The following is a 72,089-nucleotide window of genomic DNA, read 5'->3' as shown; positions in this document are numbered from 1 at the left end:
GTTGCTTACCTCTAATAATGACCTATGTACTAAATTCTATGCAAAAACTCCTAATAGGATTAGATCTCCTCATAGATATATGTTTGGATTATTACATCATCTTGTAGGTTTAATCCCTACTAGGGTTTCCTCGAGAAAAAAATTATGGTGTTATGAGTTATCTTTTGATGTATATTTTACTTTTATGCATTGTGGTTTGTGGATGGTTTTTGTTAGGTTGTAAATTGTTGCAACACTAATTAACCCCCTACCCACCCCCTCTAGTGTTGGTTGATCCTAACATGAACTAGATAACCTACTCCAAAAGCGCCTAGGTCTCCTCAAGATGCTCCATCCAAGTTCAACTCCAAGCCATCCTTGGGAGGGGATAATTTATGATTATATAATTAAATATAGTCTTGTAATATTGATAAAAGACTTATATTTTTAAAAATAAAATTTATTTAAAATAAAATAATGATTAAAAAATTACTCATGCAATTAATATATAAGTTGGTCAATTTTTAGGATTTTTTTTTGTGATATAGATAACAAAGCATGATGTTGTTGTAGAGTTACACATCTCAACATAATTATATTTCATCTTCGAATTATCATTCTTGTATTTATGAAGGATAAAGGGCTAGGAAAATGCTACAATTCTATTAGGGGTTGTTTGAATTCTTCATTATTTCTTTGCTTTACACCTCTCTACAAGAATTATAGCATAGTATGAGATAAAGGAAGACCATAGAACGTGTGCTACTAAAATAACGTTAAAAAAAAAAATCCTTTTTTCTTAAATCAAAATGATGGCAAGTGAAAGGAAAGGGGACATTTTTTTTTAAATTTTCTATTTCTTAATATTATTAGTTTATGCAAACAAAAGTCTTCCATTTGAACATCGTCTATAAGAGAACATTGTCAAATCAATGGGAATCCCTCAAATGAATATAAATAGTTTATTAATTAAACAATGGAGACTAAATGATGGTCTGATTAAATTATATGCATTCATTATTTTCATATGTCCACAAGATATGATATATTTATTATTAATGTAAAAAACATGTTTTGAGGGGACCCAAAACCCCATACAAAAATAAAAGATCAATGATAAAGAGTCCACCTAGTTTTACAGGGATCAGGAATCTATGGTAACAACATCAAAAAACTAGGTTTTATAAGGGCCTAAAAGCTACAAGTAGCATTCTAACAAAAAACCAACTAGAAAGTGAAATCATTGTAAAAGACAACCAACATAGAGTTATAGAACCTAACTAGAAACCCAAAACAACAATCACGACCAGCAAAAGAAAAATAGGAAAATTGTATCACTAGAGCTCCTCTACATCCTTAGTCAAATATTTGGCAATATTAGCAATCCCTTGAAGGAGATCCTCACTAATGGACATAGGGGCAGCTTCAATGGCCCTTTTAGTAATGTACCTTGTCCTTCTATTAGGACCACCAGTCATTTTGGCATGGATAGGAGAGATAATTTCCTCATTGCTTCTCCCACCCAAACTAAAAACCACCACACATAAACTAGTCATAATCATGTCCATCTATTGTCTGATATCCTTGACTAGTTGCCTTACACTAGCTTCATTGGCCATTAGTTTCTTAGGAATATTCCTGATTTTCCCTTCAAGCTCAATTGTTTTTCTTCTTTCAATATCCATATTCTTCTACAACTCTTTAACATTTTTCTGTAATAAAATGATTTCATTATAGAGCCATGTATCAACCTATGGAGTCACATCCACCTTCTTTTAACTTTATCAAGAAACAAAATCCTTCTATTGAAAATCTTCTCCCCAATCTCCTCATTTACAGTCTTTAGCTCATGGTAAACAGGATTAATGTGGGTCCATTCCAATGTAGCCTCTTCAAGCTTAGATTCTGTGTGCCCATAAAAATGCTTGTCCTCCTTATCAATCTTCTGGGTCGCATAAAAAGTATTTGGCTCACGGGTAGTAAGCATCATTTTATCATCTTTCTTGGTTTCCATCTGGAACCTCTCTTCCTTTATAGCTTCATTCGTGGGTGTACTATCTATCACCTTAATATCTTTGTCCTTTGAAATCAAAGAATTGTTTGTGCTCTTAATTTCAAGGTACAAAGAAGCCACATTACTCCTCATCCCACCTGACTTAGCCACATAATCATCCTAAGTACCTAAATATCCTTCATTATTCAAGATTAAATCTTCACTCTTCATTTCTCATTCCTCTTCATTCTCATTCTTTGCTTCCATGGTGCCATTTTCTTCTTCCAGGCTATCTTCTCTAACCTTGGGTTCGTTCTTACTTTTTCTTTCTCCTTTAACCTTCCTATTTTTCTTTTTCTTTTTGCTTTCCTTCTCATTAGCTCAATTGCTATCTGAATCAGTATCCATGTCCTTAATCTCCTTAATTTTAACATTGTGTGTTTTGACTTTTTTAACACCAGATTTATCTAGAATCTCCTTCCCATAGATCTCCTTTCTTTTACCAATTGATGGAGAAAGATTCATAGCATTCTCCTTAAAATATTTCAATAAGAAGAATCACTCCTTCATGAAGAATAGGTCTATAATTTTTTCCTATGTGCATTAAGGTTGTTTAACAAGGAATACGTTAGGTAGAATGGAAAAGAAACCTTGTCCTTGTATCTGAAGTGATTTAAAAATAAATAAAAATGATGCACTCTTTTGTATTTCCCATCAAGGATAAAATACTCATGAATGCATGATGAAACATCTTGCAATAGAACCTTAATCTAGTTAAGATCAAAGATGTGCCCTTCCTTAACCAATTTTATTTCTTCTTCAGGGTTCTTCAAAAAAAAAAATCATGGCATGGTATGTTATTATAGTACGAATTCATTATTATTTTTCTATTTCACCATGTCATGACTCACAACATGATTTCTATAGAGAATTCTAGTCTTTATATTTATATTTATATAAATAAGATCTCTCTTATGGGAAATAGATCAAAATAAAATGAATAATTAAGGAGGACGATGCATAATTAGAATTTAAAGATAGAAATTATAGTCACCAAGATACTTTGTTTCATGTAATCTAGTATAGAAAGAGAAATTGGACTTGCGGTTTACTTAAGGGTCAACTATGAAATAAAAAGGAAAATTTAATGGTATTGATTATAGATAACCTTTGATTGAATTTTTTAATCCTTCTTCTACCACTATGGGAGAGACAAAAGGATGTTATTTCAATTTGGATGGAAAGTCTTGTCCTTGTTAGGATGTTGGTATTTAATTTGGTTTATTGGTTCAGCCATGTTGGGTTGACTTCAATCCTCCTTAGCTAAATAGGGTAAAATAATGACTTAATGTATGAAGAAGGGAAATGAATTTGATTTATTAAAAAAGTGAAAGTGGGTATTAGAGGATTGATAAAATTGGATAGAAGTCTAAAAGTGAGCACTAGTAAAGTCACAAGGTAGAAATTCTTGAGAATAATTAATTAAAAATTTTAATAAATAAAATATTTTATTCAAATGCATATGAAAAATTTAAATTTTTTATTTTTTAGAAGTATATTACAATCATGGATAATTAAATAATTTATTTTATTTTATTAGTATGGAAGAAATGAATTACAATTAATTTATTGTAAATTATTTTACTATGGTGAAAATAGAGAGAAATTTTGGAATTTGAATGGCAAACGAATAAATGATGTTAACATAACAATAATAATACATAAGAATAAATTATGAAAAATGACAAGTTGTGTTAGTCATTTTAAGATATTTTCATTGATCGGTGATAATTTTTCATCAAAATGATTGAGTTGTCATTAATAAGATGGAGCATAATGTAAATAGTTGAATGTGATTCTAAATCTTCAATAATGAATTAGTATAGTATAAAGCATGTTATAATGGTATGTGTCTAACTAGACCTAGCATAATTGTAGTATAGAAGTTTGACAAAAAGAATGCATTAAGGCAATCATAACAAAACTCACATGTGACATTATAAGTTGTTTCTTTTCAAATGATATTAATACCTTTCACAAAAGGGAATACATGAAGTGATCTTCATAAAATTCATATATGTGTCTTTTTATTTTATTTTAATTACGCATTGCTTAGTGGATATTAGCACTTTAAGGAAAATTTTGAGAGTAGATCTATTTATAAACAAGTTTATGTTGGAACTGTAATCACCTAAAAATGGTCATCTAGACTATTATCCCCCTTCTCAACATCTGACTAAATTATTTATTTATTTACCTAGGCAAAATTGCTGAAGATCAATTAATTTGATGTTAACCTATAGTTTGACTATATTATCCTATATTCATATTTGATTAAAAGAACATGTCTCCTTTTAATTAAATAAAAGACCCCATTCTTCTAACCCACTCAATGTGCACACATAAAGTCCTTTTTCTATTTACGAATTAAAAGAAAATCATTTTTGTCTCACATGAAAGGTCAGCTCCTTTTCATTGACTGACTTTATCTTACACATGGATCATGCCAAAAATCAACCCCAACCCTTGATCATCCATCCCTTGATCTTGATCTTGATCATTTGTACACCTTTAAAAGAAAGAGCTCTCCCCTCCTCAAATGACACACATTCTTGAGTATTGTTATGTTGCAGGTTTATTGATTGATCTACTTAGAACTTGTGGAGAAGTTCCACTTCTTGTCTAAATTATCTCGTTGCCATTACATATTTAGCTTAGATTCATCTTGCAAGTATCTTAGTTCATCTTGTAATAGCTTAAATCACATAGTTTGACTAGTTTGGTTAGTGTAACACTCTCATCATCATCAATCTAGTTGCATTGTACATATAATTCTAGCTTAGTTTCATTCTTACATTGCATGACTGAGAGTTCTTTTGGACATTTTCATTCTTTCTCTTGTCTCAAGAACCTCCCATGGCATGGTTTAATAGCAAGGAATGTGTCTCTAAGGCCCAGCCGAGAGCTATTTATATTTCTCAAAACACTTCCCTACAGTCCATGGATAGGGAGCTCTAGGGCACCATTCAAGCATTCCAACTCATGGAATCACTTGGATAGAAGGGTTTTAGAGTGGTGCACATTTCTAGTGTACATTTTTAGCGACCACCATGGGGCTAGAACCAAGTTTTTTAGCTCCATTTTCTTGCTAGTATTTTAGTTGTATTCTCATGTCTGTCTTTTTACAACAACATATTGGATCTAATCAAGTGATTTTTCAAGTTTATCACTTTGGTTTTAAGGCTAACCCTTGTGCAAATTTGTTTGAAGGCCAAAACCCTAGGGTTCTAAAGAGTTGATCATATCTCTTAAACCATTTAGAGTTCAGACCTAAATTTTTTCTTTGCGGGTTGGGGATGCATCCTAAATGTCTCATTCCAATTTTTGGAGCATTATGAGTTGATTTATGTTTGTTATTAAAAAAATTATTTTCATAAAATATCATTTTTGGGTGAAAATCAATGAATTTTTTAAAAAATATTACATTTTTGGAAAGGTCTTTGAATTCTACAAGGGGTTTATTCTTTGTATTTTGAATTTAGAGGTCATATTAGGGCTCAATAGCTCAATTCAAAAAATATGGTTTATTTTGGGAAAATGAGTCCCTAGGCCACAAATGAAAAGATATGGCAGAATTTCTTACATTTTTGGAAATCTCTCTAGTTTTTAATAGGGTTCTTTACTTTGAATTTTTATTTTTGGAGCCAAAATAATAACAGACAATTCCAATCTTGTTCACTAGGTCAAAATAACGAGTAAAAATGAGAGCATTTGTGATTAGCTTGTACTTTCCTTGCATACACTTGGTTAAAAGATAACTTAAATTTTTGAGGCAACTAATCACTTTGTGTTTCAGGTTTTACTTGGTTATTATTCCCTAACCTTTGTTATTTTTTAGGGATTTTCTCATTGCATTGCTAAAAAGAATGCATGTCGAAGACCTTGCTTGCTAATAAGGCTACTACTAACACTTGTTTGCAAAGCTTCCCAAAGAAAATAAAAAGACAAAGAAGTGTGCTTTATTTCCCTTATTTTTGTGTGTATAAATATTACTAGTTGTTCATATTTCATAGGCAAACAAAATATACAATAGGGATCTCTTGGTGGTAGGAAAGTATTCTCTTCACCCTTCTGGTGAATCAGAAATCTTGACCCACCTTTAGATTTTGAAAGTATGTGGGTTAATTGAACTTCTTGGTATGTTTGGGGGAAATTATTTGAATGGGAGAGTATGCTCTTCACCCTTGCAATGAATTAGAAATCTTGACCTCCAAGATTTGATCCATTTTATGTAGTTTAGAATCCTTTAGAGGGCCTACTCTTGAGAGATCAAGAGGAATGACCAAAGTGGGGACAAGAAAACTAGGCTCTTCCAACCCACTATAAACTCAAGGCTATCAAGAACACAAAATCATGGTAGACATAGTACTTATCTTCATCTAGTGGAAGTACTTGTGGGATTGTGACCATGAGAAAATCACTAGGTGAGAATGCTTAAGGTACTCTTGTGGTCACAAGGTCTGTTACTTATCATATGATAAGGTGTCCCTTATTGGGAGCAAGAGAAGTGCTATGAATGGAAGCTCTTACTAAGAACCTAGGATAGAAACTACCTTATTTTTCATCTCAACATCTTGGTACAAGGATCAATCCTAGTGGATTACCCAAATCACCCCAAGATTTTACACTCACCATTTGTGTCCCCTTGGTTCTATGATTGGCATCTCCATGACAAAGCTAATATTTCTCATGGGTAACCACTTGGTGTGAGGTGAAGGGGCATCAAGGATGGGTCAAGTTGTTGAGTAATGAACCGTGACCTTAGGTATTTTTTCTCGAAATGTGTCTTCGCATGTGAAAATAGTCATGAAAATATTTTGAACATACACATGAAGATAGTTATAGGGTTATCTTTTTAGACCTCACATACTCTTGTATCATGCAAGGTCACTTTGTCCCTTGCTTGATTTTCTTAAGACTACACCATGTGTCACATCTTGCTTTTAAAAATTAAGCATGCTATGTGATCAACTTTGTCAACCAAGTCTAAACATCAAGTCTAAACATTTTTCTTGTGTTTCTTACTCGAGGAGTTTCATCATTTGACTTTGATTTGTTGTGTCTCTAGTTCTTGAACATGCTTAAAGTGTCTTTTGGTCTTTTCCACCTTCTTCATCTATGTGCTCTTTCTAGGACCCTCTTTTGCTCAAGGTTACCTTGATCTATTGACTACACTCATTGATTGGAATATTAGTTTACTTGTTTTTTCTTATCTATCTACTTGGCTATTTTTGTTTCTTTCCTAGCTCTTGACTTGAGTCACTCGTGTCATAAGTTTCTTGGACACTTTGTTTGATAAGCCACTTTTTCATTGTTACCTCTCTTTAACAATGAACACTCTACCTCTCTATTTTGGAAATCAAATTATGTTGTGTCACCTTATTAGCTCCTTCTAGTCTATTTCATACTTTAATTTCTATCCACCACTATGGGCTTCAAATATTTTTCTACCAAACCTCAATAAATCTAGATGATCATGATCTCCATCATGCCACTAAAGAGTTTCAAGACCTATACACTCAATACAAAGAACTATAAGACACAAATGATCTTTCTTACCTTCATCTCTATAAGCGCGTGATAGAAATGAAGTCTAAGCTTGAGAAAAATTTAGAGGAGAAGATTGCATTCTTAAATGAATCTCCCCTAAGACCTTTACATACACATGGGTCATCTTCTTCAAGGTCTACATATTCTACTCCAATACATCAAATGTCTCCATCTTCTAGATCTAGAGAAATCTTTAGAGAATAAGCAAGTGATACCTCCTTTGATCCTATACCAAGCTTTCACGATGGACCTATCTTGACCAAGACACTAATGAAGACATGGATGCATGCTATTCTCTTGAGAAACATAAAAATGTGGAGATACTTTTGAGATAGCTTTTACTCCATTCAAAGATTCTTAAGACAACACCTTGCAAACACTTCTTGATAATGAATCCATCACATTACTAGACAACTCTAGACCTTATGAACTTAAAATCAAACCTTCATGGTGGATAAAAGATCATTATTGTCACTTCCATAGAAACAAAGGTCATAAAATTGAAGATTTCATAGAGTTGAAACATAAAATCCAAGATCTCATTGATGATGAGATTGTTGATACCTCTAATGACTCAAGTGGTGAGGATACTTCTCTTGATAAAGATCATGTTGATGCACCTATGTCAAGTAATCATTTCCTTTACACCTTCACTTCCTTTAACAATTATGAGCCTCCTAAAGTGTTAAAGCTTTGCAAAATGCCCCCACCAAAGAGCCTAATTCTTTCCACACTAACTATGGATATCCTCAAGGGCTACCTCTAAAAGAAACTAAAGCTAATCTTCACTTGGCTGCAAATATTTTCCATGCTAATAAGACTAAAGGCCCCAATCTTGATGCACTACTATGCCTACTTTGACAATGACTCCATTCTCTCTTCATACTCCCTTGTCCTTAGAAGTGGCTCCATGTAAAGAGGACTCTAAAGAATATAAAGCTATAAATGTCAAGATCAAGAACCCTTTCACCTCCTTCAAGATGCCACTCCTCCATATACTATGTCTTACCTACCTCCTAATTATATGAAGAAATCACTTCCACTATCATCATTGAGCTTACTAAAAATCATGAGAAAATTTATATGCCTATGATATCCAAAGAAACTTGTCAAGATTAAAGTATCTCCTCTTGTTCTACTTCTCTATGCTCCTCTTCTTCTATATTCTATTCTTCATGCTTCATGCTTCTCATTCATTCTAGTTTCTCTCCATGCATATAGCTTAAATCACCTAGTCTAAATAGAGGTTGTAATACTTATTTTCTAGTTTATCTTGCATTCTACTTTCTCTCATTTAGCTTTCATTTGCAATACTTTCATTCTAGATTCTTGAATGCTAGCATTCTTTCTACCATCTTTGAATCACTCATTCTATTGTGCACCTTGCAAGGGTTGCATAGTTTGGTTCATTTGAGAGCCATCATCTCATAGCCTTTTCACATCATACATAGAGAGCTATAAGCTGCCTCTTGAGATGCCCTTTTTCATGGGTATTCTCAAGAATAATGGTTTTTAGAAGTGTGACACTTTTTACACACATAGGAACTAAAATTGGAAAAATTATTTTGTTGTCATTGATGTCAAACCTTACTAGCAAGACATTTTCTAGTAGTGTAGAGTGCCATATTATTTGATTGATGAATAGGATTTGAAAAGAGAAAGATAACAAGATGAACTAGTAAAGTTTTGAGTGAAGAGGTATAAGTATGATGGAACTACAAAGGGCACTTTATTAGTTAGTTTTGTTGGTCAAATAAATAATATTGACAAATGAGTGTCAACACACTTAACCATTTTCATCATACATGTCGAGTACACAATAGATGTCGAGCCAGAATTTCAATAGGTGCCGAGTCACAATTAGTGCCAAGCATATTACAGTATAGTATTTCCCGAGCAATACAAGAATTGTTCATGTGCTCAATAATAGAATCATTTATATGCCAAGAAAATCAGAACAACATATGTCGAGTGATACAGGATACAACAGGTGTCAAGAAAACTAGGAAACATAGTAGATGTTGAGCAATCTAGAAATAGTATGTGTCAAACATCAGTAATACTTCATGTGCCTAGCAATGCAGGATCAGCATAAGAGTTTGTACTTGCACAAACTAAGATGTAAACCATTATTGGAGCCAACTTAGAAAAATTTTGAAGGAGAAAGAGGATAAGGATGAGTCATTTTTATTCCCTATGAAACCTACATGCAACCAATCAAAAAAATGGTGAAGGCATGCAACCAATGAGAAAAATGAAAAATATGAGTGGGAATTTGACATTCAATTTGCATCATAGATCCATACCTAACCCTAAGTCTTTGCACTCTTTATAAGGAGGATGAATGCACCATTGTATGTATGGAAGAAAAGTTGCAAAAGGGGAGATTATAGTGAAATTTTAGTATAAAGAGAAAAAACTTAGTCAAAGGGATAGCATTTGTATCTAGTTGACCATAGCAAAATAGGGGACATATTCAAATAAGATCAAGCAAGGATCAAAAGAGAAAGAGCAAATCAAGTGCCTGAACCCAGCAATTCTAGATTGCATTCAATCAGGTCAAAATTTCTAATACTCTCTCACAATTGTATTAGAAATTGAAATCCTATGGTGATAGGTTAGCTTAACATCTAGATAGGAAAGTCTTTAGAGAAGGATGAGAAAATCCTATGTATTAGATAGGTTTAACAACCTCTATGTAAATCCTTTAATAGGGTGACACTTCTTGTAAAGTGTTTGTAAATCCTTTCAACAGGTCACTATTGACACAGTGTAAAGCCTTTAATAGGGTAGGCCTTTAACAGGGCAAACCATCAGAAGTGTTTGAATTCATTGTTGCAGTAATTTTGTGGGTGTCATCCCCACCCCAATTTTACCTTCTTATTCCTGGAGGATTTCTGGGTCACTATAATCTCTTGTGTTATGTGTTGATGCATGCTCTCATTTTATGTTAGTTTACATTCATGCATGTTAATTTAAGTTATATTTTATTAAGAGTTTGAAAGGATAACAATTGGTACTTCTAATTCACCCCCCCAGCCTCTCAGAAGTACTCTTCCCATTTGAATATTCGAACAAGTGGTATCAAAGCACTGGTTCTCATAAGGAGAAGCATAACAGCTTAGAGAAAAAGGTTGGAAGATGGAAGTCTTCAAACTTGGGTAGATCATTGACAATATGGTGATTGATGTGAACTAGCTCTACACAAAGTAGAGGAAGCCAGGGAGGAACTGAGAAAATCTTTGAAAAGAAAAAAGGAGATAGCCATAGCTGAAAAAGACATGCCTTACAAGGAGATTGATACCACACACGTATTTTCCAATGGATATTCCAAGGAATTTGTTGTAGCAATAGAAAAATTAATGGAGAAAAGTAGAGCACGAGCTGAAGAAATTAGATTAGTCAAGCTTGAACAAGAATCACAAGCCACAATTCTTTGTGAAGTAACTAAATAAAAGAAAAGAGCTATTGAAGACAAGGTCATGGTAGAAGATGACAAGAGAAATCTCATCAATAGACTAGAAGAGAAGACAACTGAATTTGAAAAGATTTCAAATATGCAGTTGGACACTTTGAGCCAGATGATGAATGCTCATCATGAGTTCAACATGAAGGACATTGAGATCTCCACCTTGAAGATGCAAAATGAACAATTGCAGAATGAATTGAAGAGAGAAAAGGAAATAGCAGAAAGCTACAACAAACCCAATGAGGCCATCAAGTATTTTGAGCAATTGCTGAAATCACCAAGGGCTAGTAATGATACTTCAAGACTTGGCTACATCAGCATTGAACAAGGAGAATCATCTAAGACTACAAAAGAAAGAATAAAAAAAGGTAAGAACACTAAACCCACTTGTCATTTCTATGGTAAAAAGGGACATACCTCTAATATGTGTAGAAGCAAGAATACTCATCAGCATGTTAAGCCCAAAAATGCAAGCTTTTCTCACAAGTGCAAAAATCAAGGACATCAAGCACATGAATGTAGAACCAAGATTATAAGGACACTAAGATTTGAAGGTCACTATTACAATTGCAAAAATAATGGACATAGAGCTTTTGAAAGTAGATCAAAGCCTGTGTGGACACCTAATCAGCCTACAAGAAGAACCAATATGCACATCACTACAATTGGGATTACAACACTAGGTATAGCTGTCACTATTGCCAAGAGTATGGACACATTCCTTAAAATTGCATAAGAACACATTTTAAGGGAAATTACAGAAGATGGTTAAATCAAAATACTTTTTTAGATGCTTAAAGATTGGTCACATCAGTAGGAACTGTCTAACAAAAGTCAAAGCATCCAAGACTAAGTTTAATAAGGGAAAAGAAAAATTTAATGAGGAACACATTAGGGAAGATATGAAGAAGACATGGCAAAAGAAAGTTGAATGTAGCATATCAAATGGAGAGATCACTTCACCCAAGAGGTCAAGTGATCACACCTCATCAAATTAAGCACTAGAAAGGCACATAGGGCTCATACCTATAAAGATGTATCATACATCAGCCCAAAAAGAACATAGGAACACTGCAAAGAAGAAATTTGCATAAGTTAAGATGCCAAGATAAAAGTTGGAAGATGATACCAAGCTATCTTTGGTTTTTGAGTAAAACTCCAGTATAGGCTGAGTTAAACAATCTAGTGAATGTCAAGTAAAGAGATAATAGTAGCTATTGAGTGAGTGAAATATAGTTAATGTTGAGTTGGAAAATCCTTTGGAAGTCGAGTGTACAACTGTAAAGCATGAATGCAATAAATGCTAGGTTTCAAGCCTAATAAAAGTGAAAATCGTTCATTTTCATGGCATTCAAATGGAGAGAAAAAATTAGAAGAGCTAAGAGGCAATCAATTAGCTACCTTATAGTCATTCGTATCAAATACAATAGAGATTCAACATGAACTCATTGATCTGAAGGTATTTATTAAGTACCAAGCTACACAAAGTTTCAATTTTTAATACATTTTAAAGCCCTAGTCTAGTAATATGGCTTCTAGCTCAAGAAACCCTAAAGCTAAGGGATATCATGAGATTCAACTGGTCAGCAATGAAGTTAAATAGCCTAAATTCAAACCAATCCCTGAAGTAGCCTATAAAAATGACTCGGTTGGCACACTATTTGTCACTCCACCCAAGGTCATCATGGTTCAAGACATAAGGAAATGCTACAATTGTAAAATCGGTGCCATAGGTGATCTAGAAATATTCAATGCCTATGATAAGTTATGTGAGAATAAGATATTGAAGGATGAGTTTTCAATTGTTGAGAAGAAGGGTTTAACTAAAACCCTAGTTTTTCCCATAGTGTTTAAAATAGAATGGATTCACATTGTTTTGAGCTGAATTCATGATGGATGGATGTGGCTAGAGTTAGGACTAGTCAATATTACTAAGAGGATTGTGCATAGGGTTACTAGTCTTCCAACCCTAGATCGACCAAAAACATTGAGAAGTGATAGAAAGGAGGTAATTGAGAAGAACACAGGCACAAAATGGAACAATAAGGGAATTACTATTGATATTGTGAATGACCCCCTACTTGACTTTGCTATGAGGATAATTTCACATAAATTTTATCAATCTAGTAGACTAAACAGCATTCCCTGCATAGTTGTTGATGTGGCATACAAGTTGGTAAAGAAAGATCACACCTATGATATGGCTCAACTCATGTTGCAACAAATCAATGAAAACTTAGGAGCCATAAGGAGATCAAAAGGTGCACAATGTAAATTTTGCTCAATTCTCATGTGCATATTATTTTATGTGATGGAAGAATTCCCTTCAATTGGGAAGGTAAATTGGAATTCTAACAAGACAATAGTTACACAAATTAATGAGTTCATTGATCAAATGGGAGAATTTTGAAGCCTAGATGACTAGCTATTTTGAAGACTTTAGGAAGTCTATGAAGCAAAGGATGAGGATACCATTCTCACTAGTTGAGAAACATGTCAATGACATATTCTTCTTCGTTGATATTGACTTTACATACATTCAAGTTGCAATACCAAGGGTAAGATGGCTAAGACCATTAGGATATGAACTAGATATTGATGAAGCCTCACCAACAATCATAGCATTGTTTGTAGAAGAAATTGATAAAGTAGCTCCTCACTTTGGAACTTATGATGTTGTTAAGTCCAAAATTGAGATAGAACTAAAAACTACATTAGTTATTAAGAAGAAGGATAAAATGGTGAGGAAAATAAAGAAGACATTTGGAGCAAATATTGAAGGTGAAGAGGAAGAAGTGGAAGAAGTGGAAGGAGATAGTGAAGAAGAAGAAGAAGAGCAAGGGCAAGAGACAAAAGAGCTAACACAAGGGCAAGAAGAAGACAAAGAGGAAGGTGCTGACAAAGAAGAAGCCGAGGAAACACCTACACTTGCTGAGTAGAAGAAGAGAAAGGCAAAAACATAGCCTACAACTCAATCAAAGCCCAAGAAGGTAACAAAATCAGCCCCAACCAAGCTACCTCCAACTAAGCCAATAGTAACAAGGGTCACAACAAGAGCAAATTTTGGAGGAGGAAGGAATTTTCGGAAAGGAGAAGGTTCTGTGAGGAGGGATTTCTCTTCAATCTTCTTAGGCATAGTGATTAGCATCAGTGTCCAAGTAGATGTTTGTGATTATTCGCACAATTTAATTATGCAATTTCCTTTACTATCTTCTTCATGTCTATGAAATAATTATTTGAATGATTATCTATGTCAAATGTTTCCATATAGTGAATTTCTATTATGCATGTTAAATCTTCTAAATACGTAGGGATTGAAACATCTTAGAATTGTCATCTAATAATTTTGCAAATTAAATTGTAATCCAAGAAGGGTTTTGAGTTCTAAAAAGGAAAATTTTTGCCAATATCTTATGCATACATGGAGATTAGAAAAGTAATAAAAAAAAACCCACGTTTTGTAGATTAAAGAATTTTAGTATGTTTATTCAGGAAGGGTTTGAAATAAAAAGAAATTTTTTAATTAGAAATTTGTAAGGTTAAACATATTTTTCTTATTAGACTAAAATTGTAAATATTATCAAAAAAAAAAGAATATATATATATATAATTGGAGGACGGGGGGGGGAGGTAGGGCCACCACATCCCCACCTCCCACTACCCACAACCGATGGCCAGTGGCAGTCGTACCTACTATTGTAGGTACTACAACAGCTATTGCAATCCCTACAACAGTAGGCAGTAGCCGCACGACCTGCCTTTAAAGCCGACGGGCTTTTAAAAGATACCTTGTCTTTTCTTTTTTCTTTTTAATATTATTAATTTTATTTATTAATAAATTTTAATATTATTTTAATTGTTATTGATAATATTTATTATTAAATGTTTTTAATAATATTATTATTATTTAATAATCATTATTAATAAGGTTTTATTATTAATTGTTATTAATTTTAATTATTATTTAAATAAATGTTATGAACTATTTTTAATATTTAATAATTATTAAAAATATATAATATAATAATTAGTTAATCTAATCCAATTTAATTTAATTTATTAAATAATGGAAGTCGCTTCTTAGAAAAGGGAGATTTATTTAATTATTAGTAACATTGATTTCAATAAAATAATGCAAATGATTTTATTAAAAATCAATGGGAATTAGTTTAATAATTTAAATAAATAAATTAATATCTTCTAATTATTTTTAGAAAATTATTTTAAAATAATGAAGGGGTAATTCTATGTTTTATTCAAACAAATGATTGGGTAAATATACATAGGATAAACTAAGAATTTTTATACACTTGAAACACCTATTAAACTTGAAACTAAAAACCTTACTTGTAATTCTACTATGTGTCTTCAAACTCAAACCAAACTATGAAACCTATACCTTGTTATCTATATGTTACCTATGTTTTGGGGTTTCAGGGTTTGATCTAGCTTTGACCAGTCTTAGGATGTTACCAGAGGCTTGGGGGCTATGTGTTTGTGATGTCATCCTAATGTTTGATTTCAATATTTTAAACCCAACCATGGTAGTGTGTTTGGTATGCTCTATGATGTGTGTTGATCTATTGATTGTTATTGCTTTCCAGTGTTCTTGTGTGATGCTAAGGTGAATGTATGACCCACTTGACTTAACCATTTTTGAGTCCTCAATCAATTATATTTGAATTTTTTTCTAGTCACTTTTATAGGACTGAGGTGTTTGTATGATTTGTTCTTGGTGATGTCATGCTATGACATATTTGACTTAACCATTATGAGTCTTTGATCAATATTATTTTTGGGATGCTTTCTAGTTGCTCATAGAGGACTAGTGTGATTATTATGATTATCTTTTTTGATGCTTTCCAGTCACTTGTATAGGACTGAGGTGATTTTATATGATTATTTGATTTGTGATTTTATGATCCTAGTGTAGGTAATCTACATGTTGTTTCAAGAAGTGGCTTGCAATGGGGGTTGGAGCCATAAGTGGTTCCTAGGGTAACCCATTATAAGTTGTTTAATAAGTGAAAACATTACACTGAATGGATTTAAAATGAACCTAACAAGAGTCTTTGTATGTTCTCACCCATGCTTCGAGTGCTATTACATACTAAGATGGGAGTAGAGAGAATTCTTGGTTGTGACCTTGTATTTCGTAGTATGCCTTGTTAGTACGAGAGGATACTAGTGGCCGCATAGGGATCACTAGGGGGTTGAGGTCCTAAGAGATTCCTAGGGTAACTCTAGCATGATTTGTGTGATGACACTTGCCCGCTTACATAGTAGGTTTCCTACGTGTCTTTGTGTGCCTCTAGGTATAGATGTCAACCTATCTTGGAACCCTTGAGTTAGAATACTTTTAGGATTTCTTGGTCTTAGAGTGTACTTTTGATATTTGATTTTGTTATCATGTTTGGGACTTGAGACTATCTCCTTAGCATGGTGGGAGTGGGCCATTTAGGTTCCACTCGGTCGGGTGGTAGTGCTTTTTTACTCTTACCATTGAGATCCATCTGTAGTCACTGTTGTAGGACCTAGAAAATGGGCTAATGTCTAACATACTATTAGCAAATCACAAACTCAATAATCATATATTAACACCCTCTAGTTTACCATGAAAGCCAAATGAATAAAAATAAGGAAAAAAATTTAAAACTCCCTCTTTCACTTGTAGCTCCCATGTCCTTCTTTCTTCTCCATGTGATGTAGTTCCAAATTGCCTATAATGCACACAATTATGAAGAAAAAGCCTATAGTGATGATAATGCTATGAGAATACTTTAAGTTGTGATTTAAGTGTGAGAAATGGAGTGAAAAATGTGAGAAAACTAGGGTCTTGAAAGACTTAAGAATTAGGACCGGAAATGAGAGAAAGAATGTTCATTTTATAATCAACGCGAAGGATGAGAGCATTGGAATTGTCACCTTGGATATGAGACATGGCAAGAAATTCCTTGGAGAATCCATGACACATATGACACAAGATTCCAAGTGTAGGATTCTATGATGCTTGGAAGTCAAACATGGCTAAAAAGGGAAGAGAATCTATGACGTGTCATATGACACCTCAAGCCCACATAAAGTGAAGAATCTATGAAAAAGGAAGCCAAATATAGATGTGTGTAAGAGAATAAGAATATTGGATTATGACACACCTTAGCCAAATTTCAAAGGAGAATCAATGAGGTGTCATACCCATGTGTCATGATGATGTCAATATTTTATGGAATATTTGAATTAAAAATCCTTTATTCCACAAAATAGAAATTAGTGAAAATGGAATCAAAAGTGGAAAATGTGACTTAGGAAATTGTGAATTTCCATAGTTTGTGAATGATAAATCAATTAATTAATCGAGGGTATAATTAGGAAGAATAATTAGTAAGAATGACATAGGATTAAATTATGGGTTATTTAATCCTACAGAGAAAATCAATAAATGATTGGCCAATTTGATTTAATAAGTGTGACAGTATCCTTTGATGAAGTGTGATGATAATGGAAATCAACTAGGATGATGATAGGTAGATCAGAGCCATGGTCAAATTGATTGATCAAAATTGATAACATGCCAAGGACACATGGCATGAACTAAAGATATGTAACATTTAACTGACATTGTAAATGCTACAGGATCGAGAATGATTGATACAGTTGATCATAATAACATTGACAGACACTATCAATATTATTAAATGGTTGAAAATGCTATGATCCGACATTGAGAGCCTCAACAATATCAAAGATCAGATGATGTCAATGATAGTTTGATTTAGCACTAAGAGCCATGACAATACTAAGGTCAGATTGATAAGATTTGATAGATTGATAGGTTTCCAAGGTACTGAAAGCCACAAAAATACCTAGGAATGGACAAATGCTAAATGATTAGGGATGTTTGACCTGTTCTGGGCTGATTAGGACTAATTTTAGGTGATTTTGGGTTGACTTGGGGTGATTTAGAGTTGATTTGAAATGATTTTGAGTTGATATGAAATGATTTCAAAATGATATGAAATTGATGTGAAAGAGGATATGAATGATGATAGACATTGTTGAGATATGATTCAGGTTGGCCAAAAGATCAAAGTTAGTGGAATGAAAAAATGAGATGAATTAGTATGAACAAGTGATGTCGATTCAAGGGCCTGAGAGTATTTTCAAGGGTTACCAATCAAGATAGTGACAAAATAATGAAAATGATAGCTCGATTGGTTCACAATGAAGATATGAATCCAACACAACTAACAATTCAAAAATCAGAGTTGAAATGCAAAAGTTATGGCCTCTGAAGTGCAACATAGGGTCTCCAAGAGTAGTTCTAGGCACCTTACTACCCCAAGTGCACCCAAAATGCACCCAATTGTTCCCATTGTGCACTTGGTAAGCCCAAGTGCACCATGATAGTACCAAGTGCACCCTAAAAGTGTAGACTACGCCATAGAAGGCTTCGGAGGCAAAAAATAGCCCGATTGGACTCAGAATGACCTAAAATTTTGTGTGCATGCCCCGAATGATGGAAAGAGGTCTAAACATGAGTGAAATCAATCAAGCATGATCACATTTGGTCAAAATTGGTCAAACAAGGGTTAGACTAAGGCTAGACTATGTGGAAAGCCCTAGAAGGTTGATAGACAATGTAGGATGATGCAAGAATGTAGGAATGCAAGATGAAGATGATTTCATGTATCAAAACACATGATCATGGTGGTGAATGAAGATATGAATGAAAGAAGACCTAAGAGATGAGATCAAGACCAATTATAATGAGGTGAAGGCTTTTACTTTCAAAAAGTGTGCTTCGTTTTGATGAAATCATAGATGCAAACCATTTTTGAGTGTCTACATTTTGCCCCTATTTGACACAATGTGATTTAGAGCATTGTGTCAAAGAATATTGATGAGAAGGCCATAAAAACATGCCCTAGTAGGAATGATATATATGGGTGCCCCCTCAAGTAATTGACTAAGATATGCATATGGTAGGTCAATTTGTCAATAATGAGATGCAAGGTAGTGGATGAAGAAAATGCAGAAGATGGAGATGAGATCAGGACCAATTAGAATGAGGTGAAGGCTTTTACTTTCAAAAAGTGCAGTTTGTTTTAATGAAATCATAGATGCAAACCATTTTTAAATGTCTATATTTTTCCCCTCTTTGATACAATGTGATTTGGAGCATTGTGTCAAAGAATATTGACATCATTCCTACTAGGGCATGTTGTTATGGCCTTCTCATCAATATTCTTTGACACAACGCTCTAAATCACATTGTATCAAAGAGGGGAAAAATGTAGATGCTCAAAAATGGTTTGCATCTACGATTTCATCAAAATGAAGTGCACTTTTTGAAAGTAAAAGCATTCACCTCATTCTAATTGGTCCTGATCTCATCTCCTCCATCTTCTACATTTTCTTCATCCACTACCTTGCATCTCATTATCGACAAATCGACCTACCATATGCATATCTTAGTCAATTTCTCAAGGGGGCACCCATATATATCATTCCTACTAGGGCATGTTGTTATGGCCTTCTCATCGATATTCTTTGACACAATGCTCTAAATCACATTGTATCAAAGAGGGGAAAATGTAGGCACTCAAAAATGGTTTGCATCTACGATTTCATCAAAAAAAAGTGCACTTTTTGAAAGTAAAAGCCTTCACCTCATCCTAATTGGTCTTGATCTCATCTCTTAGGTCTTCTTTCATTCATATCTTCATTCACCACCATTATCATGTGTTTTGATACACGAAATCATCTTCATCTTGCATTCCTACATTCTTGCATCATCCTACACTATCTATCAACCTTCTAGGGCTTTCCACCTAGTCCAGCCTCAATCTAACTCTTTTTTGACCAAGTTTGACCAAATGTGACCATGTTTGACTGATTTCACTCATGTTCAAACCTCTTTCCACCATTTGGGGCATGAACACAAATTTTTTAGGTTATTCTGAGTCCAATTAGGCTATTTTTGGCCCCTAGAGCCTTCTAGGGTGCAGTCTGCACTTTCAGGACACACTTGGGCTTCCCAAATGCACCATGGGTGCACTTGGTACTGTCATGGCACACTTGGGCTCCCTAAGTGCACCCAAAATGCACCCAAGTGTTCCCAATGCACACATGGTAAGCCCAAGTATGCCATGATAGTACCAAGTGCACCCATGGTGCACTTGGGAAGCCCAAGTGCACCCTGAAAGTGTAGACTGCGCCCTAGAAGGCTTCGTGGGCCAAAAAAATTCTAATTGGACTTAGAATGACTTGAAACTTTGTGTGCATGCCCCAAATGGTGGAAATGGGTCTGAACATGAGTTAAATCAGTCAAACATGGTCACATTTGGTCAAACTTGGTCAAACAAGGGTCAAACTAAGGCTAGACTAGGTGGAAATCCCTAGAAGGTTGACAGGTAGTGTAGGATGATGCAAGAATGGAGGAATGCAAGATGAAGATGATTTTGTGTATCATAACATGATCATGGTGGTGAATAAAGATATGAATGAAAGAAAACCTAAGAGATGAGATCAGGACCAATTAGAATGAGGTGAAGGCTTTTAATTTCAAAAAATGTGCTTCATTTTGATGAAATTGTAGATGCAAACAATTTTTGAGTGTCTACATTTTGCCCCTCTTTGATACAATGTGATTTAGAGTGTTGTGTCAAAAAATATTGATGAGAAGAGCATAACAACATGCCCTAGTAGGAATGATATATATGGATGTCCCCTCAAGAAATTGACTAAGATATGCATATGATAGGTCAATTTGTCAATAATGAGATGCAAGGTAGTGGATGAAGAAAATGCAAAAGATGGAGGAGATGAGATGAGGAATTGTTAGTATGATGGGAAGGCTTTTGCTTTTGTAAAGTGAACTATATGTCAAATGGAGATTTATTTTGATATGGTAAATGGAATGCAATGCATCATGGCATAAAGGGCCAGAGCGCAAAATGCAAACCTTTTGCGTAAACAAGCATGATGCAGACAAAAAGTGACCTTATCCTTCCTAAGGCATATACATGCCCCAGACTCTCAAAGGTTCATTTTAACAGACAAAGAAAAAAGATGACCATGAACTATCTCGGCCACTCTCATAAACTAGTTTATATCATCGAGTAGCATAGGAATATGATCAAAGAAAAACAAAGAAAAAATAAATCACTCACTAGATAGCATGAGTCAATAGTTATTCTTATCACTGTCTTTTTAGTGTTTTAGGTCTGCAGATAATGTTTGACAAGTTATTCAAGTGATAGTTTGGTTTGTTGAATAAGTTGATAGGGTCATAGTGACATGTTGGATTGACTGTCAGTTCACGTTACTCAAATAGTGTGATTGTCTTGAAAATGCAGTGCTTTGAGTTTTAGTCTATGAAAGTGCAAGTGTTCACACAAAAAGAGTGATTATGTACAAATTTTATTACAAGTTTTTGATGGATTTTATGATTTTTAGGGTTTTTGAGGGTATTTAATGTTTTTGTGTGACCGGTTTCTTTAGGACATTTATATTTTTAGGGTTTATTTTAGGACATTTTTTGATTTTTAGTGATTTTTTCAAGATTTTTAGTGCTTTTTTCATGATCATATTTGAATGTTTAAGATTTTTTAGGATCGTATTTGAATTTTTAGGATTTTTTTTCAGGATCGTATTTGAACTTTTAGGATTTTTTCAGGATCGTATTTGAATTTTTAGGATTTTTTTAGGATCATATTTGAATTTTTTGGATTTTTTTTAGGATCATAAAAGCATATGCAAGTGTTAGCTCCAATCTGTTATGTGATAAATCTAATGGATAAAAAGTGCTTAGGGCTATGCCCCCAGTTCAATTTCAAACTCATGCATTGGTAGGTAATATGCCCCCAGACAAGGCACAAACTATGTACAAAGGCCAATGACAGAGTATGTATAGACTGGTGATGCATTAGGTAGGTTAACAATGGATATTAACCAGTTCGTGAGCCATGGTCAAGGAGCCAAGGATGTCTTGCAAGATGAAGGGTATGATCAGGGAATGACAAAAAGAGGGGGGGGGAAAAACTAGATGGAATCTCGATAGATGAAGGAGCAACAACTAATTACACATAGTGCTTGTTTGCAAGGTTTTCACCATGGTACTTGCCCAAAGCGCCTTTTTGCCAAGTTTTCACTTTGGATGGAAATTTTCTCTTGACTCAAATTTTCATGCCAAGATGCTTTTTTGCTAGGCTTTCATTGAGGCATCCATTTTTTCATGACTTTTTTTCACTTTTTTCATGACTTTTTGATTTTTTTTTTATATTTTTTCAAGACTTGTTGCCATTTTTTTGCTATTTTTCAGGACTTTTAGATAGAATCGAGAATGTTGTCGACAAATGTTGGGAAGAAATATGTTGTTGGTGTTGCTACCTGATGATCTGAGGACCCACAACCAACCATAACTACGTAGGATTCGATCCAAGTCTATAGCTAAGATCAAACCACTAGAAAGACCTCAAGACATACCATCATGTACCATATGTAAGGCAGTGTCTGCCTCTTGCAAATCAAGCCATCTAAGGATAAATGGGTCAATGGAGATGTTGTGTGGGATGTCACTGATGATGTCATGCTCAAAGGCTTGTTGGATAGAGGTTGTATTTTGGTTATTGGACAAAGTAGGTAGTAGGATTGGGGGATAAATAGATGGATATAAGGAAGGAATGGGAGGATTGAGACCAACAATTTCCCACATGAATGCTGATCGGGAGAGCTACAAAAGACTTTGTGCCATGTTGAACACTGGAACACTAATATTCATGGCAACATCTTTTTCATTTTGTATCCTTGGGAGCTGCTTAGCTTTTGATTTTTCACAGCCTAATGGTGCCCTTCAATTTTCACCAAGAGACTTATGCTTGTTATTCTTTTCTTTTCTTTTAGTTTTCTAACTAGAAGATGGAGTTGACTCCCAAAAATATGAAAATGTGTTCACTTCAAAGGAAATTGCTTCTATATGATTTTTGTTCATAATGCCTCCATATATTTCAAAGTTTGTTATAAGAGTATCATCATTGTCGAATCGATCAAAAATGGGTGGTCCATGTTGGTCCCAATCCAATAGTTTAGGATAACTTGAGGAGATGTCATAATTAGTGTTGAATGGGCATTAGATTCTTTTGTATTATTGGGATTATTCTCAGAAGCTAGAGGATTGTTGGTTTTAGGTGGGATATCCTTAGATGTTTTTTCATCATTCAAAATATCCATAGTGTAGGTACTGTAGTACTAGGAGGACCTATTCATAATGGTTTGAATCCAAGCCCCAAACTAGGAGGTCATCCTTTTGTAGTGATAGGTTCAATTATTCCTTTTTTTTGACATCCAAGACCACTATAGCCATCATAGCCTTGTTTCTACATGATAGTAAATCCATGTCCATACTTGCTATGAGATACCAAAGTGGGTCTTTGTTCTGCTTTTACTTTCTCAATATAGATAGATGTATTCTCATAGACATGTTCTTCAGCTAGGCCACTTCCACTAATGAATTTGATAGAAGTGTAATTTTGTGTACTGATCTTAGAATGTTGGTCTTGTAATGGTTGTGATTTACCATGAGATTTGGGAGAAATTGGTGGCTCCCTAATGTGGGATACTTGAGACAAAAAGTACTATCCACACCCCTTGTCATCAATCTTTAGCTTTTCCTTGGCCTTATTGGAGGAGTATATCAGCATCCACATGTTTGGAGGAATCTATGGGTTGTGATTCATTTTTTTTTTGGGACTTGGTATGCAGTAGCATCTCTCAGATTTGAACAAAATTGGAAAGGATCTGGATCACCAAGGATGGTAACCTCCACATTATTTTAGGAAAACTTTAGACATTGATGATATGTAGAGGGAACTGCTTTCATAGCATCAAGCCAATGGCATCCTAGTATCATGTTACAATTCATTTCTATATCTAGGACATGGAATAAAGTGTTCTTAGTAGCTGGACCAACTGTGATAGGTAAGATGATGACCCCTGTAGAGAAGCATTCACCATCATCATAGGCTTTGATTGTGATCCTTTGAGAGGGATCCACATCATTTTCATAATATTCCAAACCTTTGACCACTTTAACTATACAGATATTCAATCTTGGTCCTCCATCTACCAAGACACATCTAACTTTAACATTGTAGACAAAGACTTCAAGGTGAAGAGGATCATTGTGGTTGGGTTTTCCTTTAGGAATATCTCAAGGGGAAAAGGTGATATGTTGTGATGCAAATAGGTTCCCAACCATGGCTTGGAACTGGGCAACATCAATGTTATCTAGGACTATTGACTCTTTAAGGGCTTGATCCAAGAACTTCTAATGTTGGGGAAATCCACATAGTAGGTCCAAGATGGGTATTTGTGCAGGGGTCTTTCCAAGCTGTTCAACAAGGCTATAATCAGATGAATTAGCAGTAGTAGTTCTACTAGGGGGTGCAAGTCTAGTAGAAGTAGTAGGTCTAGATAGGGCTCCAGGTAGGGTGATCCTAGTATGGTGTGTAGTGACAGCACAATGAGGGTCCTTAGCCTTTAAGGTGAATGTGGATATGTGGGAATCTGACTCGTTGAAATAGTTAATGGTGTAGTCATATCTAGTGTGTGTGTGTGTAATTCACATTACCTTGTGAGTTTGATTTTGAACTAGAGGGTTTCTCTTTGTCATGATTACCCAATGGATCTTTGAAGATAGTATTATCAGAGTTGGATTCTAGTAGTCATGGATCAACTGTGATTATACCATCATCAATGAGGTCTTGTATTGTGTGCTTTAATAAGAAAGATGATGAGGTCTTATGTCCTTTAGTGTGGTGGTAATCATAGATTTTTTTTCATCCCACCAATCTACTTTAGTTAATGGTTCATCTTTGATCGAGGGTAACTGTAGGAATTTATTATTGAGTAACTATTATAGTGCAGTCTCAAGAGGTATCCCCAATGGTGTGAATTTCTTTTCCTTGGTTCTAGGGTGTCTTCAAGGTTTTTCCTATGTAGAAGTCTCGGTCTTCTATTATGGGGCTGATGCTTGATTGGGAGTTTGTGAATTTGTAGGGTTTGCACCTTTCAAAGTCAGTTAAGGTTGTGATGTGCTAATCATGCAAGCATCCACAATGCCATCATTGGTCACATTCTTGTTTTTGGAGAAAAAATTTCCCTTGTCATTAGACGAGTTGGTGCTTGTGTTCTCCTTGTTTATCTTGAGGATTCCCTTATGGATAAGAGCATCTTCAATACTAGCCCCTTTTTTCATCAATTTAGAAATGGTGCTAGGACTCTTGATTTTGAGTTCATACATTAAGTCAGAGACTAAGTTTTCAATGCATAAGTTAACTTGTTGTTCTTCAAGAATGTCTAGTGAGCATTGACTGACTAAACTTCTCCAACATAGTAGGAATGTGATAAATGGTTCTCCCATCTTTTGTTTAGTTGATCACAAATTAGAAAGTGTCACCTCATTCGTAATGTTAAAGGAAAAGTGGGAGATGAAATTTTCTACCAACTCTGACCAAGATTTGATAGTACCAAGAAGTTTGGAGTACCATTCAAGTGTGTGCCCACCTAGAGAATGGGGGAACAATATCATGAGGTAAGTGGGCTCATCACTGAGTTCAGTATAGGAGGCACAAAATTATTAGATGTGATCAACAGGGTTTCCTTTTCCTTGGTATTTTTCAAACCTGGGAGCCTCAAATTTTTTTGGGAATGGAGGCATATACAGGCTTTTCTCAAATGGATTAGGACGTAGGTCGCTATCTATGTATAGAGCCTATTTCTTTTGGACTCCCAATGCCTCAACTTGTTTGGAAAGTTGTTTGAATTGTTGCAATAGCTCTTCATTAGGGTTTTGCATGATAGCTTTCCCTTCAAATACTTTGTGCCTATGAGTAGAATTTTTACTATGGTAGGAGCTATTGTTACTTAGTTCTGACATTTCTATGTCTAATGAGTCTAGTGATGTGTCACTAGGTGGTGGAAGTATGTTAGTACCTCGAAGACAAAAGGGCCCTTTTTGTGATACATGTTGGGGTACTTGTTGTGGTATTTGATGTGGCACTTGTTGCAGTATCAACTATGATTGATGTGCCATGTATTGTGTTGTGCCATTTGTTGTGTTTGTTATTGTGATACCTCTATTGGTTGTATGTGAGACCATGTATGTGATTGTTTTTGTAGAGGTATCTGCTGAGATTGTTGTAGCACATATTATTGTTGTAATAAATGTTGTCGGTATGCAATTTTTTGCTTAAGGCGTCTTTGGTATTCCAACTATTGTTTGAGTTGCTCTTGTTGCTTAGCAAACATGGCTTGTTGTTGTTGGAATTGTTGTTGATACATTGCATATAAGTCAAGTGGATTTATGTTGGATTGTGTGTTAGGGACGTTGGATGCTTGTACCACTTGAGGTTGTTGTTGTTGCAGTTGATGTTGTTGTTTATATGCCGCATGTTTTTTGGAAACATTAAGTCCTTGGACTATTGTAGGTTGATGTTGTCAGGGTAGTTTGTTATATCCTTGAGAATTGATCACCATGTTGGTATTGTTGCTTTGGTACCTTTCTATGTTAGATGTTCCTCCTTGGGACGTCATGTTGATTTGACAATGAGGTGCATTCCTTTTGGGAATAGGTGTAATGTCAATAAGACTTTTCCTTTGTGCACCAATAGGGATTTTTGTAGTTGATGTTTCACATAGTGTACTCGTGGGAGGCTCCATAACATTTGACATCATGACACTTGGTGGAGTTAGGAGCAAAGGTGCACTTTGTGGATTTTCCTCCAAAGGAGGTATGTTTGGCATCCTTAGAGCACAAGTCCCTTTATGTATGTCTTGTTGCTAGACCATGTAATTGAGATCAAGTCTTAATTTTCCTCATGGGATACTTAGGAAGAGTCATGTTTTCCTTCATTAGTTGTGGTTCATCGAACAAGGGATTAATGTTGATGTGTTAAAATGTACTTTGGAGGATTTCAATGATTGATTCTTGATGGGACCTTATAGGTGCTACTATTGTGTTTGAAAAATCCAAAGATTGTTTTCCCTTATCTAAGTCCAAATTGATCATGGGTTCTATATTTTCAATTGTTGTGTTGGTTTGATGTTTGTACTTAGGTCCCTCCAAGTTTGGGTTAAATTTGACAATTTCTTGGGCTACCAAAAGTTTGAAGTTCTTGCAAAAAAAATTGTCTTGACATAACCTAGCCATTTCTTCATCACTGATGCCATAATTAGTGTTAGAGTCATCACTTAGGTGTACAATACCTTGTTGTGTGTTTGATGTATTAGAGTTGAAGGTACTTGCACTGGGTTTGTTAAATTCAAAGGAGTGTGTTTGCTCATCCTCAGGTGTGGTTGGTACACTTCCACCTCCAGGTGGTATCAGAATGAATATAGGTTCAAAGTCAGGACTCCATTGAACCATCCCATGTGTAGGGGAAGTGTTTGAAGGAAACCTCATGGTAGGTGCATTGTTTAGGGTTTTTTGCATCATCTCTTGGTTATGGTGATCTTGTGGACACATGTTTAAGAGGTCTGCAAGTAATGGTTGTGATGCCTTGATCTGGTCTTCGCCAAAGGTTTTTTGGGTTTTCTTGCTCTTCTTTTTTCCTGGATGAGGTTTTGGTTGCGTTGTTGCCTCAAAAAACAAAGGTTGATAAAGTTCTTCAAGTCTCTGTGTCCTAGTGAGTGCTGGCATGATACCTAAGGATGTAGATGAAGTAGAGAAAAACCTAAATGGACTTTCTGTCTCCTAAGTGCACACCTAAACGACCAATTATGCTTAGACAGTACCAAGTGTGCCCTTGTTGCACTTGGGTCCCTGAAGGGAAGTAGTTGGTAAGTAGGAGGTATGCAATGGGTAAATAGAGGTGTTAGGGTGCCTAAAATGAAAAATGTGAAAGATTTGAGTGTTTTAGAGTGTTTTTAAAGGTTTTGGGATGCAATGATGGCTATTGAAGTGTAGATTAGGGTTCTGGAACCTAGAATTAAATGCCTAATTACCAAGTGTGCTTTGAAACTACCAAGTACACTCTAAAACTACCAATTGCACATCTGAAGTGTGCAGTTGGTAAAATAGGGGTGTAGTTGGTAAAATAGGTCAAAACTTGATAATTAGGATGTGGGTATGCAAGACATGACTATTTTTTGGATTTTTAAGTGTTTAGGGATGTTATGCAACCTAGGAAAGTGCCAAATGAAGTGGGTTTTTGACATGCAAGATGTAAATTTCCTAGGTAGAATATGCAAATGCAAAAGCAAAGTGACATTTTGGAGATTGACTAAAGGAGATGAAAATGACCCTATAGTATGAAAAATGAAGGTTAGGGTTGGATTTTGGACTTGCTAATGATGCTAGGGGTTGATGTATGCAAGGTAGACTATGCAAGAAATGGTTTTCTAGGGTTGATAATGATGTTTGGGATATGCAAAATGAGGATAAATGATCAAAAAGACAAATTGGTTGATAGACAGGTTGATAGGGTTTGATAGTGGAAATGATGCTAAGGTTTTTGAACAATGAAATATGAGTGGGATATACCACTAAGGTGAGTTAAAATGACATTTAGGGACACTAGGGATATGATTATGCTAATGATAAAGGTATATGCAAGGTTTTGAACTAGTGAGATCTTTAGAAAGTATTTTGTCTAAGAGTTTAACCTTGTGATAATAGACTTTGGATCTTGACCAAAAAACTGATAAAAGACAAAAAAATCAAATTGATAAAAGATGACAAGGTCAAATCTATCAAGACATAGATAGAATTTGACCAAAGAAAATGATAAGAAAAGATAAAAAGACTAGTCAAGATCCATCATCCATCAACACTAGGAGATACTCTAGGACTCATACTATGTTCAGATTTTTGACTAAATTTAAAGGTTTTGGGGGTTCAAAATGACATTAAGGTGACTCAAAAAAGTGGTTATTCTGATTGGATATGCAATATACAAAGGTCCTAAGGTGTAAAATGAGATTTTGGGTGCAAGATGTAGTTTTGGGTCAAATGCAGAATGAGGAGGTATAGAGGCTCCTAAATGCAGTTTTGGGGCCCTAAAAGGCACTTTCAAGGCCTCAAATGGTCATACAGGTGCCCAACTATGTTCTAGCAGCACCAAGTGCACTCCAATGGTACCAACTATTTCTATGGTGTAGTTGGAGCTAGTTTGGGTGCAGTTGGTAATTTCATGGTGCAATTGGGAGGTTGGGTTGAAGGGTTGTTGATTCTAAGCAAGGTGGTTGTCAAGTTGCTATGCCAGGAAGCCAGGATGCTAGGGTTGATGTTATGATGGGCTAGGAGATGCAGAATATAGGTTAAACTATAGAGAATGGTGTCCTAAGTGATGACAAGGATGGCTAGAAGATGCAGGATGCAAATCAGGACATACTAAGATAGGGGGGCCTATCCAGGTACTTAAGGACATTGTTGAAGCCTCAAAATGTTGTCTCAAAGCCCAAAATGGGTTCTTAGACTACCAAGTGCACCCAGATAGTACCAACTATACTCATGGTGCAGTTAGGAAGCCCAAGTGCACCCTGAAAGTGCAGACTACGCCCTAGAAGGCTCTGAGGGCCAAAAATAGCCCGATTGGACTCAGGATGACCTGAAACTTTCTATGCATACCCCAAATGATGGAAAGAGGTCTAAACATGAGTGAAATCAGTCAAAAATGGTAAAATTTTGTCAAAATTGGTCAAAAAAGGGTCAAAATGAGGTTGGACTAGGTGGAAAGACCTAGAAGGTTGACAAACAGTGTAGGATAATGCAGGAATGTAGGAATGCAAGATAAAGATGATTTTGTGTATCAGAACACATGATCATGGTGGTGAATGAAGATATGAATGAAAGAATACCTAAGAGATGAGATCAAGACCAATTAGAATGAAGTGAAGGCTTTTACTTTCAAAAAGTGTGCTTCATTTTGATGAAATAGTAGATGCAAACCATTTTTGAGTGTCTACAACTATAGTTGGAGCTTTCTTGTCTACATTTCCTTTTATTCTATCTATGTATCATTATGATGGATGGTTATATTTTATGATGGATGTTTGTACCTTTTATGATTGATGGATATATTATGTATAGTGGATGGTTTCATTTATTTTATTGTACCTTGTATCATGGATCCGAGGAGGAGGATGTATTTCTATTTCTATATATGTATATTCTTTTAGCCTTTCATACCCTGTGACATGTACAGTGAATGATTAAACATTCTAAATTTCATTTTCCAAGAGGCATTTGAAACAAATGTATATTATTTAAATGGACATTGGACTTTATAATTATTCTTTCATATGGATGTGGTATTTGATGGATTTAATATTAATTGAATTTAAATGTGATTCAACATCATGGGATCCTTAAGGAATGTAACCTTTTATGTATGCTTTTAGTTGATTGTATGTTATTGCTTCTGTTACTATGTGTTTGATGTGTATGTTATTCTTCTTGTTCAAAAAAAAAAAGAATGTTGGCAACTTAGTAAAACTTTAGGTTAAATCTTTTGGATCCCTTGGCAAGGCATTACAATCATAAGATAAAATTTTTGAGAAAATTCCTCTTATTTCACATGTTAGTAAAAATGATAAATGGATAGTTGACAATAGTTTCTCACATCATATGATTACTGATACGAGTAATTTTGAAAAGCTAGAACACTATAATGGAAGTTATGTTAAGTTTGGAAATGATGCACTATGTTATGTGAAGGTTAAAGGATCTATTATATTGAGAGAAAAGATGATATGTGACAATGCATATCAGGTTGATGGACTAAATACAATTTTTTGAGTGTGGTACAACTGAATAGCTTAGGCTACCGAGTTGAATTTCAAAATAAGAAGGAAAAAGTATATGATGCTATTGGTGAATTGATTGAAAGTGGAAAGAAAATAAGAGGTAACTTGTTCTATCTAGACCTATATGAAAATGCATGTTTATTTGCACAATCTGAAGATGTTTGGTTATGGCATAAGAGGTTATGTCATGTAAACTTTGATAATTTGGTAAGCATTAGTAAGATAGAAAGCATAAGAGGATTACCAAGATTGAAAAAATCTAATAAAGTGATGTGCAAACAATGTCAAATGGGAAAAATGATACAATATAGTTTCAAGAGAATGACCTATTCTTATTATGATATTTTGGAGTAGGTTCATATTGATTTATGTGGTCCTATTATAGTGCAAAGTTATTATGGTGGCAAGTACTTTATCCTATTTGTTGATGATTTCTCTAGAATGATGAGTTTGATGTTTCTTATAGAAAAATGTGATGCTTTTCAAATGTTTAAGTGGTATTTGGCTAGAGTTGAAAAAGAAACAAGTAAAAGTTTGAAATTCTTGAGATCAAATAGATGAGGTAATTTTATTTTTTCGTAGTTCAATATATTCTACAATGATAAAAGAATCAAAAGACAAATGTCAGCCAAGGAATCCACAAAAAAATGGGATAGTTGAAAGAAGAAACAAATTAATCATGGATTGTGCAATAACATTGATGATGGAGAAGAATATTTTACAAAATTATTAGAGAGAAATTGTAAGTTCTTTTTTTATACACTTAATTGAATTCAAGTCAAGAAAGGTACAAACAAAATCACTTTTGAATTTTGATATGGCTATGCACCTAATGTCAAATGTTTTAAAGTATTTGGAAGCAAGTGTTATATATTGAAAGACTCAAGGAAAGGAAAACTTGATGCAAAGAGTGATGAAGGTATATTGTTAGGATAATCAACTTAAAGCAACGCATACAAATGTTTGAATACTAATGCTAACAAAATTGTGGAAAGTGCAAATGTTAAAGTTGGTGATTTTTTAGAAAGGAATGAAGAAAAATGTAAAAAGGAACTTGAAGATTATAGAAACTCTATATGCATGTATGAAGGAGAACCAAGTACCTTACCTAAAGAAGATAAAGGGATTGTTGAGCATCAGCAGAAAGGCACTGTTGAGTCTCAATAGAAAAGCTTTATCAAGTGTTAGCAAGCTGATGAACATCAAGCTATAGGAGCTAAGTCACAAAAATAGGAGACCGAACACTAGACAAAGGAAGCTAAATTATAGGAGGAAATATATGGAGAAGATTAGCAAGCTAGACTAAGTGAATACAATGAGGATAAAGAAGATATGAACCTATTTTAGCAAAAATATGTGAGAAGACACCATACACCAAATCAAATCATTAGAGACAAAGATTTAGGAGTCATGACAAGAAACAAGTTGAAGAATAATATGTGTTTACTCTGTAACTTTGAGCCAAGAATAGTTAAAGGTGAATTGAATAGTGAATATTGTATTAGAGATATGAATGAGGAGATTGATCAAATAGAGAAGAACAAAACATCTACATATGTACCAAAGTCAAAGGATAAGAATGTGATTGGAACAAAGTGGGTATTCATAAACAAGTTTGTACATTGTAAGTGTGTGCACCTAGCGCACCACACAAGGTGTGCTAGGTGCACACCCTTAGTGTTGAAGGTGTAAAAAAGGGGAAAGGTGCACCTAGCGCACCCTTAAGGTGCACAAGGTGTGCCAAATTTTTTTCTTCTAGAGGTGTTTTATAGGTTTTTTCAGGTATTTTGTCACAATTTTTAGGATTTAAGGTTTCTGGGTTTGTTTTTGTCATAATTTCTAGTAATTAGGGTTTATTTAAATTGATTTTTTTCACCTTATGGACTAATGGATGTCCATTTTGGGCACAATAAATGGCTTCCTCCTTGTCGTCCCTTGCTACAAAGATGACTCTAAAACCAGTGGTCTTCAAATTTCAAGGTGTTCCATCAAAGTCACACTTCTAGGATGCATATTCAAAGATCTAAGACACTGAGCTAGGCCATATTGACTGGAAAACATTCTTAGTCCTATGCAACAAACCAACTGAGAGGTTTCCAATGGTATCTGCACTCATCAGATCAGGGCTACTAAATGCAATGTCACACTAGGTTTCAATATAGTCTTTTAAGTTGATTACGGAATTAGAAAAAAACTTTGTTTCAAAGGAAAGATTTGTAAAAGCATAACTGGAGAGATCATCCTAGATCTGAGGCCTCAGAACATCGAGAAAGTATTCCATCTTCTAAGGGAAAATCAGCATATAATAGTGACATATCATCAAGAAAAAGGTGGTATAGAGAGCATGCAGAGGAAGCATAAAAAATTATCCAATCCTCATATCTCATTGATAAGACTCATCTTGGAAAAAAGATGGAAAAGTAGATATGATGAGGGATTATATGAAATATGATATCGAACATTCTATAGTGCTCCTAAGTATAATCATGGGATTGCCAATAGTAGGACACTTGAATATATGGATGGTACACTTCATTGAAACCATCATAACGATGAAGATGCCAATTGGCTGGGGCTAAATTCTTAGTAAGAATTTAGATGAACAACTAGTGGTGGTCAAAAATAGCCAAAGGTTCTATGTGACATCTTATTTGGTGTACCTATTAGTTGGAAGAGCAAAAAATTATCTGGGGTTGTTTAGAAATGGCAACTTACAAGATGCTAATGCATGGCCTTATGTGATATACCCCCAATTGGTGAGGAAAAATCTTTTAGATCATAGCAAGGAATATAGAATAGTGAATGATGCCTTCATTTTTGCAATCATCTAGTTCATTGATGAAGATTATGCAAAAAGGATGTCAAAAGAGGCAGTAGCAAAGATTACAAAAATAAGCACCTACTTCATCCAATTCAAGACATTCACCTATTTAAGAGTAGCAGGTACAACTATAAATCCAAAGAAACTCCCTATTATCCATGTGATAGACTTATATTGCTAGAGATTGCATGACAACTCTCATCTGCATATGAGAGAGTAAGGAAGCAACATAAGAAGACTTGGGTATGACCCATCACTATAGGTCTATTTGGTGTTCAAAAGAAGCAAGATATTGGAACTTTTGAGTCTAAATAGGATCAATATCCCTTTGAGGATTATAACTCTCCTCATCTCTATTTTGATAACATTGATAGAGTTCAGTACTTGGCAGGAAACTAGTTCCAATATAAAGATGCCATAGAGGATCATTGGATGAATGTAGTGGATGACTATGAAGTTCAAATAAGGGATTATTGTAGGATGACTCTCTATATGGTAGGAAGTGCCTTGAAATTGAAGGTCCCATTAAATATTTTGCAACAAGATACTAAAGATGTCTTGGATCCCTTATATAACTAAGATAAGATAAATGATCGGCCTATCATGAATGCAGAGATTGATAGAGAAGAAAATGCAGATATCAATCATAGGGTGAGGCATGTCATTTAGTTAACCAATGAATGGATCAAGAGACCATTCAAGCTAGATCCAATCCCACAAACTCTAGTTTCCCAAGCTATAGCCTACCCAATAAAAGGTAGAGCAAAGGTGACAGTGCCAACATTCACAACTCAGACTCTAATAAGGTAAGAAACTATGCATTAGCTTGATAGAGAAGTTGGATACCTCAAGGCACAGAAGGGTAAGAACTAAAGGAAAAGAGCTTCCCCTCAGCAAGCTCAACCTAAAGAAGAAGCAACTAAAGCACCAGAGCACCAAGGGGAAAATAATGTAGAAGGGGTAGCAAATGTAGAAGTCGTCAAAACTAAGGATAATATACTAGTGCCACCACTAGAACAAGAGCAAGGGGCTAAAGCAAAAGCACGGGAAGTGTGTTTTCCTATACAAGAGGAAGAAGCCTCTCCATCAACTCCCAAGAAAAGAAAGATGAAAACTCCAATTAAAAGGACAAGGACACAAAAGGTGATAAGTAATGTTTTTCATTTTTCATCAATCCTAGAGGAAGAAGAATAGGATGATGAAGATGAAGAGGATAACCTTCCCTTAAGTCAAAGGACTTGTCTTGCTAGGGCTACAAAGGTAGAACAGAGAAAAAGTTCCACTATAACACCACCATCCATTCCTACACAACCTATTCAAGTTACAACTTTGAAGGATGAGTTACAACAATAGATTGATGAGCAAGAGGACCAAGGGGTTGATGTCTTTAGATTTCATATTTTGATTTCATGCTTGTAAGCATTGAGCTAGTAGGTGACAAGATAAGGGATACCCTAACAAATCAACCTCCACAAGAGGATTGGAGTCAATTTCTGCCTCAGCCACAAGGACCTTTAATTGCTCCACCATCATCAAGTTAAGATTTATCTTGTTTGGATGAAGGTTTAGTTACTCCTCTCCCTCCAAGTAATGAAGAACAAGTACAAGTTGAACAAGAAGAAGAACCACAACAAAGACTTGTCGATGAAGTATTAGAGGAGGGACAAGTCTATGAGGAACCTCAATAGACTTCCCAAAATACAGAGGTGAGGACTGTGGACTCAACAGACATAGAGTTTTCTGATATGGATCTCTCACAAAAGGAGAGGACCTTGGAGAGGAGTGATAAGGGAAAAGGCCTAGTGGTACAAGCTCCTTCTTCATCTAAGGACAAATCTCTAATGGAAGATAGTCCAAGATGGCTAAGGAAAGAGGTGATGGTTAGACACAAAGGCAGAGCCACCTGCAGGTGATGCATAAACATTAGCCTTCATTATGAGTGATTAAAATTAGGACTTGTTTGCCCATGTTGCTATCCCTTTTCTACATGCAACTATTAATGAGTTGACCCCAAAATATTATCAAATCAAAGAGGTATTATATGGAAAACCCACTGTGGATACTACCAAATTGATGGTCACTAGGGGAATCAAAGAAGTGTTTAGACACTTAGAACAAGATGTGTCTGAAGTGTTAAAGCTCTAAAAGCATAATGAATTCCCAAGAGGTTATTTGCATGAAGTAGTTGGTTCGTTGGATCCTGAAAATCTTGAGGAGACTCTAGGAGTGGCACTCGATAAGAGGGATAAGGAGAATGTACAATTAGATCCCTTTTTGAAGGCTTGTTAGCAATGGCAGGAAAGTTTTGAAGAGAAAGGTATGCAAATCATACAAGGAAATATTAAACTACTACACCACATGCAGAATAATGTAGATAAGTCGGTTGCTATATTGAACCAAGTTTTTGGCTTAATGGACAAAGTACATACCTAGAATAAAGACTTGCAAGCATTACAATAAATAAAGGGTCAAAGGTATTGGATGTTGATGAATGTATATATTGTCGATGAGTTAGATAAGATAGATGATTAGATAGAGAAGATTGTGGATGGTAATAAAGTAATAGAGAAATTACATGTAGATATTCATAAGCTCAAGGATCAAACCCAAGAGTAGATTTTAGAGGGAAAGAGACATTACAATGATGTTTTCCTGGACATTTTTTAATATGATTCAAGGTATAAATTAATGACTGTGTAAGCAGTTCTTGAAAAATTTTGGAAGCCTTTTGGAGAAGCTTCCACTAATGAGGATATCAAATGAGTATTTAAGACAGAAGAGGCATTGCAAAATCAGATAGGAAATTGGGAGATTTTGTAGAGACTCGCATAGAGGTGGGAAACTATTGACAAAAAGTAAAGGATAAATATGATGCTTTAGATTTTTTAGGTGCAACTCAAGTGAAAAAAATTATAGAGAAATTCAAGAGCAAATACCTAGACATAGCTCTGGTATGAAGGGGAACAAGACCTAGAAGCTAGAATTTCAATTTTGACACTTGGTAAAATTTTGCATTTTTTGGACCTATCTTCCAAGGTGCACTTCTCCCAAGGTATAGTTCTCTAAAGGTGTGTCAGAAGTTTTTGAAGAAGTTAGAGGTGTTCCAACAGTTAACTGTTAGTTCCAAATTCAGAGTTTTTCGTGCATCAAAAATGCATTCTGATGGCAGTTTAACTCCTACAAACCTCTAGAGAAGGTTGAGCTTCTATTTTTGGCATCTTCAGAGACTCCTACATCATCTAATGGCTTTCTTCTTCTTATTTTCTCATTTTTTATTTGTTTTAAGATATGTAAAGGTTCATACACTCATTAAATAATATAAATATGGGTAGAGTCCTACTTAGCACCAGTTAGAGAGTTAGTTTGTACATAAATAGATTTATTTTACTAGTTTAAAAGCATATAATTGCATGAAGAGATCTCTCTCTCTCAACACAAATTGAAGAGAAGATTTATTATAAATTGAGGAATTAAATATATATTATGGGCCATTATTTTGATGCAATAATATATGTTATTGGTGCTCTCATTCAGAGTGTAGTCATTCTTTCCTGAGTGTGTTATATTTTGTGAATGTATGTTCATGGAGTGTAATGGAGCCAATAGTTCTGTTGTGTTGTTTTGATTGAGTGATCTTTTAATTTTGGTGTTTGCTATGTGTTTACAAATTTTGTTAACATACTTAGTTGGAGAAGAGATCACCCTATTGTTCCTACATAGCTTTTTGTCTCGCATGAGCACACTTTCTATGGCCTTGTGATCTGATGAAAAGTGAAACATCTTATGGTTACTAAATTCCCATCTACAATTGCATTAGTGCAATTAAGGAAGCATCTCTACTATTTTCATTGGTTACCTATTGATCTTTTCAAAGGCTTAATTTGTAGATGTGTTGTTTCTATGGCTTATGTTCCTTAGGAATTTACTTTTCAAGTCATTTTCTTAAACTTCTTGTTACCTTATCTTTGTTATTTTCTTTTACAAACACTTGGTTAGTTTAAGAATTCATATAGTTGCATAGTTAAAACTACATTTATTATAAAATAGAAAAAATACAAAAAATATTTTTTTTTTTGTGTGGTTATTCTTTTGAGATAGCAAGAAAATTCAACATCTTATCCAAAATTGTTCAGAATTAGCAAAGGTTTCCTCGTGAACACTCACATTTATCTTCTACTGAATAGATTCCATTAGGTTGCAAGATCACCCAGAATCTTGGAGTTGATCCCATATTGACTTTTCAAGAGAGGAGTTCGAAAGGGTTCTCAACACATATTTGGTTTTAAAAAAAACTCTAAAAACTAATGATAACAACAATTTGTATTTGAAAAATGAATTTGAGTATAAGATATTTCTAGCTAAAATGTGTGTTGATGATATCGTATTTGGAGGACATGATTTGTTGTACCAATCATTTGATAATGAGATGAAGAAAGAATTTGAGATTTTAATGTTTGGAGAGATAAAGAAAATTGTTGGTTTGCAAGTCTATCAAATGAAAGATGGTATATATATTACACAATCAAAGTATAGCAAGGAGATACTGAAAATATTTGAAATGGAAGATTCAAGACCAATTGGAACACCTATGGTTACTAGACATAAATTTTTAAAGAATGATGATTCTACTTAAGTAAATCAAACATTGTATCGGTCAATGATTGGTGAATTGCAATATGTCGTTCATAGTAGACTTAACATTACGTTAGCTATTGGAAGTTTTGCAAGATTTTATGCTAATCCCAATAAGAATCACATGATGGTTGTGAAAAGGATATTGAGATATCTAAAAGGAACATGAGACTATGGTTTATGGTATAAGAAGAATGACAAGTTTGAGTTGAAATTGTACACAGATGTTGATTGGGCTGGAAACATTGATGAGAGAAAAAGTACAACTGGAGATGCTTTCTTCCTAGGAAAGAGATTGATTTTGTGGACAAGTAAGAAGCCAATTTGTATTTCACAATCTACGATAGAAGATGAATATGTTGCAATCGCAGTTAACTGCTCAAACATAGTATAGATCAAGTAATTGATGAAAGGTATGAAGGAAGAGATTACTAAACTTGTGGTGATATATTGTGATAACACAACTATTATAAACATATCCAAGAATCCTACAATGCACACAAAGACCAAGCACATTTGAATCAAGTATCATTACATAAGGTAAATCATGCAAGACAAAGAGAAGTGAGCCTAGAATATGTGAATATAAATGAATGGATAGTTGATATATTCACTAAGGCACTACCCAAGTATTCATTTGTGTATCTAAGAGGTAAGTTAGGAGTCATTCCCCTATCTGAAGAAAACTATGAAGAGATGCAGCATTGCATCAATTGTTATGATCTAAATATTTTATAGATTGATGCAAGAGGTCACACTTTAGGAACTTCCTAAAGCTGTAAAAAGAATGATAGTAGTATGAGTTGATAAAGTTTCAAGTAGACACATAGTGACACACTCAAGGACAAATATAAACAAAGACGTAAGAGGGAGATATAATTCAAAGATTAGTTAGTACAAAAGATAAAGAAGGAAATGTGTACATAGGATGATGTCTTAGGCATTTTTGTCAAAGTGGGAGAAGATGAATGTCAAGTTACCATCCAATAACACAGAGGGAGCCAATACAATTGGTATCACAAAGAGAAGCATAAAGAAGTAAAGAGGGAGCATATATCAGAGATTATATGGATGAGAATCATAATGAACCTAAGGATATTAATGAATATCTAATACAATGAACATAGAGGGATTTGACAATGAAAATAAAGAGAATATTTTTGTCATTGCATGGTAACTAAAGGTGTTTCCACTAATGCCAAAGAGGGAGATTGTTGGAACTACAATTGGAATAATTGTTGTGTTGTAATTGATGTCAAACCTTACTAGCAGGACATTTTCTAACAATGTAGAGTGTCATATTATTTGATTGGTGAAGAGGATTTGAAAAGAGAAAGATAACAAGATGATCTAATAAAGTGTTGAGTAGAGAAAAGTATGATAGAAATACAAAGGGCACTTGATCAGTTAGTATTTGACAAGATAATGTGTTGTTTGGTCATTGTATTAAGTGAAGAAAAAAGATGAGTTGAAGTATAGAAGAGATGATTGTTTGAAGTCAAGAAGTTGAGTAAAACATGAGTTTGACCAAATGATAGGTTACTAAGACAACGAAGAAGTTAAGTATTACTGAGCAGAAGATTAAGGAACTTACGTATTAATTGAAAAAAATAGTATTAGCCAAATGATGGTAATGACTAAGCAAGATGAAGGTAAAACTAAAGTAATGACCGAGGATAGTGATGGTCGAGCAAGCTAGTGTAAATCAAGTGAGACAAAACACTAGTGATCGAGCCACCTAGTGATGACTGAGTTGAAGAACATATTGATAACTGAGTGTTAGGATTTTAACAATTTGTGAAAGAAACAAGTTTTGAGGCTAACACAGTTGAATTTATGGATTAGTCAAAATGCATAAAAGATAAGGATTATGGAGTTGGTGTATTTAATGTATGAATTGACTTTGTTAAGTGATCTAAGGAAAAGATTCAATGAGAAGTTTTCAAAAGTTTCAAGAGAAGAAGGAGGAGGAGGAGGAGGAGGACAAATAGATGAACAAATTCAATGAATCTGATCAAACCCTAAGATCTACAATTATGTTTAGGCAACAATTGATTAAAATTGTCTATTTAAGGAGACATAAGAGATGATTTATAGAGGTTGTTGGCTGGAAAATTTGTGAAACAAGAATTGCAAAGGAAAAGTGAGAAGTTAGTGAAAAAGGGATTGATTGAATAATTGCCAAGAAGATTAGAGATGGAGAATGTGATGAAGTCTAGTCAATGAACCAGGAATGAGTTAAATAGATATCTAATCATGCAAAGTGAGTTGTCTTTTATCAGATTAACTTAGTTATTACTTTCTAACCATTGTGGTAGTCAAATCTTTAATCAAGGTTGACTTAACAATCATATTGTAAATCTTTTAATTAAGGTGACATTCTAATGGGATGTTTTGAAAACTTCTAACAAGGCCATTCCTAACAGGGTGATTAAATCCTTCAATAGGGTCACACCTAATGGAATGTTTTGTAACCTTCAATAGTGTTGGCTCTTAACTGAGATCACTTCAAAAGAGTGAAAAATTGGTAGCATGTTACTTGGTAGTTTTTTTTCAAATTGGTTTTCCACATTAAATCCTGGTGCCATACATGTGCGAATGTTGTTTTTAAATATAATTTTATTTACTGTTATATGTTTCTACAATTCGACTAACACTAAATAGAGAGCTAAGTGTTGATATGAATAAGTTGGATTACTAATGATTTTCTATATTGGCCAAGTGGATTTATGAGTTTGATTAAGTTGTTTTGAGTTGTTATAAGTTGAATTGGTATATATGGACCCAACGATAACTAATTCATCTCGCCCCCCCTCCCCCTCTCATTTATTCTAATCATTATAACAATTTCTATAAGAGAAATTGGTTCTTGTAAGGAAAGTTTGAAGAGACTTAAGCTAAAGAACAAGATGTACAAGAGAGGAGTACCCAAGATGAACAAAGAGAACTTCCCAACATGGCAATGTCTGATGATATTGCATCTATCTAGAGTTGAAGATATTGTACTATACTACCTGGACAATGAATAATAAAACTTTCCTACACCCATGACAATTGAGAAAATAAAAGAGATGCATGAGCACAGTCAAATGATGATAGATATGGCATCTTCCATAAGTTTTCTGAATTTGATGATGTAAAGGATTGCACTACTAAAAGAAATTGTGGGATAAGTTGGCATAAATTCATGTAGGAAACAAAAAATTGTTAAGGGCTATAGCTGAAAGTTTAAAGATATGAGAATGAAAGGAGGACAAATTATTGTTCAATATTGTGGCCAAATCAAAGAAGTGGTGAATACAATTAGAGGTGCTAGAGCAGACATATCTGAAGAGACTTTGATCAATAAGGTATTAAGAACCTTACTTCCTATTTATGTCATTAAAGTATTTGCAATACAAGAATTGAGATGTATACATGGTAATGAATTGACCCTAAATAGTGTAATCGGTACAATCAATACATTTGAATTGTCAAGTTTTGATAATTATACACCTAGTGTTGAATATGTTTTTAAGTCTCAACTAACCCTTGATGGGATCTAAAAGAGAGAAAATTTTAAAAAAGTACGCTTGTAGATAGTGATAGTGAATCAAACGATGATCTTGATGATCTAGAAACATTATTGGCAAGAAGGCTACCAAGAGAAAAAGGAAAATACAAAGGTAAACTTCCTATAATATGTTTTACATGCAATAAATTTGGTCTTATTGTTGTGAGATATACCAAAAGAGATGAAAAGTAAGAAATGAAAAACAATAGATACCAAAGAAGGAGAGACAATAGAGACAACTAAGGTAACAAAGACTACAAGGGAAAAGGTAAGAAATCTTGTTACATTGCTAAAAAAGATGACTATGAAATTGATTATGATGAACATGATGAAAAGGTTGTTTATGTTGCTATGAAAGATGAATCTAACAAAGATGAAAAGTTTGAGAAAATTTCTCTTATTTCACATGTTAGTAAAAATGATAAATTGATAGTTGGTAGTGGTTTCTTACATCATATGATTAGTGATACAAGTAAGTTTGAAAAGCTAGAACACTATAACATAAATTTCGTTAAGTTTGGAAATGATGCACCATGTTATGTGAAGGATAAAGGATCTATTATATTGAATGACAAAATCAAATGTGACAATGCATATTGAATTGATGTACTAAAATATAATATGTTGAGTGTGGCACAGTTGAATAATTCAGGCAACAGAGTTGAGTTGAATAATTCTAGGGTTCCTATCTCTTGAATTGAACATTTAAAGTGAGTGTAGATATTGTTAATCAGAAGTACCTTTGGTGGAATTTTTGATTGTGCGCCATTAGGTTCGAGTGCCTATGCCATTGCGGGAACTAACTTGAAATTTGGTGCTTTCCATTCTACACCCTTGACCAACATTTTTGATCCTCTTTTCACCTTGCTAGTGTTGGTGCTTCCGGATGCCATTGCTACTCAGTGAGTGATGGAAACCTTTGAACAAATTCCCTAACTGCAAATTCACTCAAAATCGCTTGAAATTTCTTAAATGCACCTGGAAATCTCTTTGCTCTGAGGATACGATGCAAAATGAAGTTGAATTTCACCCATTTTGATGAAAAGTTTTCCATCAATGCTAGGTACCATATTGTTGTAGTGCATGACAGACTGTCATCCACTAACCTAACTCGGCAAGAGTATCAACTCGGTAGATGAACCAAATTCCTTTTACTCCCAACCTTGCTCGCTAAGGTCTTTAACCACTTTCTTTGGCGGAGTCTAATGCAATTGGTGAAAGATAACCTTTCTGTGATCCTGGTGTATCTGCAATACTGATTGGATCATTTACATTCCTCGTATTTCTTGGAACTGCTTATGATTTCCTTACTAAGTATAGCTCCAACGCATTCTTAGAAATTTAGTTTGAGGGGATGGAGTCACCCACTTCTTGAGTGACTTCACTTCCATGATTTGAGCTTGTATCTTCAGTGGATTTAGGAATCTATTGCTGCTTCATTTGTTTCCTTATGTTGTCAGCCCTTGCTTTCTTTTCATCTTCAATTTTACCTATATTCATGCAGTTTTTAGCTATATGACCGAGTTCAGTGCATGTGTAACATCTTATAGTAGTGTCCTTCTTCCTTAGGTGATGCCTTGCACAATTTATACCAGTGTGTCCATATTCTCCACAATAATGACATCTACACTAGGTATTGTAGTCCCAACCAAATATTGCCTTTACAAGTTGTTTAACTGGATTGAATGATTTGGATTTGCATTGAGATGCCTTGTGACCATGCTTCTTGCATTTGTGACAATTACCTCCAAATTTTGGTTTCTCCTTGCATTCGTTGGCTTTGTGACTATGCTGATTACAGTTATAGCACTTTCCATTGAATTTCCCTTTTCCATTGCTCCAGCATTTGTTTGATGTGTGACCAATTTTCCCACAATGATTGCATGAGGGTTTTAGATTCCTTTTTGCACCTTGCTTGGAAGATTCACCTTGTTCTTCATTATATCTAAGTCCTGCTTTATCTTTTTGCTTATGAAGATTCTACTCATTTTGTTGAATCAGTTGATTCATATCTTCTTGTGATTTCAACATTCTTTCATTGATTTTTTTTCAGTATTTAGGTCATTCTTTAATTTTTCAACAATTTTCTTTTCACATCTCAGTTCTCTCAATATTCTTTCATTAATTTCTCTTTCACAATTTAGATCACTTCTTATTCTTTCATTCTATGCTTTGAGAATCCTGATTTCTTCATTTGCTCCAAAGATTTGATCAATGAGGTCTTCATGTCGATTGGATTGATTATTTCTTGCCTCCAAGTCTTCATTTGCCTTATTTCTTTGTTCCAAAATTTCACATAACCTAATTGATTGGATTTCTTGTTCTCTTTTAAGTTTTCTTACTTCTTCCTGTAGAGAGCCATTCTTTGCTAGGAGTTCCTTGATTGCCTCATTAGCTTCATTTGAGCTGCTTGATGGTAAAAGGTCTTCAATCTTTTGTTCAACATACTGATGGTCATCCATTTTTCTTGCAAGTTCCTTCCTTCTTTTCAAGGATTGGGAAAGATGCTCCTTTGCTTCTTTGAGTTGAGCTATGGCCATCTCTAGATCTAGCTTTTCATTTTCAATTGCCTTGTCAAGTCTAAATATCTCCATTTGTCTTTTTAGATCTTTGCACAAGCTACCAAACTTTTATCCTGAGAACCACAAAGCTCTGATACCAATTGTTGGAAATATTCAAGACATGACAGGTTACTGAGAGGGGAGGGGTGAATCAGTAACCTTAAAACTTTTTATTAATTTACCACACATCCATCTATGCTACTGCATGCATTGGTTCTGAAATGTAAAACATTCATTACACAAAAGAACACAATATTTTGGTGACCCAGAAACCTTCCAAATAGAAAGTAAAACTGGGGTGGGGATGATACCCACAAAACTTCAATACTACAGCATAAAGTTGGCCTATTAAGGCTTACATTGACCACTTTTGGTGATCTGCCCTATTAGGAGCACAAAGGACTGCTAGGTCCACCTTGTTAGAGGATCTACAAACATACAATGAAGTATGTACTTGGTTAGGAGATTTACACAAAGACTGTTAAATCTACCTTGTTAGAGGATTTAGAAAACTGATTCACCTGTTAAGATGAGGCAATGGATCTACTTACAACTAATTGCTGATAAGATCCTTTACGCACTGATCACCTTATGTGATGAATATAACTTTTTTGCTTCTGTATGGACCTTGCTGTATTCCTTGAACTGCTGTTGAAAATCCTTCACAGATACCTTTCAAAATTACTTCACATTACTTTGCTATTCCTTTCATATGTGATATCTTACAATACATCTTACATATATACCTTTCAATTTTACAAAATTGCAAGGTCGGCCAAAATACAAGTGAACAAATACTTTACAAAGTCGGCCCAATAGTAAATAACTCGGGTTCACTGAACTGACTTGGTGACCTTCTGATAGACGGCGTCCATTGGATTACTCGGCATCATCATGCACTTAGTAGAAGTGAAGGCTTGGTCCATACTAATCACTTGATGCAGTTCTGAACTCGGTAACCACTGGTGACTCGGTAGATGTAGTGTCACTCGGTAAATATTGCACACTGAGTTTACCTTGCTTCACTCGGTAAACACTGCTTCTTTCAACGCTCGGCTTACACTGAATCTTCATGACACAAACTTGCTGCTTGGTAGACACTAGGAAGCATGGTAGACAGTGAAAAACTCGGTAGACACTGTTGGTCTTCACATTGCCTGTATTTACTTAGTAGCTTCAGGAATGCTCGATGTAAACTGCATAACTGCTAAGCTTACAAAGTAACCATTGGATGCTCGGTAAGCATTCAAAATTGAGTAAGTGTTGTCACTAATGACAAAAATAATCATAATGCCAACAATAGTGAACACAAAGGGAATTGACAGTGAAAATTAAGATAGCACTTTTGCCTTTGCATGGCAACTAAAGTTGTTGCCATCAATGCCAAAGAGGAAGATTGTTGGAACTACAATTGGAACAATTGTTATGTTGTCACTGATATCAAACTTTACTAGTAAGACATTTTCTAACAGTGTAGAGTGTCATATTATTTGATTGATGAAGATGATTTGAAAAGAGAAAGATAACAAGATGAACTAGTTAAGTGTTGAGTAAAAAGGAGTCAATATGATGGAACTACAAATGGTACTTGATCGATTAGTATTTTTTGACAAGATAATGTGTTGTTTGATCATTGTATTGAAGAATAAATATGAGTTGAAGTATGAAAGAGATGATTATTAGAAGTCAAGAAGTTGAGTAAAACATAAGTTTGACTGAGTAACATGTTACTAGGTCAATGAAGAAGTTAAGCATTACTGAGAAGAAGATTAAGGAACTTAAGTATTAGTCAAACAAAATAGTATTAGCCAAGTGATGGTAACCACTGAGCAAGATGAAGGTAAAATTGAAGTAATGTCTAAGGATATTGACAATCGAGAAAGCCAGTGTAAGCCAAGGTAGACAAATCAATGGTGATTGAGCTACCTAGTGATGACTGAGTTGAAGAACATAGTGATGACCGAGTGTCATCATGTTAATAGTTTGTGAAAGAATCAAGTTTTGAGGCCAAAATAATTGAATTTACAGATTGGTCAAAATGTGTAAAAGATAAGGATTGATGAGTATTTAATGCATGAATTGAGTTTGTTAAGTGATCTAAGGAAAATATTCAATGAGAAGTTTGCAAAAGCTTCAAGAGAAGAAGAAGAAGATCAAAACGGTGAAAAAACTAACAAACCTAATCAAACCCTAAGATCTACAATTATGATTAAGCGACAAAATATTAAACTTGTCTATTTAAGGAGACATAAGAGATGATTTATAGAGGTTATTGGTTGGTGAATTCGTGAAACAAGAGCTGCAAATGAAAAGTGAGAAGTTAGTGAAAGAGGGATTGCTTGAAGAGTTGCCAAGCAGATCAAAGATGGAGAATGTAATAAAGTTCAATCAATAAACCAAGAATGAGTCAAATAAAGATTTGAACATACAAAGTGAATTGTATTTTATCAAATCAACCTAGTTGTTACTTTCTAAGCATTGTGGTAGTAAAATTCTTTAATCAAAGTTAACATAACAATCATATTGTAAATCCTTTAATTAAGGTGACATTTCAATGGGATGTTTTGAAGACCTTTAACAAGGTCAAATTGAAAGTCCTTCTTTTAAACCTTTTTCTTTCATTTTTTCTTCTTTCTTATACTTTTTGGTGGGGGTACCTTTTTGCTATTTTTTCTATTTTTAGCTTTGCATGGTTTTACGAGCTTCCCCCTTCTCTTCTTATAATTCTTGAGAAAGGTCCAGTCTGCATATCTTACTATCCTGCACTTTCTTATCCTGATGATGGATCATGTAGTGTGATCCGAAACGTTGATGAAATAAACAAACACAATCTAATCCAGAAAACTCAGTACTTTACAAATGGATTGTGGAAATCTGTTACTGTTAAGGTCACTCCTAACAAGGTGATTAAATCCTTAAATAGGATTACACTTAACAGTGTGCTTTGTAACCTTTAATAGGGTTGGCTCTTAACCGAGCTCATTTCAGAATAGTGAAAAAGTGGAGCATGTTACTTGGTGTTTTTTCTCAAACTAGGTTTCTACGTTAAATCTCGATGTTATACATGTGTGAACATTGTTTTTTGCATTTCATGTTATTTACTCATGTTTTTGAGATTAGACTAACACTAAACATAGAGCTAAGTGCTTATATGAATAAATTTGGATTATTGATGTTTTCTATATTAGCCGAGTGGATTTATGAGTTTGATAAAGTTGTTTGAAGTTGAATTTTCACATTTGGATCTGAGAATAATTGATTCACCCCCCTCTTAATTATTCTAATTATCCTAGCCTTTTAGATCTAAATGAGATGGTAACTATCAATGGTGATCATTTGCATAGAAACCTAAAATTTATGCAAAAGTAAATGTAAAACAAAAATGTAGGTAAAAGTTGAATCTTCATTAGGTAAACAAATGTTCCTAGGCTACAAGATGATAGTAAAGTGTTCAACTTCATATAAAGATGATGAAAGAACTCATGGAACACATGCTAGGTATGAAATGTTTTTATATGATGTTGAACTATGATCTAGTAAAATTTGATGCTAAATGAACATGTGAGAATTAGTAAGGCTTTTAATAAGTCTTGTTGTACTTGAATTCCATGTTTAATCGCAATACATCTAGTTAATGAAAAATCCTAATCAAGGGACAATTGATGCATTGCAATGTATTGTGATCAAATAACATTTGACAATCACGTAACCTCAAATGCAATAAACTAGCTACAAAACACTTTCATGAACCAAAATTAATCTTAATTATCTTTAGAGGTGTACATTTCTAATATAAAAAAAAATTAATTTAATTTTCTTTATGTAGATATGGATATTCATTATAAAAGGTGATTATGGACTTGTGAGACACAATATACATGTTTTATGCACGAGTCTTACATTTGAAGGAAAATTTTGAAAATTTGAAATAAATGAGATTATTGTAAAAACAGTTTACCTCTGATGTCATATTTTAAAAAAAAATATTGCTTTGAAATATCAAAACATAATTCTTAAATACAACTTTGCATGTAAAGAGTGAAATATTGCATATTTCAAATCGGGACATTATTATTAGTAAGAAGAGCTAACACAAAATTAAATTTTACTTTGAAGCCAACATATTTTAAATTTATTTTAACAAATCATAATTTTGACTTTGATCAATCAAACAAACTATAACTTTGAATCTAAACTAAATAAGCACAAAATAAAATAAATTGTAAAAATGAAATAAATCTCAAACAAATACAACCAAATCATAAAATGGCAACTACATATTTATTCAATATTTTATGACTATTACCACCAATGTCATTATAAAGAGAAAAGATATAAAATGTTCAGCATTGCTATACTACATAATAATGAACACCAACCACCATTTCCAATATGGTTTATAGGGCCGTTTTAATTTAGGGACAAAAAGTGAAAAAGTAAAACATCATAATCTTTGTGTTATATAACAGAATAATAATCTTGTAATATTTAAATGGACGTGATATTTAAGGCTCCGTCCAGAACACTCACACCACGCTTCAAATATATAGTGCATATCGACAAACAAATATTTAGAGGGGCCCTTTAATTTCAATCACATGATTTACAATGCCCACTTTTCCTGCCACTTTATAAAAGCATGGCATTCTGAGCCAGCCCATCGATTCTTATCGCTTTGCACTGTCTACCACTCCTTACATTTAATGGTTCATCCTCCGCCGACGTAAATTTTGTCAGTTATTTGTGGATCCAAAAATTGATTCCTTTTTAGGAGAAAGATATAATCCAAAAATAGATTCGTTTTATAGAAATAGAATTGCATTATATCTTTTAAAAAAATTTAAAATTATTTGATGTTAATATGGATCAATTGATTTGACCAATAAAAAATTAATAACAATTAAATCTTTTAACATTATCACAATTTGACTTGATGTGAAAAATATTTCATACTGATGAGACAAAGTCAATCTTCGAAATGTGGAAAAATTCCATCTATTTGGTTGTTAGAATATGATTTAGAATTTGGAATCTAAAATCCTTGATTCAGGATTCTGGAACTTGAAATCCATATTACGGTTTCTGGAATTTATTTAGGAACTGTTGGGTTCAAACCCAAAATATTTGATATTTGGAATTTGCTGCTCCAAGCCTGTTTGGTTCAATATACAAATATATGGTTCCAAAAATGAATATATAAGTTATAGTGGGAGGCGATTCATATCTCTAATTTGTTCAAGGCCCTGTTCATGGTGCTTTTAACTCCACACATGCCGAAAATGTCGATGTTCATTGCAAAATAAAAATTCAAGAAAAAGTTAAAAAGAAAATAGATATGTGCAGTACTAGACTAGGTGCAACAATCCCCCAATTTAAAAAAATTTGTATTCGTGCAAATTTCTGCAATAATCTTTCATATTTCTTCAAGCGGCACCTACTAATTTTAACAAAATGGCATTCAAAGGGTGCTTGAAGTAGATGCAAAGGGCTTCATTTCTTGAAACACCTCACTCTCTCAGTTACAACTCAATTAAATTTCAAAATATGTGCAAAAATAGGTGCTTTCAAATGGGCATCCGGATGTCAAACTCAATTAAATTTCACTTTAGTATCTTCATTTTCAAAAAATGAGATTTTAAATGTGAACTAAAATAGGAATCACCTAGATCCAATGAGTGCTAAGTGTTCCATTTATTCTTATGAGAGAGTTGAATCACTACTCATGAAACATAGGTCAATGAGTTTGACTCACAAATCACACAGTTAAATCGTGATAGCAATATCACAATAAAATAGGAATTCCAAATAACAAGTATTTTGAGGAGAGATGGAATTCTTATTTTGGAGTTCAAATGACAATACTGAATCCACATTTCCCTGAATACCAATTCTTATTTTGCAAACCCAAACAGTGGATTAGGAATTTGATGATTTCAAATTCCAATTTCCACTCAAATCCTCAATCTAAACCCAAACGGATCTCAAACTCACCCATAACATTTTTAACTTAAATGTAACAAGCTACACATTTTGTGAACAAGTTACGTGAAAGTCGTTGTAACTGGCTTTTTCAAAGTTAAGGATCCCTGTACCCCTTTAATAAAAAACTCGCAGCTTTAATTCGCTCCTGTAAATGGAATAAATCCCAAATCATTCATTTTATTGTAGTTGCAGGAACTCCAGTACCACTTGATTGCATGATTCCAGAATGTCTTCCATGGCCAATGAACATGAATTCATAATCTAATACCATGAAGTTATAAACAGGATGTTAGCATTATGTTGGTGGCGGTTCAAGCATTGGGTGCAATCTTGTTGAGAACCAAATAGTGGCAAGAAACTATGCATGATTTCGTAAGTGCAAACGTGCTTCCTGATTGGTAAAGTGAACCATCTTTGAATCCAGACAACGGACAGGCACTCTTGATAATGACTCCAGAATCACTCAAATCAGCAGAGTGGGAGTAAGAAAGTTATCATATCACTAGTTCTTGTAGTGTGCTTTGTAATTTCTAACTTATCTGGACTTTAATGGGTTTTATTCTGAGAAGAACTCTAGTGAGGTGTAATTTATTTCCAACAATTTCCAAATCTGTTGACCGGGAGAGTTGTTTTGGGAACATTAACATCAAATCAGTTTTAAATGCCACAAAATCCATTGAACTATTAGGCTATTCATACGAGGAAATATTACAGGTAAGAGTCTGAAAGTCTACAACACAGTGGTAGATTGTGAGCCTCTCATCTGAGAAGTCTTGGACTTGGATTCAAGTTTTGATCATTTTTACATAATATATGATGTAAATGGAACATTGAGCTTTGTCTCGCTATCTTTGATATATAAGGTTGTCTCTATGGTCATCAGAAAATAAACCTCATGGGAACTACAATGTGCCACCAGATAATAGAGGCTGCATAGATTAAAAGATAGGGTAACAGTAGGCAGAATAAATTCCATTTTAAGGCCTAAACGGTGCATGAGAACTCCCACCTTAAATTGTCCCGCAGAATCTTGTGAAGAGGGTTAGCAGAACCATGTCTTCCTACAGAATTGAATAAATAAATAGTTTAAAAGAAATTCAAACATACCCTTACATTTTGATGTCATCAATATAATTTTCTGAAAATCTTCAGTATCGTCTACTCGTACAATTTACAATAAGGTTGACACAAGAATATAAAATGAGCAAATTGAGACACAGACATGATATCCAGTACGCGAAGAATGACAGGGGCGTAAATGGGCAGTGCACTTTACTCCTCTGCAAAGCTGGAAAAAGATAATGACATTACATGGCTTAAGGTTGGAAACAACAAACAAAAATGATTTGATGTTCCATTTACTTATTTTGCCAAAACAAAATAAAATTTGAAGTACAGTGAGTAACATCCGATTGGCATTGCAAAACCTTCCTTTTTTTTTATCAATGCACAATCATGATAGCATGGAAGAACAATCCTATAGATGTAAAGAGCGTAAGATGGGAGAAAGGTCACAGGGCTTCTCTTCAAATTTCTTCAAGAAGGGATGGAAGAGAAGCCGGTGTGCATTGTGACGATGCGAGGCGTCTTTCTGCAAACAACTTCTGATAAAGCTTTCAAACTCTGGTGATGCATCTGGAGGTGGAGATGGAGGATCACCCAAACATATAGCCACCATTAATGTGGGCCAATCAGCCTTCTGCCCAGGAGATAAACAAGGAAATCTTCCAATTGCACATTCCAGCAAAGATAACCCCAAACTCCATATATCAGCTGAGCAACCATCATACTCTCCTCCATAGCGATCAGGATCAAATCTCTCCGGGCTCATATATGCACAAGTCCCCACAAATGAATTACATGGTGCCAAAGTGTGAGCCAACACAGTGCTAACACCAAAATCAGCTATTTTGACCTCCCTCCTCTTGTTGATTAGCAAGTTGGAGGGTTTTATATCACGATGAACAATTTTGTTCTGATGCAAGTAAAGCAACCCCTTCAAGACCTGTCTGGCAACCTCAGCCAGAAAGGGTTCGGGAATTTTCTTGTGAGCCTGAAGAACCTGTGCAAGGGTTCCACCGTCCATATATTCCAACACAAAGGAGATCTCCCCACCTCGATCAAAAATGCCATAACACTGGACAATGTGTGGAGAATTGGCTCTTTTAAGAATCTCCATTTCTCTCATTATCTGCTTTCGGACTGCAAGTTCATGCTTTTCCTGGATTATTTTGAGGGCATAAATTTTGCCTGTTTTGACATGTGCAACTTTGTAAACTTTACCACTGCTACCACATCCAAGGGTTGAGATCTTGTGGAGATCTTCAAGAGCAACTTCTTGGAGAGTAGTGGAGGGTGACTTGCAAGCAGTCTGCACGTTTGGTCCAGGTGGAGGCAACGGTAATGGTAATGGTAATGGCAAAGGTAATGGCAATGGTAAGGGTTTTGAAAACGTATCTTCCCTCGCAGGGATTGGAAGCTTCAATCCCACTCTCACTTTCCTCTCCTTTGAAGACATCTCCTATCCCACAACAAAATCTATGCCCACCTTGTCGCACACAATTCTGCCACACAAAAACCTCACTCGCTACAGATGCCTACCAAAAGGGTCACTGTTGTTTTGACACTAACCCCAATTAGCTCTGAGAAACCCACATACCAAATCACAAGATAAGAAACCTCATCAATCAAACCCTTACACCATTACTGAAATTTCAAGGTTTCGAATCAGAATAACTTCCCACCAACAACTTCTTTTTATCTTTCACAGCCAGCTCTGAGAAACCCACATACCAAATCACAACATAAGAAACCTCATCAATCAATCCCTTACACCATTCCTGAAATTTCAAGGTTTCGAATCAAAATACTTCACATCAACAACTTTTTTTATGATCTTTCACATTAGTGAATGAACATAGCACGTTTACCAGTACCGTCCAGTTATAAGGATAACGCTACAATATTACAATGAAAGACAAGAAATCATGGGAAAAGTGGGGAGAAGAGAAAATGACTTGCCTTGCACCAGTTGGTGAAGAAAACCCTTGAAAATTGCTCTACCAAACGATTACACCCAAATCAATTACACCCATCAAACGATTCTCAATTCGTCCATACCCACAAGAAAAAAACCAATCTCAAGATCAACACTTCTTCCATGTGCACTTCAAATCTCCGACAAATTGCTACTATTACAACCGTCTGAAAAACGCCCAAATTCAATATCTCCCTTCCTTCCTCGGAAAAGAAACGTGGGAGAAGGAAAATGTGGATGAGAGGTAGCGAAACAAAAAGGGAATAAGCGCCAGCTAGAATGGAACAAATTTCTACCACTAGTTAAATTAATAGGTTGTTCCCCACCAAAACCGGAGTTGTGGACTCTCCCAGATCCGCCCATTTGACCTATTCACAAATTTGATCTAATAAGGACGAGGCTCGTTTACCAGCAAGTCTTTTTGCCCCCCTCCGTAACATCTAATCGACAGCTCCAGAGATGCTCCGGCAAAGAAGAAACATGGGAGGCGTTTAAGCGTTACCCAAGGGAGATGATGGAGAAGGGCACGGTCATATGGGTCCCCCACTGAAGCCCCATTCGCATTCATTCTTCCATCACGTGGATCGTGCACTACAGCCCATGTCAACGAGGCCAGCAGGACAGAGGATATGGATATTTTTATATATATTTGTTGTATCGGGCGTGGAATGGAGAGCAGAGTGAGTGATGCGTATGGGATGAATTGGATTGCCCGACCTTTTCTCCGTATTTCCGGCAACGATTCTTCAGCTGATCGGCAATGCCCATTATTGTTGTTGACTTGGTTTTTGTTCCCATGCCTTTGTAGCTTTCTGGCGTATTTAATTCCCATCACTTTTGTTTTTTGTATGCCATTTGTCAAGTGGCACCCAGATTTCGCTTCGACATGCTGAAATTAATCTAGCGCTTCAGCACGGCCTCATTCATTCTAACCTTTCGATTTGAAAAGTAGGAAGGCAAAAATTGTCCCTTCTCTTATAAGATTATTATTCTCTCTCTGAATTCTGTGTTTAGGTACATTGCTTATTTCTTCAATAAAATGTCATTTATGTATGTAGCAGTACACTTCTTATATGTTGAGAGTAATTTTTTTTGTGTGTAGATTTTATTTTCATAGAATTTCCTACCTTTCGAATCATGAAGTTTTACATTAGTTACAAATTTTAAAAAGGTTTTTGACACCATTCCGAGAGACAAGCTTTGATTCAGGATGGAAGAATTGAGAATTCTTATGCATCTCAAAGCTGCTGTTCATAGGATGTAAGAAGAGGTGAAAGTTAAAATCAAAACTTCAGATGGCATTTCAGAATGTTTTAGGAGCGATATCGAAGTCAAACAGGGCTGCCCTTTATCTCCTACTTTGTTTAGTTTATATATTGACAAACTGGAAGAGTGGTTAAACATGCAAAAGGGTGAAGGCATTCAGCTAGGTGAATTTGTTATAAAGTTGCTCCTATATGCGGACGATCTCATTTTAATTGTCAAATCTGCTTGTGGTTTGCAAAATCATCTATCTTCTCTTGAGCACTTTTGCGGAATGGTGGGGATGCAGGTCAATATCAGCAAGACTAAGGTTATGATTTTCTCTAATAATAAAAAATAGCATCAACATGAATTTTATTATAATGGAAGTGTTCTTGAAGAAGTTGCGGAGTATAAATACCTTGGCATCGATTTCAACAAAAAATTAAGCTGGTCTAGCTGCAGGTATAAAAGGATATTAGGTGGGTTGAAGGCTTTTTATGCTCTTTAGAATAGGTGTCGTGGCGTGGAGTTGTGGGATTGGAAAACTACTCAAACCTTGTTTGGTCTTCTTGTGCTGCCAGTTGTTTTTTACGGGTGTGAATTATGGGCCAGCAACACTACTATAGCACAATGGAAACAAATCGAAGGAATCTAAAAGCGCTTGATCACAAGCAAGTTTATGGTTCGCCTTCTAAGCTATTTAAAAAGAATTGGAAAAATGGAAGAGGATAGATGGCCTAAAGTTGTCTTTAGTGACACACTATGTAAGCGAAAAAGGACATGGATGCAACAAAACATCAAATGGATGAGTAAATGGAATATTCAATTCAATATATGCCCCACAAATAATAAAGAAATAAAAGTCTTTGTTATGGAGAAATTCTACAAGAGAAATTGGGGAAGCGAGATCGGGAGGAAGAAACTATATTATATAAATGAGTTCAACCCCACTTGTGATCAACTCCAAAAAACATACATAAGAGCCAACATTTCTTGGAGGTCTAAAATTCTTATTGATTAGCTGAGAACCAACTCTCACCAACTTCGTTGTGAGATCGGGCGTTGGAAGAGGCCAAAGGAGGCTTGGGAAGAGAGAATTTGCAGATTTTGCAATTCTGGGAAAGTGGAAATTGAAAAGCACTTTATTTTAGAATGTGAGGCCTACAAGAGTAGCAGAGATAAATTTGCGAATACTATATGTGACAGTTCTTGGCATAACCTATTCAATGAAGAGTACATTGAGCAATTGGGTGGACTCATCATCATCCTGCACAAGAAGCGAACAGTGCTACTTAAGTCTGTTTGAGTTGTCTTGTTGTCCCATAGGCTATTTTTAGCCTCATGGATGTTAAAATTTTATCTATCCATCTATCTATACACTAATGTTTGTAAAAGGTATATTAATTTGCAGTTTTTTTGGAATTGGAAAATATTTTTAAAAAAAAATTGTATTGGCTGATGATGAAAAAGGCAATGAAAATTTTCAATTTTCTTCAACAAAAATACTAATAATTTTCTCAACAACTGCATTGATTGCAATATCATCTTTTTCACATTTGTCAAAAATAGAGAAACTTATTTTTAAAAAATCAGTTTTTCTGACACCTTATTAATGAGTGCATTAATTGTAGTTTTATCTTTTCCAACTATTATTAAATAAGCCTTTTGTCTTTTATTTGTCGTCATCGTTCAAAGTCTCTATTACAAGTGTTCTTTCCGAATTTTTATTGAGGCGATTTAATCTCAGCTTGTGCATTCTTCAAGTTAGTCATTGCGTTTTCCCTATAATTCAGATTGGTTAGCATTGGGATTTTTTGTTTTTTTGAGAAGTTCAAGTTTATACTAAAAATTATGTTTTAAGCATTTTATTTGTTTGCTTGTGTGATTTTATTCTACAGCAAGAATACTATAGGTGTTGCTAGGAAGAGGAAATAAGTGCAGCACTTGAATTGTAGTTTCTTTCTAAAGATTAGTAGAATTTTTTTCTGAACTAATTTCCTTCAAGTTCTGAATCACCAACGTTGCCTTCACATTGCATAGGTCACCTTTTAAGTCCATTTTGATTATTTTGCGCTAGGTTTTCCGTGAAGACATATAGATGTTTGTGAGCTTTCATGTGTTCACATATTTAAGTTGAGCTAAAAAGGATTGAGGGTCTGATTTTCGCTTTTCTTTTAGGATATAGCCTGGATTTCATCTTTTTTTATTGGTTTCCTTTTGGGTTTGAAATCACAATGTCATAGTGCATTTCTTATAGGCACTGGGAACCTAGGTTTTCTTTTTTTGGTGGACAGTACTATTTTTGAAATTGACCTCCTCTGTTTTTAACGTGTTTTTGAAATATGAATAGAGGGCTTACGACATACATATCGAGCTTTGGTCTTTTGGGTTTTTAGGGCATTTGTGTTCAAGCAGACGGGAGGGATTAGGGTTGTTGATATGGGATGTTTTCAAATATTCGCTTTGCAGTTTGCATTTCATAGGTGAATATCAAAAATGGCCACCGACCAGCTGATTGGGCTTTAGTTGTTGTGTTCTTAAGAACATATATGTGTCATAGAACAAAAATGACATTTTCGAGCTTACAAGTTCAAAAGATGAGATGGGTATTTATGGTTTCGTTATCTTGCATCGCTTTTAAGTTAATCCCGATGACTTCCCTAGAGATTTTTTATAGGAAGTCCATCATAATCTCCTTCCTCTGAATTGTAATACGCATCCCACAAGCTTAAATGCCCCTTGTTGTATCTACTTACCATTATAGCCCTTTTCGGGTATTTTATATGAGCTTCCACAAAACTCAGTGGCCACTCCTTTGAGTTAAGATAACCCGTACTGGTTGCATTGAAAGGAGACAAAGTTCTTCTATCCTGAGCTACAGATTTGACACGCAGAGTAGTTGCGATTCTTTGAGCATATACTTTCGAACACTGTTTATTTTTTAAGTGCAAAAAGTTCCCTAAATAATTTTGTTAAAGGTTTCAATGTTTGGGCATAAAACTATGAAAGCATTCCTAGTTAATTTAACAAAAATTCTGGCTACATGCAGTAGCATGGATTATTACTGACTCCATCTATGTAGTAAATTTTTATCAAGTTTTTGCATTTGGAGGCAAATATTTTATTGTTAGGGTTTGCTCCGGTGAAATGATCTAAGCGCTAGTAGAGAAAGAGATAATAGAAGCCAAATTTAATCTGCCAATGCTTTAGTCGTAAGCCAAATGTATGTTGAAACCCTAACTAACGAAATTTAAATAATTGAAATTATGATATTGTTTGAATAGGGTTTGATTTTTTAAACGTAACCCGTGTATCTCACTGTCAATGCTCATTATTTTAAATAATAAATGCAATCTGCTTTCCGCCTAATGTTTCGCCTAAGCAATGTCTATCTTGATTCTCCAATTGAAAATATTGATTACCAAATTTCTGAGATTATATCTACAGTTTCCCATTTTTGACTTATGTCTGAATTTTTATGATTCAATCTTCCTTTTTTAGGCCATTAAACAAAAATGATTGAATATTGAGATAGGTGCATATCTGTTTCATAATTAATAATTATTCAAGGTTTAGTTGCTGGCATTTTTTTGAAAGCCCTCCATACATTCGCAACTAAAGTAAAATTTGTCTCTACTATTTGTTAGTGGTAAAATCCATACAATTTTTTTCAGAGTGATGGGAACTAGTTCAAAATCTTCTACAATAGCAAATGTTGAGATAAGACTTGCAATACTAATTGCATTGGGTTTGAACTATGTAAGAAGCATTCGAATGAAAAGACTAAGAAAATCTAATAATAAATCATTATAGTACTTGACCAAAAAAAATATATAAAGATATATTATATTTTGTTATATCATATTAATATTTAAGTTTATATAAAATAAAATTCCACATTTAATAGGAAAAATAGTTTCAAAATCTAACATGTCCTAAAATTTTGCATATGAAAGAAACAATTCTTTCTTCCCAAAAAAATGTCCTTTAATATTTTTTATTATTTTATTAGTTACACAATTATTGAAATACATGTACAAAAGTAAAATCTAATAATAAAGTCTATAATAATAATAATAATAGATCATTATAATTAATTTTAAAAAATAATAATTCTTAATCTTGTGAATTTGGTTTCAAACTTTTATTTTAAAAATTAAGTATATTGAAAAACAAAACAAAAATCAATTGAAAAAACTAAAGTAAAATGAATCCAATTTCTTAATAATAGCAATATAAAATAGTGATGAATATTATAAAATAATTTAAAATATTAAATATGATTCATTTATATTATATATTTTTCGTTAATCAATTGAAATTATAATAGAAATTATTTTATCTTATAAACTTAAATTTAATATAATTAATAATTTTATATTTTTATTTAAAAAATATATGCCATAAGAAATACAAAAGTAAACAATTAAAATCAAATAAAAAAATTTATAGTTCTATGATAAATTATTTTTAAATTTCATTTGTTTTTGTATATGTAAAATTTTAATGTATAATAAATTATAGTTGTTGTTACATAAACAATTAAACATCTATGCTTTAGTATATGATTTTATAATTTATATGATTTTATACTTTTATAATTTACAATCTTATACAAATATTTAATATATTATTTATTTAATTATACAAGTTTTTTATACATATTATAATATTTAAAATATTTTTAGTTCATGCTTTTGGAAGAAACTAATGGAATCATGAGGTTTCATATTAGTTAACATAATCTAAAAATTTCAAGATATACTAATGTTTGCAAAAGTTATATTAATTTGCATTATTTTTTGGAATTGAAAAATGCAATTTTTTAAAAATTGTATTGGCTCGTGATAAAAAAAGGCAATGAAAAATTCAATTTTCTTCAACAAAAATACAAATATTTTTTACAACACCTCTATTATTAAGTGCATTAATTGCAACTTTATCTTTTTCACATTTGTGACAAGTGGATAAACTTTTTTAAAAAATCATTTTTCTACCACCCCTATTAATGAATGCATTAATTGCAAGTTTATCTTTTCCACATTTGTGACAATGAATAAACTTTAAAAAAAAAAACAATCAATTTTAGTTGATGTTTATTTTTGTAATTTGTAAAATATTATTCAAATATAGATATTTTAATCAAATATAGAGTTAAACATATTTCTTATTTTAAACACATTTATTATTTAGGATAGTTTATGAAGAAGAACCCATATGAATTTAAGTGATAAAAATTTAGTTCATACATCATTATTCATATTATTCATATCTAACATAATTAAATAAATACTACTTTCTTTTGAAATCTATAAACATTTATCAATTTACTTATAATTCAAAATTTCATGCCTTCCACAGTATATTTATCAGTCTTGTACAGGATGAATCAGGGACATCATATCTCAATACAAAATCTCCCTAAAAATATCTACAGTTTTTAATAGCTTGCTCCCCTTGCAAAAGCGGGTAATTGAAATATAGACCCTAAAATACTAGTGGCCTAGTTTACATAATCATCCTGGTTTCAAATTTGATGTCAAATTTACAAATGATGTCAAATGGATGCAAAACACAAAGTCACATATTCATAAGCAATTTAAGCTTAAGAATATTGTCCATGCAACCAATGTTGAGAAGAGCTTCTTGAATTGGGTGACTACTTAAACAAGATATATCAAACAATTTAATAATTGAAATTAATCAATTTAACTCTTATAAAAAAATTATATAATTTTATCTATATCTTATATATAATTAGTTGGTAAATATCTTTGGTATGATAAATGTTCTTTAGGATGTCATCTAATTTTAATTTAGCATGATACTATAATGTTTATTTATATATTCTTTTAAAGCTTTAATTAATATATATCATCGCAATTATATAATTTAATAATATACTAACTATATTTTGTAATTTAGTTTAGTTTAGCACTATAATATTATATTTTTCATTAATAGTAATTTGTTATATTTATTAAATTAAATACATTATATTTTAACCAAAAGCTACTTCAGTCAACCATAAAAACATGAAGGCAGGAACTTTGGCGCATTCGCCCCTTGTTTTAATTTGTAATTAATTATTTCTATAATGAATTCAAAATATCAAATATGATTCATTTATATCATATTTACAATGTTGTGAGCTCGTACCGGACTTCATTATATATTTAAAAACAGATTTGGAAAAATACTTTTGATTTAATTGATTATTTAATTATTCTATGAACATCAAGGAATCCTGTCAATTGATTATGAATTTGTCACAATTTGGGTGGGCATGTTAAAGGTTCAATTGCTCTTGGTTGTGTCTATTACAGTAATAAATCTATTGGACAATTATAAATATGATTGTGAAAAATACTATATAATTTGTGAAAAGAAACATTCAAAATAATTAACCTATTTAATTAATAAAGATATTTTAAAATAAAGATAATATTAAATAGTACAAATTTATAATTGATAATTCAATATTATTCCAATCATTGTTGTAGAATATAAGAACTAAAATTAATAATATTCATGTATAAAAAGTAAAACATTAAATCAAAATAGATATACATGAAAATAGAATTCAAACAAATAATAAAATATTTTACTTTCTTAATTTAATAATTTACAAAAAAAGATGTAGAAAATTATTGCAAGAACATTAAAATATAATAAATATATAGCTGAAATGGATAAACATTAAACAACCACTTTTCAATTCTGATATAGCAAGTTTTTTAAAATAAGAGTAAATTTTTATAACTAAGAAACTAATTTATATTTTAATCTAAATTAGATTATTAATCACAATCAATAGGAGATGTATGATATAAGTAATAATAATCATGAGAAAAAATAATGGATTTGCAATTTACCTTTGTATTATGTTTTTTTTTTTTCTTTATTAGTAATAATTGTTTCATTTATACATGTACAGATTAAGCAATATAGTTGAAGTCTACAAGCTCCTTTCAAAAAAAATACTAAGATAAGTATTGTGTAATAGGTATGCAATTATCTATTTTCATTCTATAGTTTCTCGTTCCTTTTATAAATGTTTCTAAGTTTTCTTAATCAAAGTAACAACTATGAAGTAAGAAATGATTTCATTTTTTTAGTAGAAATCTCATTCATTTGAATCTTGGTAAAATTAGTCTTCAAATATTATAGGCATACAAACATTAGTAGTTGATTGCAATTCTTTCCATTATTGGTAGGGGTTATCTACAAATCTATAAGTCAGCACATGTTGTAGTAGAATCAATTTCAGTACAACAATTACAGGTAATAGTGCATTATATGTTTATGTGTGGATAAAATGACAAATTTCAAACATGTTACACATTATGGCCAAAGAAACCAACCAATAGAAAACATTTCAGAAATTATGAATGTAGAAAACTATGAAACCCAAATAAAACTTCCAAAATTTGACAGGGTAAAAGCATAAACCTGTGTCACCTTTTATAAAGGAGAAGTGATATCAAAATTTAAAGTCTTCAACTTTAACGAAATAAAAGTGGCATTTGTGCTTAGAATTTGAAGATGATGTAAACTAATGAAATGTGTAAAATTGGATGAAGTTCATGTCTATAATTTTTTTAAAAAAAATTGAGTGAAAATTTTATTTATTTTTGAATTTTTAAAGTGTATTTTTTAATTTTTTAAAAATACTAAAAATATAGAATTTTTTTTCCGTCAAACAAATATATGCAAATGTTCATATTTTGGTTTGATTTTGGAATATGTTAGAGTTAACATGTATACCTAGTGCACCGAAAAAGAAAAATTGAAATTCGGCTAATATTTTTGAAGTTATAACTGGTCAAAGTCAAAGTTATCAGAAATAGACAATTTTTTTCTCTCGTCAAACTTTTTCCATCAAATCTACATATTTTTTTTTAAAAATTACATATTCTTGAAGAAGACTCTCTCCTCTAGTGCACCATAAAAAATAAAAAAAAATTAACATGATATACTATTTTTTTCTTATTTTTGAATAGATATCTTCCTGAATCTTAAGATACCTACTTGTAATATTTTTAAATTATAACATATTATTCATAATCAAAACTTTAAAAAAATTATACAATCATAATCGTGACTCTGAGAACTACAAAAGTATATTTTTAGTTTTAAAAAATACTTCAATTTAGTAGGTCAAATTGGCCTTCAAAGTGAGATGTTTACAGAAGTTCTAATTTTTGCTTGTTTGGCTGCCACATAGACAGTTATAGCCGAAACAATTTCGGCCGTAACGGTTTCGGTCGGAACAGTTTCGGCCAAAACCCCTAGTCGGCTTGAGAAACCGCTAGCGGTTAGTGTGACTTTTTGATATAAAAAAATATTGTTTTATCTTTTTTAAATAATTAAATATACAGGGACAACGAAAATTGGAAGAAGATTTGCAAAAAACAATTAATTTTGAAGCAATTTTCAACAACTATTTTGCGGATTTAATCAATATTGCAAAGGATCGAATATTTTGAAGGTGCTTTTTTTCTCTTCTAATTATTTTTATTTTTATGTATTATATATTGAACCATTAGCTGATATTTAGTGAAATCTAAATTTTTTATTTTTTATTTTCTATACGTTGAATTATTCAATGGGTAGTAAAAGGAAAAGATCAAGGAAATATGATAGAAAAAGAGATGACAAAATGAAAGGCCATACAAAACATGCTCAAAACCAACCTACTGAAATTCCTGAACATGATGAGATTCATAAAGAAAATGAAAGTAATGAAGAGGAAGAAATTGGTAGTTCTATTGATAGAGACAAATTAGAAAGCATAAAAAATTTGATGGATTTGGATGAAGAACTACTTTTTAACCAAATTCCATCTAAAGATATGATAAGTGATAACACTATCAAAAAGCATTGTCAGAACATGTGGGATGAATATTTCAAGGATAAAAGTATATTTGGACAGGCACAATTATTTGTCAAGTTATTTAGGAGAAGAGATATGAGACATGTCTTAGAGTTGTTGGGTGTTGATAACAGGAAAAGCTATGCTCATAATATTAATAAAACAATAGTTGAAAATTTGCAAAATGCTTATAACAAAATTGACAACACAACTCGAGGAGGTGATTTGAGTAATGCACGTAGAGCATTGATGACTACTATATCTAGTAGAAAATTGACACATAGAAAATAGGTACGTGCAATTTTTGATGTACTACATATATCTAGAAGAACTGTCCAGAGATACATCAAGAGGAGAAATATGCTAGATGATAACATTGAGAATAACTGGGTGAATATTTGTAGAGTTCCTCGAAAAGACATGATTTCTGAAGAAGTAAAAAGACAAGTTATTGAATTTTGAACCACACATTCTCGTGTTTCTTCCAACAGGCGTGATACTATACAAATTAAAGATCAAGAAACAGGGGCCAAAATTGAACATCCAAAACATTTCATAGATATAACTCAAAGTGAACTTTTTGAAGCATTCAAACAAGAATTTTCAAATGTCAAAATATGTCAGAGAATGTTTGAGAGTTTATGTCCTTCCTTTGTACGCATAAATAAGATGTGAGAAACTTGTTGTTGTAGAAATCATGTTGAATTTGATCTACACTTGCAATCATTTAAAAAAGTTATGGCAATACTTGATCCTAATTTGGTCATCCCTAGCAGTACAACACAATTTGTGAGGTCCATATTATGTGATAAATTAGAAGATTCAGATGAATTCAAAGTGCAATGCATCAAAAATCAGTGTGAAGTTTGTGCAGATTTACACAAATTTTCTCAAATTATGCAAGTTGAGAATATTAATGAATCCACACTAGTTTCATGGATGAGATATGAATATGAGACATACCAAAATAATAGAGGGGATGAATCCAGAAAAATTGTATTGAAGGAGAGTGAATTGCATTATGATGAGTTCATGGCCAAGTTCCATCCATTGATATATCCACATATCCAACATTGTCATGGTGCACAATGGCAAGCTAAATAGTTTCGTGATTCCAAAAATTGTTTTCCACCTGGTTGTATACTTTCAATTGTAGATTTTTCTGAGAATTATACATTTGCACCTCATACAGAGCTCCAAAGCCAATATTATCATTCTGAACAAGTTGCAATATTTGTGCAAGTGACCTATAGACATGCACAATTTGAGGTGGATCAGATAGAAAGATTGGATGAAAATGAACGCATCATCATCAAAGAGGTTCATTTCTATATTAGTGATGATAAAGTTCATGACAGGAGTTATGTGGCTCATTGTTTTGCAATGTTCTCTGAAGATCTCAGAAATCGTGGAATAAATGTTTCAGAGCACTGGATTTGGTCTGATGGATGTGCAGGTTAGTATACACGAAATAGTTATACATTTATTTAACTTTATTTTAACTTGTATTTATTTGGACATGTCTATATCTATTTAATATATGTACTTGGATAATTGTAGATACTTATCATGTTTCACGTTCACAAGACAATTCAAATCTGCAAAAGCATTTAATTGGTTAGCAATGCAACATGCGAGAACCAATGTTAAGTTTTTATGGAATTTCTTTGAAAGTGGACACGGAAAAGGGGAGCATGATGGAGCAGAAGCATGTATAAAACGTGCGCTTCGACAACATGAACTTGCAGGTAAATATATGCATTTTTTAAATGTACATGTTTAATACTCTAATAGCATATATTTTAAATTTTATATACATGCATATTTTATGTACATACAGGGAATAGGATAGAGAGCGCAAATCAAATTGTTGAATGGTGCAAAGTTCATTTTGCTACTCAAGATAGTGAATACAATAAGCGTTACTTTTGGGAGGTGAAAGGTGAACTAAGTTATAAATTTACTTTTAATGTCTTTTTCAAATCAAGTTGAGTTTTTAATTAAATATTTATTTTGAAATATGACAATTAGTTTTTGTATTTGTAACAGATATAGATCGATCTAATCCTTACAATTGTCAAACGATTCCTGGAATTAGAAGTTTACATCAAATGATGACTACAGGAAACCATAAACCTCCAGTACTTAAAGTAAGAGAGAAAACATGTTTTTGTGATGACTGCATTAAGGACAATGTAGTGAGTGCATGTGAAAATATTGAGAATGGATATGTTTCACATTGGGATTTGAAGGAGATAGTTAGAAAGCCTCCTTTTGAAGATGTTGACATTGACATTGACATTCATGATCCTGTATATTCAGTTGATTATGAGTGCATTTCTGATTTAGCTGTGGTAGGTTTGTGTGCATATATACATATATATAAATTAATATACATGTATATTTGTTTTAAAATTAATTTATATTTCTCTTTTTATATACATGCAGGAGATATTTTTGCAGTTCAAGCCTTACCAGATAATGCAGAAAATGTGGACTATTATCTTTTAAGATGCACAAAAGCAAAACACAAGTTGCTAGAAGGAACTATAGATGCTAATGAACAGTCATATCCAATTGGATCAGTTGTTATTGAAGGAACATATTATCAACAAACAAGGGTAATTGGTAGTGGTATTGAATTTATTGAATACAAGCCTGGAGAAAAGGTTTTACACTATAGTAACCATGTTATAGCAACCAAATTACAATTTGAAGCAGTACAAAGAAAAGGACGTCGTGGAAATCAAAAGTGGAAATTGCCTATTGAAGAACATAAAAAACTTCTAGAGATAATAAAAAGTAGAGAGGATCCTAACAATACATTGTTTGTGGAGCTCTAGTTTACCTATGTACTTATTGTGGAGCTCTAGTTGAGTTATGCCTGTATAGCTCTTATACTTTCATATTTAATATTGATAGGTTATTTGTTTTATATAAATTTTTGTACATTGGATCATTTATCTTGCATATGCAAAATTAGACATGTATTGTTATTTTTATTTAAATTCGACATGGATATCTCATTTAAGACCAGGTCTCTTAGGACTTCCCCTTAAGACAACCTTTTTAGTATTTGTATGTATTTGTATGTATATAGAATCTTTATATGTTCTTATATGATACATTCTTTATGTTTGTATATAATCGTTATGTTAAGATTACATGTATATGTTATATGAACTATGTTACATATAATTACATGTACATTATATTTTATTAATTAAATGTTGTTAATTATAGTTAATTAAGAATGTATGCCATTAAATACAGTTAATTAAGTCATTAAATAAAGTTAATTATTAAGACATTAAATATAATTAGATTAAATATAACTAATTTAAAGGTTAAATATAGTTAATTAAGGCATGCCATTAAATAGAGTTAATCAAGTCATTAAATAGAGTTAATTAGTAAGACATTAAATATAATTAGATTAAATATAGTTAATAGGATTAAATATAGTTAGTTATAGTTAATTAGGTTAAATATAGTTAATTATAGTTAATTAAGGCATGTCATTAAATAGACTTAATTAAGTCATTAAATAGACTTAATTATTAAGACATTAAATATAATTAGATTTAATATAGTTAATTATAGTTAATTAAGGCATGTCATTAAATATAGTTAATACATGATCTACATTAAATTAATTAGACTAAACATAGTTAATTATACAGTTAATTAAGACATGTCATTAAATATATGTTATATTGTTATGTACATCGACCATTAAAATTATATAGTTAATTACACTTAGATTAAGGCATTAAGATGAATAACTATACATATATATGTAAACTTGAATATTGAAAATATGAATAACATATAGAAACATGTGCATAACACATACATAAGTTACATAAAAGATGAAGACATCAAAAGATCAATAAAATAGACGTCTACATTAAAAGATCAATAACATACATGTGCATATATCTAGAGAATATAATGTACCCATATTAAATGTATAAAAATAGATCATGTAGATCAAATGTCTGGAAATAACATATATAAAACATCAAAATCTCCATATAAGCATGTATCTTGAAATAACATATAAAACATCATTTAGTGTCCATGATATAAACACGTATCTAGAAATAACATATAAAACATCAAAGTGTCCATATAAACCATGTATCTGAAAATAACATATAAGACATCAAAGTGTCTGGATATAAAATGTATGCATATGGAAATAACATATAAAACATCAAACTATCCATATAAATATGTATCTAGACATAACATGTGTGTAATAAAATAAAAGGCCACATATGATCTAATCAGCTACATCCCCCCTCCTGATTTTGGGCCTTGTCCCCAAAAGGGTCTATCAGCTGCATCTGAACACTGTGTCAAATGATAACAAGTGAGCCATTTAATGTGTACAGATAAATTATATCAAGATCTACATGTATATAAATCAATATATATATATATATATATATATATATATATATATATATATATATATATATATATATATATATATATATATATATATATATATATATATATATATATATAAATTGTAACATACCTGGGACTCACGACGTGTAGGATCTGTCGGTGTCTGCAGATCAGCAAAACGTAACATACTATCACTCAAACCTTATAACACATACACAAACACACACACATATACATTAATTTAAACATATAGACATATTATTTACTATAATAAAAATAAATCTAAACATATAGAGATATTTACCGTAGCATTATGTAATGCTCTGCCGATTTGACTAATATCTGAATCATGTAATGAAAAAATAGTATCAGCATCCAAGTCAATAGTGCGGCCCTGATCTGAAAGCATGGAAGTAAATAGACCAGGCTGTATGGTGCCACTGAGATCTTGAGTAGGGGGGGTGTTGTAGGGTCCTGAGTAGCTGGGGCTAGTGCTGTAGTCTGGGCCTGTGTAGCAGTAGGAGTAGTAGAAGGTGCAGGAATGTCGTCCTGCCTCTGTGAATCCTCTGGGACTGCTGTACGTGACAAAATATGTCTAATTTGAGAGCTCATGTCACGAAGTGGAATCCCTGAGAGTGTAGATAATGCTCGATATGCATCTAAAAGATCAGATGCTAAATATGATGCCAAATGATGCAATGCATCCACCTCTAAGACTGCAGAAATGTCTACAGGAGAAGGTATGTCTGCAACTCCATAATCATCATCAACAGGTGTGCTAGATGATGTAGCTGTGGGAGTGGTACCTCGACACCGTAGCATATATCGACTACATCGATCAGAAGAAATCTCGTGTAACTGTGTGGCAACAGTGGCGATGCTCGAAAAAATCTGTGTCCTAATTGTGTCATCAGGAACACTCTCACCTGCAGTAGCCATCTGTGGACCTCTCGGCATAACCAAAAGGTTTGGACCCACCATTGCCCATTTGTTAACGGGCGCAGGAGTGTCCGCAGGTCTAAATCTATCAGAAATTCTCCCCTGACCCTGCCCAACATGCCCTGGATAATCTGTATAGTCAACATCATAGTGTAAATGAAATTTTGCAAACAATTGTTTGCAGAAATATAGGGGGAACTCATCCTTCTGTGGCCATCTATGATGAGTAGCCAACCAATGAGGATACATCAATGGTGTGACGAGTAGATCAGTACACTTCGTTGTAGAGTAGCCTCTGACTTTGTGACGATCTGCATAAGATGGAAACATGGTTTTCACCATGCTGGTGGAAACCTCAGTATCAATCTGTGTGTACTTCACAGTGCCAGTGACACTGTGAGATAAAGAAGAATAAAATGTATTAATGCTCATATCATCAAAAGGGTTGTATGATTCAACTGTCTGAATCATACGCAATAACTCCTCTCACATCGCTATGACCTTCTCCCCATTAGGGAGGGTGGTAGAAGAGGAAAGCGAGCTATCCAAAACCTGCATAGCACAAGATAATCTCGCCACTATATCTCTAAATAAATGTTGTCTATCATGGGTGGAGGTTGATCTACGTGCTGTACCAGACTCAGCACTCTGACCCCCACCACGAACACTGGCATCCCCTGAGGATGTAAGAGCACGATCCCTAGAACCGGATGCCATAATGTATATATGAAAATAAATATGAGAATATGAATGTGAAGCTACAATCTGAGTGATAAATATCTAGAGATTTGCACATGCATATATATACAAATATAAACATACAAGTCTATTTAAATTAAAATAATTAAAAGTTAAATTTAATTTGAAACACATGTACATATAAATACACAACATTAAATGTATGGTGCTAAATGAACAATCATGTAACATACATATGTATTTTAAAACAAATTATCTTAGAGACCATATCTAATGTACATTGTAACGTGCTCATGCAAATTTGAAAAATAAATATTCGTACATGTACATGTATATGCAATAAAAATAAAATAAAATTTCTTGATTAAATGATAACTAAGTGCACACATGTACATACATGCAATAAAAAAATATAATTCTTGACTAAAATCTAAATTTTGATGTAAATGCTTTGATGATTATGGGGAGTGTAGATGAGAGTTAGGACATAGGGATAGAAAAATTTGTTACTAGATAAGTAAATGAGTTTAGTTAGCAAATGCTAATTTACAATTTAGAACTCATGACTTAATTTACTAGTTTGAATTAGAGTTAAGAATGATAATAAAGTAAATGGGATATAGTTTTATTAAGGTTGATAGTAAGGTCAGTCTATTATGTGCTAGTTTAAACATATGAATACCTATTACAACCTATAACAGACGTAATGACCTAGTAGGAGTTCCTAGGTCCCCTTAACATATATATGGATAAAAATACCTAGAAATGTATCATGAGGTCGTTATGTGTCATTTGATAATGTAAGAATCATCATTACCTAATAAGACCTATTATATCCTAATAATACATATTAAGAGTTATTAGAACCTAAAAAAAATAGTATGACCTATTACGACTCCTATGTCCCCTTAAGACACACATGTATGGATAACGTATTGAAAAACGCAGTTGACATAAGTGATCTTAATGTGTTGTTTGGTAATGTAAGACTCATTATTACCTGACAATACCTATTATGTGCTAGTAAACATATGAATACCTATTACAACCTATAACAGACGTAATGACCTAGTAGGAGTCCCTAGGTCCCCTTAACATATATATGGATAAAAATACCTAAAAATGTATCATGAGGTCGTTATGTGTCATTTGGTAATGTAAGAATCATCATTACCTAATAAGACCTATTATATCCTAATAATACATATTAAGATTTATTAGAACCTATAAAAAATAGTATGACCTATTACGACTCCTATGTCCCCTTAAGACACACATGTATGGATAACGTATTGAAAAATGCAATTGACATAAGTGATCAAGTAATGTGTTGTTTGGTAATGTAAGGCTCATTATTACCTGACAATACCTATTATGTGCTAGTAAACATATGAATACCTATTACAACCTATAACAGACGTAATGACCTAGTAGGAGTCCCTAGGTCCCCTTAACATATATATGGATAAAAATACCTAAAAATGTATCATGAGGTCGTTATGTGTCATTTGGTAATGTAAGAATAATCATTACCTAATAAGACCTATTATATCCTAATAATACATATTAAGAGTTATTAGAACCTAAAAAAAATAGTATGACCTATTACGACTCCTATGTCCCCTTAAGACACACATGTATGGATAACGTATTGAAAAACGCAGTTGACATAAGTGATCTTAATGTGTTGTTTGGTAATGTAAGACTCATTATTACTTGACAATACCTATTATGTGCTAGTAAACATATGAATACCTATTACAACCTATAACAGACGTAATGACCTAGTAGGAGTCCCTAGGTCGCCTTAACATATATATGGATAAAAATACCTAAAAATGTATCATGAGGTCGTTATGTGTCATTTGGTAATGTAAGAATCATCATTACCTAATAAGACCTATTATATCCTAATAATACATATTAAGATTTATTAGAACCTATAAAAAATAGTATGACCTATTACAACTCCTATGTCCCCTTAAGACACACATGTATGGATAACGTATTGAAAAATGCAATTGACATAAGTGATCAAGTAATGTGTTGTTTGGTAATGTAAGGCTCATTATTACCTGACAATACCTATTATGTGCTAGTAAACATATGAATACCTATTACAACCTATAGCAGCCGTAATGACCTAGTAGGAGTCCTTAGGTCCCCTTAACATATATATGGATAAAAATACCTAAAAATGTATCATGAGGTTGTTATGTGTCATTTGGTAATGTAAGAATCATCATTACCTAATAAGACCTATTATATCCTAATAATACATATTAAGATTTATTAGAACCTATAAAAAATAGTATGACCTATTACGGCTCCTATGTCCCCTTAAGACACACATGTATGGATAACGTATTGAAAAATGCAATTGACATAAATGATCAAGTAATGTGTTGTTTGGTAATGTAAGACTCATTATTACCTGACAATACCTATTATGTGCTAGTAAACATATGA

General features: G+C 33.3%; 1 pseudogene across 1 annotated transcript; it reads right to left on the bottom strand.

The window, feature by feature from the left end:
• Nucleotides 1-51,650: 51,650 nt before the first annotated feature.
• On the bottom strand, nucleotides 51,651-52,924 carry LOC149556892 (mitogen-activated protein kinase kinase 9 pseudogene; annotated as a pseudogene). The gene has a single exon (XR_016364810.1). The product of XR_016364810.1 is annotated as a mitogen-activated protein kinase kinase 9 pseudogene (transcript).
• Nucleotides 52,925-72,089: the final 19,165 nt, after the last annotated feature.

Source organism: Cupressus sempervirens, chromosome 5, assembly GCF_028749045.1.
Source record: "Cupressus sempervirens isolate cs-2001-9-10 chromosome 5, ASM2874904v1, whole genome shotgun sequence".
In the NCBI taxonomy this organism is placed as follows: domain Eukaryota; kingdom Viridiplantae; phylum Streptophyta; class Pinopsida; order Cupressales; family Cupressaceae; genus Cupressus; species Cupressus sempervirens.
The sequence above is the reverse complement of the archived record's forward strand: the minus strand, read 5'-3'. Positions and strand labels throughout refer to the sequence as shown.